This window comes from Crinia signifera, chromosome 2, assembly GCF_055691185.1.
Source record: "Crinia signifera chromosome 2, ASM5569118v1, whole genome shotgun sequence".
NCBI lineage: Eukaryota > Metazoa > Chordata > Amphibia > Anura > Myobatrachidae > Crinia > Crinia signifera.
In genome coordinates, this window is record NC_139218.1 from 151,469,855 (window position 1) to 151,541,943 (window position 72,089).

The window sequence follows — 72,089 nt, forward strand, 5'->3', positions numbered from 1 at the left end:
CATTTATACGTAGAGCACCTCACACACTTACACATTGGACAGATACACACACACACACAACACACCACATGCAGTACAATACAAATCCATACACACTACAACACACACCCAAAAACAGTACAACAAACACACAGAACACACACACTTAAACATTGCCACGATACGCAAAGCACACTACACACACATATATACGTAGCACACATCACAAACTTACACATTCGGCAGATACACACAACACAACACTCACAGTACAACACACACCCACATTCACTACAACACACACCCAAAAACAGTACAATACACAAAACACACACTTAAACATTGCACAGATACACACAGCACACTACACACACACAGATTTATACATAGCACACCTTACGCACTTACACATAGGGCAGATACACACAACACACACATAACACAACACACACATAACATACCTCTAACAGCACAACACACACCCACATTCACCACACACACCCAAAAAACAGTACGACACACACAAAACACACACTTAAACATTGCACAGATACACAAAAACACAACACACACATACTGTATATACGTAGCACACCTCATACACTTACGCATTGGACAGATACATACAATACAACACACACAACCACATACACAACACACACACAAAAACAGTACAACACACACAAACACATAAAAAATAATTTGCCGTTTATTTAACCGTCTGTACCGGCAAATAAAAACTGTACCTAATGTACCGTTTCTACTTGGTTCCCCATATCCGTCTCTCCAGTCCTCCAGCCTGTCACTGCGCTCCCCGGCCAGTTGCACTGAGAAATCTTTGTCCTGGCCAATGCACCCATTGATCAATACAAAGTGGGTACACTGCACTCACCCTGTTAGTCAGTTGGATATCAGGCACTGCTCTGCCTTAAGGGTTTCCCAGACTCTTTTGGTTCATAGATAATGTTTGGTCGATGGGCATGAGCGCTGCATGTATTTGTTTGAATGTTATGAGTGTAAGAAGTTGAAGAATAAGACTGAGATGAAGATTTGTCACGTTATAGTGTACAATTTACTCAATAAATCGTGAAAAAAATATGTGTACATAGAAGTACAGTACAATCAAGAAATGAAAGTAGGATTAAAAAATAAATTCTGATTCAAACTGATAATTGTTTGGATGGCGGTGGGTTGCGAAACAAATCTATAGGTGGAGGGGGTATGGATATTGTGGGCATCATTGGTGTTTGGTACACCTACAGGGGGTCCCCAGTTGATGAGAAATTCTCACTACAGTGTCACCGTAGGGGGATTTCCAATTGGGGTTCAGGTGGTCTTTTAGGGACCCCTTTACAATCCCGTTGGTCTCTTCTCCTGGAGCCTACGGTCTCCCTCAGTGATTGACTATCATTAAGGGAGACTGTAAGCTCAAGGAGAAGAGACCTACAGGATTGTAAAGGGTCCCTAAAAGACCACCTGGACCCCAATTGGGAATCCCCCTATGGTGACACTGTGACCGTGACACTGTAGTGAAAATTCCATCAATTGAGGGCCTCCTGTAGGTGTCGCGTCATGACATCATGTGGCCAGGCCCCCGGACCTGCTCCCACACTCAGGGGCTGCCCCACTATTTGGTAGAGATGCTCGGTGCATGTGCTTTACAGATACTCAGACCTCAGAGACTGCTGCAGGCAGGTTCGGTGAGGGGAGTGGCAGTGGCAGGGAGTAGTGAATTTTTAATTAATTATGGCGCGGTAAGTAACGCCCACACCGGACCCCACGCACTCAGCGCCTGTAATTACACACCCTAGAAACTGTACCATTGAAAGTATAGAAATTGAGGTGTGGACATGTCCCTTTCTGATTTTGTACCGATTTTGGTACTTATGTAATATCTGGACTCCCGTTTTTCTTATGAGACCGCGTCCCCTCGCGGGGCTCGCTGTGCTCACCACGCTTCGGGCACGGTGGCTCGCTGCGCTCGCCACACTATATAAAATCAACTCCATGCGTAGTTGGATAGTAATGGTATGAAAAAATGGGGTGCATTTAACATGGGAGTCCAGATAATACATAAGTACCCTGATTTCTGACCCTCAGATGTTGGAGGATATGTCATACAGTAGGTGCTAAATCTAAGGAGTGGATGTGGAATTCATCAACACATACAAGTTTTCAACTCAGGAGCGTTGTGTTTCAAACAACACCACCACACCTGATTTCATTGCCATCATTGAGTATCAATGCAAACACATTCTAACATTATGGTGGAATCTATAACAAATTACAATCTTAGGTCTTTGTCACAGCATACTGTAAGATGACATTTTTCAGCAATTTTGGAAATAAAGAAACCCCAAGGTTTTCCCAGGCAACGCCGGGCGGGTCAGCTAAAATATGTTTATATGCTGTAGAAGTCAGGATATAAAATGTGCAAAAAACAAACACAAAAGCACTTTTTCCACGTTAATTTATTGATAGAAATATTCTTTAAACGGTAAGGAAAAAAAATCCTAGTTTTTCAGATTTTTGTCAGGTTTTTGAATTTTCCAAGCATTTCACCCCATCCCTTCCATCCCCCCTCCCCAAAAAAACAAAAACCCTCAAGCACTCTGCACACTCATCTCATGCATGTCTGACCCTGAGCACGCAACCTACCTACTGAACGCTCACACCATAAAAAAATACAAGAAACAAGTAGCTTTTTATGCGAAAATTATATCTGTATAATATTATCATCTGAATATTTGTTTTTGTTTTTTCCTTTCAGGAGACAGGTTTTGAAAATGTGTTTCTACAATATAACCTTAAATAAGAATTCCCAAACTCAGGTCTCCAGGCTGTTCAACGCTACAGAATATCTGTTCGTGGTCAGTAAATGAAGCTCTTAAAATTGTGGAGGTACTTCTAATCCCACTTGTGCACAAGGGAGGATAATAAAGGAAACATTCTTAGATGGAAATTAGACTTTTCGTGCAGGAACCCAGCTTTGATTTTCCTGGCAATTAGGCTAATTAGTTTTTGCAGGTGTATACTGATATTTATGTGGATTTTTTTTTTCTTTTGTTTCATTTTTTTTGAGAGTGAATGAGGAAGAAAGATACATTACATTTAGAAGTGGCATTTATAGTAAGAGAAGTGGGTCAAGCAGCAAGTACACTCAGTGATAATTTGTGTTTTGCCATAAAATTGCTCACAAAGAGCCCTGACTAGGTGACTAAGTCATAGGGATAGATGATATTGTACCCTACAACAGTGATATTAAATATATACAATGTAGAGTTAAGCTTACTATAATTAATGTAACCATAAGTCTTCATTGAAAGGTTTCTACAGTGTAAAACTAATTGCGGAGAGTATGGATGAGTTAATGATATGAATGTTCAATAATCTCTTTAGAGCACCCTGTAGACCTAAAGCAACATATATTCCCTACATTCCTGCCTTACGAAAAAAAAATAAAAAAAAAATCACTGTATTCAAGTAACTTAGAAAACATGGGAAAGAATAAAGAGAAAGTAACCTACAATAAACAAAGAGTATTGAGTTTCTTTTGGAAATATTATTGCAAGCACAGATGTGTCCCGCTACAGCTTTGTGCTGAGGCGGGGTTATGTTCCACATGCATCGTGGCATGACACCTGCATACCCATCACCTCCAGCTCCCATTGAATTGAATGCCCAGTGGGCGAGTACACCCCGATATGCCGCAATGAAGAGGGCAAATTTGTATTTTGGAATTCTTTTTAAGCAATACTACCTTACACAACATGTTTTGGATTTTCCAAAAAACATAAAACTGTGAACTGTTGAGAGCCTCTACAGAATAAGAGGTTTTCCGCATAAGTAGTAAGGAGAGTGTAGCGAGCAGTGTGTTCAATGGCAACTCCTCCATACAAATCTCAATTACTCTTCTAGTGTCTGTTAGCAGGACTCCTATTTAACAATTGTAAGCCCAAAACCTACCCAAATTCTGTTCACTTTCTCTATAGCATAAGCTTGTCAATGAGGATCCCTCCCCCACTCTTCCAAAATATTATTTTTTTTTTTTAAGAATTCAATACAAATCACTGCCATGGATTTTAAAGGTTTTATGGATTAAAGGCCAATAATAGTAATTAGGAAATCAATCATGGCGTGTTTCACTGATACAAAAATAGCCCTCCCAGCTTCTCTGACCGGCTTGCTGCTAAATAGGTTTCAGAACAGAATTGTTGGAATAAATTATCAAATTATTTGCATTAAACAATTGTAAACCACATTATTAAAATGAAACACTGATCTCCTACACCTGAATATATGAATCCTTTTTTTTTCGCCCATTTGATTTGTTCTTGGTGTCTAAAGATTGTGCACAAAAGAAAACAAAAAACCCTCTTCAGAAGGAGAAAGGAAGGCAGCACCCGGAATATAATTCACAGGGTAACTAACACCACTGTCCCCAAATCATCTTCAATATGTATCTTGCAGAAGATGTCCTATTCAGGGAGTGGGAAAAGGACACAAGGCATTGGAGAAAAATAAAGCTTCTTTTAGGACTCTCCAAAGGGGTAAGGCCCGTGCACACTCTGTAAGAACAGAAAAACAATGGTTAGAACATCATAAAGCCCAGATGGATGGGTTGCTAGCAAACATTTCTACAGATTTACAGTAACTTGTAAAATTACTTGGGCCCTTGCCGTATTATCTAATATTAGATTATACATTTAAGTTTTGTTGTGCTCTTTATTTCTAAAGCAGTGAACCTCCAAATACAATTTTTAATACAATATTGTTTTAGGTCACAAAAACATCTTACAATGTTGTTAGAATGTACTGAATTCCTGTGTTCTGGAAGCTAAACAATTGTCAAATGAGAACAAAACTGCTTTACAATTGTCTTCCGCTGGTGGGTATAGGCCATAGGGTCGACCAAATTAAGGTTGACACAGACAAAATGTCAACATGCCCAAGGTAGACAGGATCAAGAGGTCGATACATATTATGTCGATGTTGGGAAGGCCGACATGGGGTTTTCAAGTCTTTTTGTCTCTAATGTCCACATGGACACTATATCGGTGCACCACATCCCCTCGCCTGGCTCGTTATATTTCGGGCACACTATTGCTTTCTCCCTCCGCACCCTAGTGGATGGTAGGGTAAGAAATAACGCCTGTCGGCACCAGAAAAAAAAGTGAAAAGCCCATGTCTACCTTTTCACTGTCAACCTTCCCAATGTCAAGCTAATGCATGTGTCTACCTTTTGACCCTGTGGAACTTAGGTTGACAAAGACAAAAGGTCAATATGACTAATGCCTGTCAACCTTCAGTGGTCAACCCAATGTATGTCAACCTTAATTGTGTCAACATAACGACCGTATATACCACTGGTCAGATATTAAACAACTGCCACTTTTGCTGACTCGTGCCCAACCCAGGGATCGCAAATAAGGTTGGGAATCTGAAAACAAAGATTCAAGAGCATTCTACAGCAGTAATCGATAATGTAAGGTAAATAAACACATTAAGAAAGGAGCACAAAAAACAAAACCCAAGCGTTTTAAATGTGCCAGCGTGTAATGCTGGCAAAAACATGGCTCTAGTTAGATAAAAGGCATGAGGTTAAAGCAGCTCCAAAGTGGAAAAATTATTTTGTTGTCAGACGAGACCAAGATGCATCTTTTTGGACCAAGATCAAAGCAATGAATAGAGAAAACACTGTACACATCAGAAACCAAGCACTGTACTCCCAGTGGAGGATGGTGATGGGAGCATCTTGCTGTGTGGCTGCTATCATCAGCCTGCGCATTCAGCTAGTGAAATTAAAATGAAGAAAGTTTGGCACAGAGTACCAATATTGTAGTGGGATAAGTTATCTTTGGTGAATGAACAGAACTTGTGATCAAAACATCAGACATGCTGGAATTAATAACCATCAAAATCTGGACCACCAATACACCAAACTGTGCACACTACGGTTTTCTTTTAGTTTTCCACCTGGGACAATACAAAGGAAGATTCTACTCCCAAGCAGCATTACATGGAGCACTGACAGAAGTGCTGGGACACTTGTAATTCACTTTTAACAGTACTTCCAACAGCTTCAAAAGGTCAATGAAAAAAATATTTTCCAGACTGATATATGCCACTTATTTGTTTTTAATGTCTGTAAAGCGCCTTGAGTCCTGTTGGAGAAAGTGTGCTATATAAAGTAGGTAGGTTAGATGGGGGTGGTCCACTGCACAAGACTGGGAATTTGCGTAATAGTCGTAATATCAGATGTGGCCCCCTTTTTTTTATATAATCAGCCACTACTGTATTCAGTAGTTTAATCAGTATTAAGGGGTGTGCTACCACGGACAAAAGGTTTAGAACTGTATTACAGGAGAGAGAGAGAGTAGCTTGTCTTATGGTGGTGCACCGTTAATAATAAATGAAACATAAAAATTAGCCTTTATTATTATAGGTTAAAAGTCTGCGAAATATGACGAACAAAAACATATAACATAAATACAAGTGAGACACAAGTGTGGTTTAAAAATGGCTCGTGCGGCTTCTCACTCCACTGTTCTTTTACAATTAATGACACAGTTTGAATTCCCTCTATTGTCCAAGTGGATCTACTGGGGACTGTGTTTATATTTAATTCAATTGTGAAATTGCAACAGTAACCATGCACATCTACTGAGTTGTTATGTCTTTGTATAAACAGATACTTGTATCTTTAGATGGTAATATGTGCTGTATCACAGCACTGCGAGTGGCAGGTATAGCACAGATAATATGCAGAGTGGCTCTATGCCTACAGTCTGCAGTTCCTAGTTACTGCACCACGCCAGGGTGATGGCAACGGTTACCGTTAAACTAACAGCGTCTCTTGGTGGCGTTACCGCTACCGCTGGATGCAGACTCTCCCCGTGGGGACGAGTTCCTGCACAGCCGGCTAGCGTGTAACCACCTCACACCCAGTGCCGCTGGTGTTGAACACAGCGGTTAGCTGGGGTGAGAAAGAGTCTGTTAAACTAAGTACATTAGAGTCCTGATAAGGACTGATAAATACAATCACAATTATAGACAGAGTGGGAGTGAGAAGACGTCCGCACGGCCTGGGCAGCCGGCGTACGCTTCGCAGTTCTTCTTCAGGGCAACCCGTGTGGTTGCCCAGGACAGGTTAATATTGCTTAAGCTCCGTTTAAACCGACCAATGGGGGTCCCCCTCTTAATTGATAGTGCCGCCCCTATTACCATTGCTTGTGGAGTGTTACGTTAACTTTTTCTCCACGTCATGTATATTGTTGATAATCTAATTGAATCAATTAGGTTCCCTGTTTATTCTCAGGGTAAATTCATATGTGTTTATACAAAAATAAAAATAAGAGAATATACAGGCATATATAGGTATCTTCCCTGTCACATTAATTAAGTATCTACGGGTGATGCACGGAACTCCGTGTTCCTTCTATGTGATCTGCACTGTTGTGCTGTCACTGGTTTACATCTAGTGATTCTAAGGACCCTATCCGTCTGATGTCGGCATTGATAGCTGTCGACTAGATGGAAGTGTAAGGATCGGGGTCAGACATTGAAAATTACAGTTGTAATTACCTCCTAGGTTTTACGTCAGTGTGCATTCGGAGATTAGGTTATGCGCTGCTATTACATCAGTGATTTAGCGGGGTTCGGTGTTATTCCTCCCCTCTATAACACAAATAGGGATGTCTATTGATTCCTCTATTCCCTCAGTACTGGAGTCAGTGATGGATACATCAGTATAGTATACATTATATTTTATTATATTTATCTGATTGGTAAATCTAGTTCTTACGTAGATTGGCGTTTGTAACAGCCCCTTGTATATGTAGCTGATGGATTCCATTACATCGCTGGTAAGTATGATTTTTATTTTTATTTATATTTATATTTATGTTTCCGTGTTGTTAGAGAACAACACGGAAACATAAATATAAATATAAATATAAATAAAAATAAAAATCATACTTACTTTTAACCTATAATAATAAAGGCTAATTTTTATGTTTCATTTATTATTAACGGTGCACCACCATAAGACAAGCTACTCTCTCTCTCTCCTGTAATACTGCTATATAAAGTACACTTCCTTACTTACTATTTTTTCCTGTGTAACCTGTGTTTTGCCCTCCTTTCCAATCAAAGCAAATACAGCACACCATGTGGGGTATTCAATGCCGCAGCGAGCGGCCGGCGAGGGGGTTAAACAGAGAGGATTGCTGAAAACCAGCAATCCTCACTGTTTAACCCCCGCGCCGGCCGCTCGTTCTTTTCAACGTTCTGGGGAAATCCTCGCCGTCACAGGACGGCGAGAATTCCCCAAAACAGCGAGACCCGCGGCTGCTGCAGAAAACTCGCAGTTTTTAGCCGCGGGTCTCGCTGCTTCTGGAGCCGCATCCGCCAATTCCCCCTCGCTCAAAAAACGGAGCGAGGGGGAATTGGCGGATGCGGAGGCTGTGTTGAATGCTGTCAGGGTGAGTGGTGACAGCGAGCAGGAAGCCCTGCTCGCTGTCACCACTCGCAAACAGCATTGAATACCTGCCAATGAGTGTAATGCTAAGCAATCAGCCTGTTTATTATAACTTTACAGAGACACGTTGCTCCCTCTTCTGGCTGTAAAATGGAATTATTTTGCTTTAACATGGCCAAGCTTTAAAAGGATCCCACTTATCTGTAAAAGGTCCATACACACCGGGAGATTTTGAGGGGAAAGCAGCTTCCTTTTTGGGTTTTGAGCTGCTTTTAGCTTAAAACAGCCCAGCATGTAGGGGCCGGCAATCAGCGCTGATGCACTCCCCCGCATCATCGCCGACCGCTGTCCTTCATCTGCTGGTAATAACAGCTGAGTGGACGACTTTCCATAGCATCCTGCTATGGAAAGCCGCCCACCCCTGCAAACATCGCTCAGTGTGTATGTACGGAGTGATTTTCACCATCATCGCTGTGCATACACGCTGGGCAAAAATGCCCAGTGAGTATGGACCTTAAGTCATTTTGAGCATTTTACATCTACAACAAACACCCTTCTATCATCAAGACAGTAAAAATAAAAAGCAATATTGAACATGAAAGTCATGATAGGAAAAAAGGACTATTGAGAGGCCAGAATTCAATTAGCTGATGTTACAGCTACCTACAGCTGTGACTATTTGCTATTAAATTAATAATTGTCAATATTGTGATAACTAAAATAATTATTAAATAAAATAATAACATTAATGTGGCGGTCCACTATTAGACATTTCACAGGTTTTCTTCAAATGCACCCCTGCACATTGTGCAATTCAATTGTAAAAGTTTATTTGAAACACTCACAACAATGTTGGGAGTAAATTCTATAGTAAATTCTATAGAGCATGATCTGGGGCAAGTACATAAAATAATGTTGGCAAATCAACTTGAAGTGGTAAAAAAGATTGATTGACAGTAAAATGAATAAAATAAAAAGTTGACTTCTTGCACAGTACTGTATTTTAGGCCGGGTCACCTAGGTAATCCAGAGAGGGGTTGTTTGGCAGCACTGAAGCCAGTGTATGCAGACCCAGCTGTACCATATATCACATGTATGTATGTATGTATGTATGTATGTATGTATGTATGTACAGAAGGTGGCAAGGAGGTCTTAATCTACCTATTTTGAAGTATAATAAAGTGTTACAATGCTTATTTTTGATCTGGGTAAATAAAATGTACCGGTAGTTAGCTGGGGAGAGAAGCACAGGCTGCCAGTAAAGCGGTGATGGGAGGGAGGTGCCGGGGCCACACCTGGTCTTATAGATGCTTTTTTATAGATGTACGTTTTAGAAAGGTGCATAATACAAAGCTTCAATTTCAACCACAGGAAATATTCCTCTAAAAAAAGTACCAGAACCCAGTATACAAATATTGGTATAACACAGCAAATACATTTTGGGTGAATCTGAAAAGGAAGGTGGTGATGGTCAGTAAAGAAAGAGAAAAAAAAAGTTTGTTCAGGAGTCAATGCTGATCGGTAAGTCTCATGTAATGTGGGACCATTAGCCTAAAATGGAAATATTTGTATGTTCTCTAAATTTCCCCCGAATTCTTGTTAAGGTTTCTCAGATTGTCAAAGTTGTGGGATGGGTGTTGTTAAATATATTGGACTCCCTTTACCCTTCCTACACAAAGCTGGAGATCATTTTATACAATATTTTTAATAATTTTGTGCACAAAATAAAACTTGTGTACACTAAAGATCAGAAACCAAAGTCTCACTAGATACGTTGAATTCAAAATAGTTTGGATTTCAAAGTATTTTAGATATCAGATTTCAAGCTATGGGAGACACAACCTGAATATGAAACATATCCAGATGTCAAATCTTCAAATACTTGAAGATCAAATCAAGTACTCTGCTTATAAATAATCCTAAAATGCTTCATGTGGATCAAAAGATTGCCAATCTAAAACTATAAGGGGTCGATCCCATTAACATCGAAGGGTGCGAGTTGCCGTTGGGGTGCAGTTTTATTAACACTGAAAAAGGTACCCGAATTAAGCCTAACTCGCACCCTTCACAGGGCCGAATTAGCTGAAAATTGCTCGCACCCCTTTGGAGGTGAAAGCACTTTTCAGCGAATTCGGCCCGCCGTAAAGTGCGCCCGGTATCGTGATGATTCGTAACTCGCAAATCATCTGCACCATTCGGGGTTAATAGGATCGACCCCTGTGCTTTCTTACAGATTTTTGGGTACTTGTATATAGTTTCACAGCGGCACTGGCATGCGATTTGATTTAGCACACCCCCACTAACCATGTCAGCCCGAAGTGTGGCGAGGGTACGCGGTACGCAGCCTCCCGACCTGTTCATACCCCCACTACCCACGTCAGCGTGGAGTTGATTGTGTAAAGTGTGTCGAACGTGAGGGACTGCGAAAAAATAGCCCGAAGCGTGGCACTGCTGCTCTTGCCACACTTCGGGCTGACCTGGCTAGTGGGGGGTGTGCTAAATCGCAATGCATGCAAATCGCATGCGGTTTGCATACAATGCAATCAGCGGGCAGTGCCGCCGTAAAACTACACAAGAACCGATTTTTGTGATCAAATGATTTGTATGCAAGGGCATGCTCTGTCCAGTGCAAGTCTTGATCTGTGCTACTTGACAGGTCATTCATAGTAGGTAAGGCTGAAAAAAGACTTGCGTCCATCTAGTTCAACCTGGTATAGATATCCATTGCTGATTTGGTAGGTTCTGGTATTTTACAGACAAATTATATTTCTTATTTGTACCCATGGATGTTTTTCTCCAGTAAATGTTTGTCCAACTTTGCCTTGAACGCATTTAATGAGCCAGCCGTTACCACCTCTCTGGGAAGAGAGTTCCAGAGTTTGACTGTTCTGACCGTAAAGAAATTCTTTCTACTAGCTGAATGAAATCTTTTTTCTTCTAATCTATACTCATGCCCTCGCGTCCTAGATTCCTTTCTAGTAGAAAATAGGGTGTGTGACAGTTCCTTATATTGGCCCTTGATATACTTGTACATGTTGAGCATGTCCCCCCTTAAACGTCTCTTTTGTAATGTAAATAGTCCCAAATTGCTTAATCTCTCCCCGTAGCTTAAATTCTCCATTCCCCTAATAAGCTTTGTTGTTCGCCTTTGGACTTTTTCTACATCTATGATGTCCTTTTTATAGTGTGGGGCCCAGAACTGTACTCCGTACTCTAGGTGAGGTCTCACCAATGCTTTATATAGTGGCATAATTACCCTTGAGTCCCTAGTTTCCATTCCCCTCTTAATACATGCCAGAATTTTGTTGGCCTTTTTTGTAGCTACATTACAATGGGCACTACATCCTAGATTGCTGTCTATTTGGACTCCTAGATCCTTTTCAAGTATGGAATTACCCAGTTCCTCTCCGCTAAGGTTGTAACTTGCACACTGGTTGTGTCTCCCAAGGTGCATAACCTTACATTTATCTACATTGAACCTCATCTTCCATTTTTTTTGCTCACTCATCTAGAATTGCAAGATCATTTTGAAGCATGGTGACATCTTCTGGTGATTTTATGACTTTGCTAAGTTTTGTATCGTCCGCAAAGATGGATACATTGCTGAGTAACCCTTTCCCAATATCGTTAATAAAAATGTTAAACAAAATGGGCCCCAAAACCGAACCCTGGGGCACTCCACTTAGTACCGGTATCATATCTGATACGGCACCATTCACAACCACTCTTTGTTCTCTATTACATAGCCAATTCCCTACCCATCTGCAGATATTTTCACCCAATCCTAGGTTCTCCATTTTATTAATCAATCTCTTGTGTGGGACAGTATCAAATGCTTTAGCGAAATCTAGGAAAATCACATCTACAGCATTTCCATTATCGAGGTTTTTGCTATCCTCTTCATAGAACCCTAGTAGATTAGTTTGGCATGAACGATTTTTCACGAACCCATGTTGGTTAGTACTGAGTAGACGGTGATGATCTAAATATTCCTGGATACCATCCCTTAAAAATCCTTCAAATAGTTTACCCACAATTGATGTTAAACTAACGGGTCTGTAATTAGCTGGATCTTCCTTTTTTCCTTTTTTGAATATTGGCACTACCTCTGCTATTCTCCAATCTTTTGGTACTATACCGGACGATAGTGACTTGCTAAAGATATAATGTAGGGGGGTAGCTAGTTCATCCCTTAATTCCATTAATACCCTCGGATGAATCCCATCTGGCCCTGGTGACTTATTTGTTTTGAGTTTGCTTAGCCTCAGTATTATTTCCTTCGGCGTGAAATCCACAATGAGATCTGGCTTATTTGTCCCGTTTGTGGTAAATGTTCGTTCCACAGTCTGCTCTCCCTTAGTAAATACTGATGAGAAGAACTCATTTAACAGTTTTGCTTTTCCCTTGTCCTCAGTAACACTTTTTCCACTAGTATCAGTTAGTGGGCCTATGTTTTCCTTAATTAAACGTTTACTATTTATGTATTTAAAAAACTTCTTTGGGTTGGTTTTGCTTTCAGTGGCTTTGCACTCTTCATATAATATTTTAGCTGCTTTGATTACCCCTTTACAAGTTTTGTTTGATTCTTTGTATTTTGCGAACGCCTCCTCATTCAAGTTATTTTTATAGAATTTAAAGGCTCTGGTTTTATTGTTGATAGCTGACCTTACTTCTTTGTCCAACCATGGTGGCTTTTTTTTGTTGAATTTACCTTTAGTTACTTTAGGAATGTATTCAATAGTTAGTGAATCAAGCACCTTTTTTAGAGTATCCCACATTTCCTCTGCATTTTTTCCCTCTATAACCGTTTCCCACCCAATTCCTGTTAGGGCTTCCCTGAATAATTCAAAGTTCGCTTTTCTGAAGTTTAGTATTTTTGCAGATCCTTTTTGATGTAATTTACTGAAGTTGATTTCCAGTGAAACCATATTGTGATCACTATTCCCTAATTGTTCAATTACTTTTGTGTTTGAAACTAAGTCTGTGTTATTTGTTAATACTAAGTCCAAGAGCGCCTCATCACGAGTTGGAGTTTCTACCGTTTGTGTAATAAACTGGTCTTTAAGTAAGCTTAAGAACCCATTGCTTCTTGCTGATTTACCTGTTTCGTTTTCCCAATCAATGTCGGGTAAATTAAAATCCCCCATAATTAATACCTGACCCTGATTTGATGCTTGTTTGATTTGGTTTAAAAGAAGAGACTCTTTCCTTTCATTTATATTTGGTGGTCTATAGCATACCCCTATTATAAATTTGTTTTTTGGTTTCTTATTATTGTCGGTTATCTCTGCCCACACTGTCTCAGAGTTGTCGTCTTCCAGGTCTGTGCTCATATTTTTCTCACATGATGTTAAGTTATTATTTACATATAGGCACACACCCCCGCCCCTTCTATTTTCCCTGTCTTTCCTGTAGAGTGTATATCCCTCCATGTTTAATGCCCAGTCATGCGACTCATTACACCATGTTTCTGTTATACCAATGATGTCGTAGTCATCCCTACTGATCACCGTTTCAAGCTCCCCGATTTTACTCACTAAGCTTCTTGCATTAGCCAGTAAGCATTTTAATTTATGTTTATTTTTAGATATGGCTCTAATATTGTGATTAGTTTCACCCCAGGACCCATTTGAATTCTTTACTAGCTTCCTCTTTCCCCTCTCCCCTTCAATAGACTCTCTACAGGCCTCCCCACCATGCACACTGCCTGCCCTCTCCATAGTTCCTGGAATTCTTCCTCTGTCATTCCCTCCTTCCCGTATACTAAGATCATCTGTACCTAAGAACTGTAATGGGGTAACAGTTACCCCATAACATTTTATTACATGACATTCCTGATGCACCCTGAGAGTTACCCCCGATTATACCCTTGTTATGTCCCAGGACTTTGTCTATGTCTCCGTCCCCCCCCCCCCCCCATCTCCTTCCTCCATATGATTCCTGATCCCAGTCCGGCTTCTCTCCCTGATGGTCCCATAATGTCTTGCTGCCCCCACCCCCCCCCGTCGCCTAGTTTAAAATCTCCTCCAACCCTCTAACCATCCTTCCCCCCAGCACCGCAGCCCCCTCCTCGTTCAGGTGCAATCCATCACGGCAAAAAAGATGGTGCCTGACCGAGAAGTCCGCCCAGTGTTCCATGAACACGAATCCCTCTTTCCTACACCAATCCTTAAGCCACACATTTACCTCCCTGATCTCCCTCTGCCTCCCTGAGCTAGCGCGTGGCACTGGTAATATTTCCGAGAAAATTACCCTAGATGTCCTCGCCTTTAATTTCTTACCTAATTCCCTATACTCTTTCTTGAGGACATCCCACCTACCATTGACTTTGTCGTTGGTGCCGATGTGCACCAAGACCGCCGGGTTGCTCCCAGCCCCTCCCAACAATCTGTCAACTCGGTCCGCGATGTGCCGTACCCGAGCACCCGGGAGGCAACAGACCGTGCGGCGATCGCGGTCCCGATAGCAGATTGCCCTGTCTGTTCTCCTAATGATGGAATCCCCTACCACCACTATCTGCCTTGGTACCTCACTAACTGTCATCCCGTTTGAGCTAGAGGGACCGCTCCTCTGGTTGCTAGAGGGAGCCGTCTCCTCCAGCTCCGTCATTTCGTCTCTATCCTCCCCCGAAACTTCGTCCAACCGGGCAAATTTGTTCGGGTGTGATAGATCCGAGATGTCGTTCCTGTCCCTCCTGTCCCTCCTGTTTCCCCTTCTAACCGTGACCCAGCTGGCTACCTGATCCTCCTCCTCTACCAGTGACCCCATCTGCAACTCCTCCACCGTTCTATTTAGGCTTTGCTCAAGATTGGAAATATCCCTCAGTCGCTGAACGGTCCGCTCTAGATCAGTGACCTGGGCTTCCAGGGCGGACGTTCGCTCACATCTCGTGCAGATGTATTTGCACTGGGACTCTTGCTCCAGGTGCTCATACATCTTGCACAACATGCACTGAGTGAGATTCTCAATCAGGGCCCCACCCATTTTATCTACCTCCCTGCGACTAACCCCCTAGTATACAGTAGAGAGTTAAATTACAATGCAATTACACACTACAAGTTAATTTTTATCAAAATATAAGAAAGTTGATTCAGTAACACTTATATTTGGATCTTTAAGATCCAAACTCCTTAAAGTCCCTTCGTACACTCCACGTTTCTTTTTACAAAATCTAACCCTTACCTATCTCTGAAACTATACCACTTCACTCTTTCATAACCTAGATTACTTGATCACTTTGCTTTGTAGGTTCTGACAAGAAAATGTACACATGAAGAAGTCACCCTGGTTGTTTAAATTAAATGCTCTGCATGTTAAGTTTAAAGTTTCAATATGTAACTGCAATGTATAAAGAGCACCTTCTAATGCAGTGGTTCCCAACCTGGGGTACTAGTACCCCTGGGGGTACTCTGCAGACCAGTTGGGGGTACTTGAAAATAATATTGGTAATGGCGGAAGATGAAAAAGTATTTTGATGGCAGAAAAAGACCCATTGTCATGGAGAACCATGTTGTGTCACTTATGGTTCTGTCTTCAGGGTCATCAGTGTCTCATTGTGCTTTTGCCTGACCAGAAATCCAATGGGAGCTACCCGTGCTGCCCTCAGACATCAGCGATCATCTGCCCAGCACTGACACGGGTGGAAGAAGTAGCAGCATTAATCCTACAGGTGTAAGTGGGAACCCTAGAGACAATACAGAACCAGCGGCCAGACATGGAAGGGCACGATTCCTGTCCGCTACTCCTTAATATAAGGACATGCATAAGGATAGGCATACCGCTCACTTCCACTCCACTCATAAGTACTGTCTATATTTTAAATTGACAGGAGGGGTACTCATCAATGAAAAGCCTAATCAAGGGGTACGGGAGAGAAAAAAGTTTGGGAACCACCGTTCTAATGCATTTCTATGACGACTACTAAGGACTTTTTTAGGGAATTGTTGCAAGATGGACACTGGGATTAAGATATGAGCTGAAAACCTGAACTGGTAAGCAACGTTCCATTCGTGACCACTACAAAAGAAATAGAGCAGCAGGCAAGAGCCTGAAAGACATAGCTGACAGGAGAACAATCACTAGTAAGGACCAGACATTTCATACAAACCCTACAGTAGCAGGAAGTATTAGAGTAATCAACATACACATATATATATATATATATATATATATATATATATATATATATATATATATATGTGTATTTTAAAAAAACAAAATGCCTACACGTGGTAGGAAAAAACACTCGCCACTAGAGCAACCAGTTCAGCTTCTAGTTGCTATTTAAACAAAACAATGCATCAAAGAGTATATAACCTGCTTTTACAGATCCATCATCCGACGTTTTGGTCATCAACAGTGACCTTTGTCAAGAAAAAAATCCAACAGCAGAGGTGCAATATTCTCAGTAGACAACGGGATCAATTCCCATAGAGAAGGGAAGCCTTCACTGTTGATGACCGAAACGTCGGATGATGGATCTGTAAAAGCAGGTTATATACTCTTTGATGCATTGTTTTGTTTAAATAGCAACTAGAAGCTGAACTGGTTGCTCTAGTGGCGAGTGTTTTTTCCTACCACGTGTTGGCATTTTGTTTTGTATATGGACACAGGCAAGCTTGTGGTCCATAAAAAAACACCCCACCGTTGTCTATAATTTAAAGTGTGCGAGTGCAGGCTTTTTGTGGATATATATATATATATATATATATATATATATATATATATATATATATATATATATATATATATATATATATATATATATATATATATATATATATATATATATATATATATACATACATATACATACATACATATACACGCTGAGATTTTGGCTATGTACGATTCTGACTATGCAATTTCCTGTGAACTCCCCAGAGCCAAGAACCATACAATTGTGACTATAATTACTGGAGATTTTGACTATACTAGAACACTAGACTGTTTACAAAGTCAAAATTGGCTTCTATTTTTGCTTACGATGCCGATCCCACCAGGTTGTACATCAGAAGCGCAAGCGGTTTACACACTGTGCGATTTGTGCTAACTTTCCTTTTGATTTTGGCTATATAGTCAAAGGGGTGTATTCAATGCCTATGGCAAGCTGTGATGGTGAGCAGTGCTGATAGCTTGCGGGTCAGTATTCAACTGACACCGCTGCACTCATCGGTTCTACCTCGCTGGGTTTTTCCAGCGAGGTGGAAACAGCAAATGCGGCTGCTATATGGAACCTAGTCGTTCCGGGGAATCTGACGGCGGAGATTCCCCCGAATCATAGAATAGTGCGTGGGCCAGTGAGGGGGTTAGATGGCGAGGATGGCTCGTTTTCGTCAATCCCCGCCGAAAACAAGCCATCTATGTCGCAGAAACCCCCTTGCTGGCGTAATTAAATACTGGCCAGAATCGGAGGCTCAAATTACCTTTAGCTACTGTACACTAAATTTGCTTTGTACCAACTTTGACAAAAAGTATTTAGGTCAATTGTAGATCTCCATTAATAGTTAGATTGGCACATTTGGGCTAATTAGCCCCTGCAGAGGCATATTTAGTTCAGTTTTGATTAAGACTATAGCGCAAAATCACTTACCTCTATACAAATATCTATCCTTTTTTTCTCTGCTCCTTCATCAATCGGCTACAGACCCCATCTCCAGTGCAGAGTGACCTCCACTTACAAGCAGCACTCCAAGAATAGACAGCCATGTATTGCATATTTATAGGTTCAGTTGTTTGAGGAACCTGTCTCTACAGCTCCTAGACTCTCCCACATACCCTTGTGTATTAATCAACCTTATACCTTAGAGGTTTCATTTTTTTTTTTTTTTTTTTTTTTTTTTTTAAAGTGGCCTGAATCAATATGCAGTTTGCAAATTAATGGAAACCAATGACCTATTGATTGGGTATTATGAGATACTAGTTACCAGCCCATCAAAATTACAAAACATCATAACAGTAATGTCAGGGGTGGCATCTGTGTGCACCCAAACTTAGCAAAGCTTGAATTGCTCCGCTGGGTGCCATCTAGTGGCTGTCAGAGTGCAAAATACTTGAATACCCACAATAGTGGCTTTAGTCTTGTAATATAAGATGGGATCCTAATGCAGTCTCATAAATATTAGCTGTAGTGTGCTTTCATTGCCAGAATAAGCCTCACTGAAACAAGAAAAGGGTTTGGGAATAAACTAGCCTCTTGTGACAATACACAAAGCAGCAGAAGCAGAAAATGGCATTCACATGAAATGAGAGCCAATTCTTTGCCCACTGGATAAAACATGTGACTGAATGTGGGAAGTCATGCTCCGAATACTCTGTAGGTAACACATAGACGGTAAGGGCTGTCCTGTACAGAGGTCTCCTACATACACATAGTCTCAATACACCATGCAGAGTAAGATGACTGGTGTGAGTGAACCACCAGGTCCCATGCAGCTCTACTAAAAGGTGGGCGTATTTTTGCTACAGATTCAGAGAAACAGATATTCAAGTCATATGAAATGAATAACCAGTCTCCTTGTGTGTCTTATTTGCATTGCAGTTAAAACATATTTTCGGCATAACAGATTCTCATTCAACTTGCAACAAAATTGGTAAGTGCTGAAATACACTCGCTTAATATTTCCCACTCTACTACATTCACAGACTCTTTCCATCCTTTACTTACTCTCCAAGACTGCGGCCTATTTTTTTTAAAAATGTCCACTGCGCCTCACCTCTCTATAAGTTGCTACAGAATGGCTGGCTGGATGATCCGTTGCACATATATTTACAGAGGTCTGAGATAGTCCATTCTGTTCTTTTTCAGGAGTCTCTGTTTCAGGTTCCCAGGTTCCCATATTTTCCCCTTCTGGGGAACGACTCTTCTGAGGCGAAGCAAAGGGGTTGTAGTCTCCACCAAGATTGCGATGAGGCTGAGTGTTGAACTCCGTCTCAAAGGAGGATAGTTGCTGAGTGACACCTAAGAGGCCACCAGCTTCCACGCTGAGAATAACCCAAATCACGTCTGATGGTAAAGAAATTCAGAAATAAGATGAGATGGAAAAGACAGTACAACAGTTATGATCAAATAAACCAGCGCACAAAAATTGAACAATGGTCAATGTAATAGGCAAAACCAGTGCAGGTGTCTGCCTATCAGAAATATGGAAGGGCAAACCCAGTCACAAAAACATGACAGTGTACATAAGTAAATACATTTTTTTGTGTTAAAGGTGCTACGAAAGAAAAAACAAACTCTTGGCCAGGACACAGTGATTTAAGAGTTTGGAAACCACTGCTTTAATGTGATGAATTCTGTAACCAAAATATATACCTAATTAATTTGCCTGGACGCTCAATGTACTCAACTTATCTTTTTTTCTGGGAATGACTCACTTTGAAATATCGCAGTGTGATATTGTGTACATCCAACTGAAGATACACTACATAATAATTGTAAAACTTTAGTCAAGCTACACCCTTCACCCTACACCCTTCAGCCCTATACACACACACACAAGGCGGGGTGACTGTCGGCAGAGGCGTGCTCCTGAGACCAGCCCCGGGATGATCGCTGGTCAGTGTAACATGCTCCTGCGACTTCCCCCGGCGACCAGCTGTTTCCCCCAGCAGCGTCTTGTTTTCATCAGCAACCATGTCTGGTCGCTGATGAAAACGGGACACAGCAATATGATTGCTGAGTGATCATATTGCTCCGTGTGTAAGGAGCTTTCAGCTCATTCATTTCAGTACACCAAAAGAAGCTAGTTTGTGATGAAAATATATTTATTTTGGAAAATAGTTTTGTACTCATAAACTTTGGTTATAAGTAAATTGAGTCTTTGAAAAAGGGAACCACCCTTAGTGGCGATCATGGCAGTGCAAGTGCGGGGTATTGTCAGTCAACTTGTTTTAACTCTGACCACTCTTCTAGAAACTCTCAAAGGTGATTTCGGCTCATTAGTTGCAAATCTCGAAAACACCTAACTAGGCTATCACAAAGGAGCTCAGACGGATTGCAATCAGGAGTCTAGGGTGGCCAAACCATGATCTTCAGAACTTGCTGTTATTGTTTTGACGGAATATCCTTTTAAATATCCCCAGACCATAATGGAACCAACTCCATGCTTGACGGTGCTAAATGCAAGCAGGAAGCATGATGTAATCTGTCGCACAACGAACCACCTTGCTCCTCTTAGACCCAAACACCTCAAACTTCAATTAATTTGTGAAAATAACTCTCTTCCATAGGCTAATTATCTAACTCATGTGTTTTTTAATCCAACAATAAGCCTCTGCTTTTTATTTATGGACTGAAGCAATGGGCTTCAGGCTTCAAGTGAGCGGCTATAAAGCAGAATTTAGCGGTAGTGGTAAACAAACTTGTATCTCTTGTTTCCATCAAAGCAGCGCGACGAAGCTGTGGTCATGTTTGGAATACACACTGTAATCTGTTCTCCTGTTCTGTAGAGTCAGTCGAGGTTGTCTAGATCGTGCGATACACTGTTGTTTATGGTGTCTCCCTTGAAGCCACATTGCACTCCACTAAAAGTAACCTTCTCCAGGCCAGCAATTTAACAAACTCTGCCCTGCATTTCTCAAAGCAACTATGGGAGATCGCTTTTGAATTGAGAACTCCTTCCAGGAAGCCACTTAACAAGCGTTCAGTTTCACAATATCCTTAATGGGCCATGTGGTTCTTATCTGCTGCCAAATTTTATGTTACTAAAAAGGTACCCATACACTAAGGCGATTTCATGGCAATTTGTTCCCTTTTCATCCGATTGTGGTGATAAATCAGATGAAGTGTCCAAATAACATGTTTTTTGACATTTGGGGGGAAATTTACTAAAGGAAATTGATAAAAAATAGGTGTATTTGTATCCAGAAATACACTTATTTTCGACATTTACTATTCTGAAAATACGGCAATTCGTATTGATGTATTTTCGGGATAGTAAATGTCAAAAATAAGTGTATTTCTGGATACAAATACAACTATTTTTTACAAATTTCCTTTAGTAAATTTCCCCCTTGGTCTGAAGTGACGCGTGATCCTGTAAGGAATCGGATTGGAGCCTGAACATCACACACGCTGCATGATAGATCTATCCCATCGCCAAGCCTGTTAGCAGGCTTCGCTGGGATTGCTACATTGAGCCAGATGTATCAAGATTCAAGAAGTGAGAAAATGGAGAGTGATAAACAGCCAGTCAATCAGCTCCAATCTGTAATGTTGCAGGCTGGGTTTGAAAAATGACAGTTAGGAGCTGATTGGCTGTTTGTTTATCACTCTCCATTTTATTACTTTTTGAAGACTGATACATCTGACCCCTATTGTATGCAAAAGGACTGCAGACGGCGGGCAATTCAAGTGGGGATTGTGGGCAACTTCTCTCCTCAGACAAGTCACCCTAGTGTATGGGCACCTTAAGTAAGGCAAATTCGTCAACTTAATGTGTTGACTAATCATTTTCAAAACAGCATTGGGCATTTATTGGATATCACTACAAGCACCTTGTGACCTTTTGTGCATAATTTATTTTCGGGGATCAAATATTATGACTGCATCCAGTCAAAATCTAGTCATTGCCAATGTTCTCAGCAGAGAACACAGACCCGTATGTATCGCTCAGCACACATCGCTGGTGCACCACGTGTGCTGAGAGATCTGAGCTGTGTGTACGAGCCTTTCCTCTGCAAAACAGGTTTACTATTTTTACATATTGATAAACTCTTGTCATTATAAACCTGCCATTCACAACAGAGATTTTGAATTACACTGAATTGATAAAATATTTATACCACAAAAAATAAAACCCACAGAATTTTTTTAAAACATACAATTTTTTGTCATTTTAACAAAGTCCCTAATAAATTAACTCAATTGTCCGTGGCATGTCATGCTTGTCAGCATATTTGTTCTTTTGAGATCAGATCCATACGCATAACCCCCCCCCAAAAAAAACTTAACTTTGAAAACAAAAGATTTTAATTCTGATTTTATACAATATGCTTGTTTTCCATAGCCATACAGACTTATCCTCCTTTTACAATGCTCAAATTCTAATTAGTACCCATCAGTTTCACAGCAAGCTAAATTACACAGTGCAACTGTTAAGCTGGTATTCAGATCTTGCACTTTATCCGATCTTGAGCCGCTTGGCTGGATGCGATCCAACAGATCGCTTCTGCAGCTGGTGCGAATTGCAGACTCCATTGCAACGCACAAGAGACAGCGCATCGCATCAGACCTGTTGCCAATCACATGCAATTTGGACACTTTCCATGCAACTGATCACCGATATTCCATTAAAAGAGCCCATATCACATGTGAATTGCCTAATGCATGGGCACCTTTAGGAAACGTATACGTTGCTGTAGTTAATTACAGTGCCCTTGGTTCAGTAACATTCCCCACTGCACTCAGTGTATGCGTCACACCTTTACAAAAGATTGGATAGCTGGTATATAGTTTATTTTATTTCATAGCAGTGCAAATTCCAACACCAAATCCTTTATCATGACTTTGGGCCCTGCTTCATCAATGAGAATAGAATATGGTTATAGAATAAAGATATTCACCTCCAAAATACAGGCCAGTAGCAGTACACATTCTCCACTGGCCCTGGTACATGCCTGGTTGATTAGGACTGCACATTGGCACACTGACATCGGTCATCTCTTGGGTGTCTAGCGAGCGTACTAATACCATATTCACATGGCCAAACTGATCACCTCCAACATACCGCAGACACACACCTGGTGGCCATGCCTCTGATCCTGGAAAGAGAAACAATAAAAGAGGCAGTATAAATAGTCTTCACTCCTAAACCCCTATAAGCCAACAACATGTAACAATGTAAAACAGACGTCTGTGCTTCAATTTTTTTCTCCTATAAAAAAATAATATCATTCTGTCTGATATCATGCATGGAAAATATGACAATGACATAACATAATTGATTACCAGCTCACACATTAAGCATGCATTATGCCTGCCTGGTGTACAGATTTAGTTATAGATTACAACAATAATGGTTTGGCCCCAATATAAATGAACTTTGTTTTCAGATCCAGTAAAGCAATAGAAGAGTTTGTCCAAAATTAATTTTTATTAGAAATTCCCTAATAAACTGGCAGAGAATCCAGCAGAGGATTTCTTCAATCCATTTCACAAGTGTATGACATAACTGACCCCGGTACTTGTTTAGTTTCACGGCGGCCGATATATCGGATGTGATATCGGTCGATCCAATGCAATGCAATTTAACTGTTCATAAACCCACTATCCACTACGCATGGAGTTGATGTTATATAGTGTGGCGAGCGTAGTAGTCCGCTCGCCACACTTCGGGCTCAGTGGCTCGCTGCGCTCGCCACACTATATAAAATCAACTCCATGCGTAGTAGATAGTGGGGTTATGAACAGGTAAAAAAAATCTGCTGTGCCCCTTATGATGCTTTACTGGATCTGAAAACTGCTCTCTCATCAAAGAAGCTTATTTATATTGGTGCCAAACCTCTATTGTTCTTTAGATGTTATGGATTGTTCCCAGCCTTCAAAGAAATTAGGGGATAGGCTGCCATCTCATTTACCGTTAATTATTTGTGCGTTTGGAGTTATTTTGTATCATCTATACATATATGTATAGTGTCCGTGTGACTCCGAAACATTGCCATCTGTTGGCAGCAAGTGAAATTACATCTACTAGTATTTATCTTGAGCTGATATTACATATACACACACTATTGTGTATATGCTATTACCTAACCCGCTTTAGGAGTTGTTTTATTCTGTCGAACCACAGCTCGTGAACATTCCAAATTATATATATATATATATATATATGGCGGCACTCAGCCAATAATCCCAAGCCAGGCACAAGCAGGTAACGCTACTTGTGCCTGGCTTGTGATTATTGGCTAAGTGTCACCATTCCAATCAACTACATACTCTTATTTGCCATCATATTGGTTTATTTTGTAGTAGAGTGCCGCTAAAACCAAATTTTATATATATATATATATATATATATATATATATATATATTATATTTGTTGTAATCCTTGTACTATTACTTTGTAGAACAAATTTGTCACTAAGAACTTACAGAAATCCTATCACAGTGACAGATTATGTCGTTCTGTGTTGAGTCTATATGTGTACTGAGTTTATGCGCTGTAAAGTCGCTGTAGTTTTAAAAGACGGGTGAGCTAGAAATATCTTCACCACATAAATATTTATTGACTTGATATCCATATCATAATATTCACTTAGCCCTGATCTCCATACTATTGTCTTACTCCATTAATACTAGCGCCAAGTTGGCGTGTTAATATTATCAATTATGCCTCATCAAACTCTAAAACGTGATATTATACTGCCCGCTAGAATGAGGTTACCATATGATTGACCTATGACCTTTTCTGATAATTTTTTAACAAAATATTGATTCAAATGAGCGTATAATTATGTGCTCATTTATGGATGCTTTGTTCACTATCTTGCTCATGGTTTTAAAAACTTGATTGTAGCGCTTTTTAGAAACGTAACTGTTACTATTTGCCCACTACTAGTTAACTACGTACAGACACCCGGCTTCTAAGGCTAGAGGGATTGTCCGGCTATGACCGGCTTTGATTGGATGTACGGGGAATAAAGGATGGCAATGAGCGTCACACAGGACCACCCACTGACGAAGTCTCTATGACGAAACGCGTTTGGGGCGTGCCTGTGTGATGTCATCCGTGCTCCGTGTCCCGGTGTTCAGCGTTCCCTGAACCAGCGTGGAGAAAGTACCGGCGTGCTTGTTGCCTGTGGAAGGCTGCAAGTGCAGAGTGGTGTGCTGGAATCCCGCAGGAGGAGGCGTGCTGTTATCCGTGGACGGGTAGATATTAAAAACCTTGTGGTATTTGAGCCCACAGCGGAGGAACTATATGGTACGGGTACCATCCTCTGACTATTTTTAATACTACTGCTTTGTCTATATGCTTTTACAATAAAAATACTACGCTATGAGGCGCCCCCATTGTCCTTCCATTTCTGCAGATTTCTAATACTCGCTGGACACGGGTCTTTATACTTTGGGGAGCGACGGTCTGTGTTTTAAAGGGACCTAAGCAAGGAGACCCAGAAGTGGTGTGTCTCGTTTTGAAAATTTTTAAAGAGGAGGACTTTTTTGCTGGACTGCTAATTGATACTCCTACACGGTTTGAGCGCAGTTGTCTAAAATTATTGTCTTATATATATATAAATGAGAGAGAGAGAGAGAGAGAGAGAGAGAGAGAGAGAGAGAGAGAGAGAGAGAGAGAGAGAGAGAGAGAGAGAGAGAGAGAGAGAGAGAGAGAGAGAGAGAGAGAGATCTATTATATATATATATATCTATATATCCTATATACCTTACTGTTGACCATACTAAATATTTTGCTATACATTTACCCAATAATGATAAATAAACCACCAACTTCATTTTTGTATTCTATTTGTACTTTTGATTATGTAAGAAGTGTACATTCCACTTCTTCTTACATATATTCAGGGAGTTCTTAATCTGCATGGGCGGAATATTGGTTAACCTTACTGGTTTATTAGATTTTTTCCCCTCAAATAGTGTGGCTTGATATTTAAACAAAGATCGAAATTAAGGTAAAAAAAAAAAAAAAGAGATAATTGTAACATATAATGAATAGGTTAAAACTTTTTCATCCATACATTACGTTTGACCAAATGTGTACATACACACATTGTTATTACTGCCTTACAATGAGTACCATGAGTTCAATCTCCGGTTATAGCCCATCTGTATGGTGTAAGTAGGTTCTCTTTTTGTTTCCTCTTGCTGCTCTGTTTTCCTTGAACGCCTCAAAAATATTAGTGAATATACGGTACTTGTTTAGTTTCACGGCGGCAGTGGCCGTGCGTCTGAGTCCCCTTGCGGGCTCGGTGGCTCGCCACGCTATCTAAAATTAACTCTATGCCAACGTGGATAGTAGGGGTATGAACTATCTTCATTGGCATAGAGTTCATTTACCTTATTTTTGATAGTTTAGTGAGCGCAGCAGACGGAAGTTCACGGCGGCCATACTGCCGCCGTGAAACTAAACAAGTACCGAATAGTCAAATGCAGGAATGCCCCAATCGCTATGTGGGCATAACTTAAACGGCAGATGCACCTTGGGATGCAGCGTTTTATTGACCTCAATGGTTTAGTGGTTATGGATATTCTGAGCGGTTGGGTTGCAAAGCATGATGGTTTAACTGATGGTGTCTTTTTTAATGCAACCGGCGGAAAAGAGATGCTACCAGTAGGCTTCTGAATACAAATCCCAGTGGCTGCAATATTTTATTGGCATCTTTATACTCAGCATAGCAAAGATATGCTATCGCAACTCGATTAGCGTCCAACTCAGTCCACTAACTTTGTGATACGTGATGGGGTGATAGACGTTTATCTCCTTACAACTAAAATAAATAAAAATTCTAAATAAATAATCATGCCTCTACATATATAAATAAATTAGGAGGTTTCTTAAACCATTTTTGATACAACTTTGGTATAGACCACCACTAGCATTGATAGAATATCATTTGGGTCATTCCACTTACTGGACCAGGTAGACACAACTTTAGGGCAGACTAGATGGACCAAGTGTTTCTTATCTGCTGCCAAAATTCGAATGGGGCCTACACACGTAGCAACTCCTGGGCATTTTCTAAGTAATGTCACTAGATCACTTAGAAAATGCCCCTACATCGCTCCGTGTGGAGGGGGTCGTTGGGGTCAGGGCCAGTGATCATGGAGAACACTGGCCTTGACAGATCGCTCAGCAGCACATCGATGTGCAGCGCTGTGTGCTTAGTGATCTAGCATTGCTCAGAACGCTCATCTCCTCATGTGTAGGCCACTTAAGTTTCTATGTAACTTGCACTGAATAGGTCAAAAGGTCACAAATTCATTAACCGTCTCAACATAACTTTACCTGGGGCTCTGGGCATCCCTGTCGCAACAGACCCCCTGCAGACCGAGAGAGAGCACAAATTAAGCTCTGAGTGACAAAGAGACACAAGCAAACCTCCTTAGTTTTAGAATGAATAGGGTTCTCCTGATTCAGTCATTTTCTAGTGGAAAATAAACATGTTCTGCATATGATAAATTATTTTAAGAATTTTCTCAAGCGCAAAGACCACCCCCATCACTACGGTCAGCAAACTATGTTGCCGACATCCACGCCTGCCGAGAACACCGGGCCCGGCAGATACAGAGGTGCTGGGCTGCCCCCAAGCGCACTAATGGTGTCGGACGGCAGGCTGTTCTAGCAGGGCATTGCTAGAGGGTAGGGCGCACTTTGCCCTTTAAAAACTGTGTAGGGTGCGGCAACCTGCTAAAACAGCATAGAGTGAATACTAGTGTGCAAGGAAAACTGATGAAAAGTTCAAATTTAGCTCTAGGGCAATTTCTTCCCACTTCTAACCCAAGGCTGCACTTAGCACATATTTCTGTTTGCACCCTCCTATGGTACATGCACAAATCCACATTATGCTTTGGTGCTAACCGTGATCAGACAGCTGCATTACGCCCAGAATTTAACGCTAGACCTGCAGCTTAATGGGGCTAAACCCAGACACTGTTAACTTCGATTAATGTATGCATATCTTCTCCCTACAATACTAATTCTGGAAATTCTCCTGGAACATAACGATAATACAATCTCCTTCACCAGTGGTTCTCAAACCGTGTGTCCTGACCCCAAAGTGGGAAGAGACCATCTCAGCATGGGGTCATGACTCCATGTTGCTGACTGGCAGGTGGATGACTTCTCTAATCTCTCAGTGAGTGATCAAAAGAAGTCGGACAAACCAGTTAAATGCTATACTACTTCAGACTCCTCAAATCATTTTTTTGCCTCCACAATGCTGAAATGCACGTGTGGTTTCCTGAACACACGTGTGGTGACCATTCTGTGGACATGTTATATTTATTGTCTGACGGGCCCAGAGCAAAATAGTCTAAGAACCCTTGTCGTAGACCAATTCACAAATATAGAGGGTCGCTGTAGTCTCTTAAGTTATTTTACATGAGGCATCTTAAAATTTATGCACCTAACAATTTGTCTCAGAAAGATATTAGGGAAAAAAATTGTGTGCGTGTATGTGTGTGTGTGGGGAGGAATGTTTCAGCCCCTCTACCATCACACATTACAAGCACAGTTTCTTCATGCACACATAGTCATCAACTGACTCGGTCTTCAGAAATTGTGGCAGCTGGAAACAAGTTTGGTACTTAATTGCAGGACAGGAAATATGATACAAATATTTCCATAAAAATGACTGCACTTGTTTCATGCACCTTCAGGGCATGTTTTATTTTTCCCTAAAAAAAAAAAAAAAAAAAAAAAAACCCCAAAAATGAAACAACTTTAATTTTACGAACAATCCGCAGCATTTGCTCTGGGACCTTTACAAATAGCTTAATTAAGTTGTAATTACTCAACTTCCAAAGTGGGCTCTTTTGCATTCAACGTTAGAATTCCGTTCTTTGCAGTAGTGGTGAGTAGGTGAGGTGTTCTGTGTGTGCGTAGCATGTGAAGTGTGTGTGACCCTGGTGTGAGTATCTTCAAGCAGCCCCCCTTACGGGGCAACCATTTAATTTTTTTTATAATACTGTGGGTATTGGGTGCATGCATACAGAAGGAAATACAAAATTGGGTGCGAGACACATAGGATTTTAAACCTCAATCCCAACTGGATACCCCCAACCTACTGTCCCAGGCAAAAAAAAATTAAATCTAGAATTGCCAAATGGTCATTTTGACAGATGCTTTATAATAATACTACGAAGATGTCGACCTGCCGAAAAAAAACAATGTAAACATATTATCCCCAAAACAGGAAAATTCTAACAAACATGAATATACATGGAAAAATAAGCTAGATATTAGCAATCAGCGATACATCAAGAGAAATCCACATGAATGAGAATCTTTACTAATACATGTCGGGTCTTCCTTACCAGTGTATTCCAAAAAACGAAATATTCCGAAAACTGGTTATTTTTTATCCAGAATACTTTGGGTTTTTCCTCCACCCCTTTTTTTCATACTTACCTCCTCCCCTGTTGTCTATGGCGGCCTCCGGGATTTACTTCAGCGGCATCTCCGGTCCCAGGGGTGCATTGCGCAAGTGATGTCACCGATACAATGCACCCCTGAGACTGGAGATACCGCTGAAGAGGATCCTGAAGGCCTCCATGGACGCAGGAGGACACCATGGATCTCGGGGGACCACCGGGGCACCAGGTAAGAATGGAAACAATTTTTTATTCCAAAATCCAAAAAAATACCTTATCCAAAATGCTTGTGGTCCCGAACATGTCGGATAAGGGATACTCAACCTGTACTACATCTGAACCTAGATTTCAAGAATAATGGGCCTTATTCTAGTTCACTCGACAAAATTCTTCTTAGATGGACAAAACCATGTGCACTGCAGGGGGGCAGATGTAAAATGTGCAGAGAGAATTAGATTTGGGAAAGTTATTTTGTTTCTGTGCAGGGTAAATACTGCCTGCTTTATTTTAAAAATGCAATATAGATCTCACTTTGAAGTAAAACCCCACCCAAATCTAATTCTCTCTGCACAAGTTACATCTGCCCCACCTGCAGTGCACATGGTTTTGTCCATCTAAGAAGGATTTTGTCAGAAAGAGTGAACTAGAATAAAGCCCAATGTGTATTATGCTGTCTGATTGGACAAAATCAGACCAGCATATCCTGCATATTGCTCAATGTGTATGTGGAGTCGGCATGAAAAGCCAGCGGGGGGGGGGGGGCGTGGATCGCCCCCCCCCCCCTGGCGGGCTCGCTGCGCTCGCCACGCAGCGGGCCCGGTGCCTCGCTACGCTCGGCACACTAATTTGTTCTCCCTCCGAGGGTGTCGTGGACACCCACGGGGGGAGAAAGTGTCGGGATTTCGGCGTCGGGATTTTGAACGCTGGGATCCCGACCGCCGGGATTTAAACTGCATCCCGTGTATGTACGCTGCTTGTGGTGACGCTGTGTTTGACAGTGATCATTCCATCTTCATTAACATTGCTTCAGTGTGTATGGGTGATCTGGGCTAACTGGACTCTCCAACATTCCAGTGTGTACCCGGCTTAAGGAGAGAGGTGCTTCTCCCCTCATATCCATTAAAATACAAGCTCCTAAAGCTCTCCCTTGGATGGATGCTTCAGCAACACGTTAAAAAGCAGTGCAACATACTTGTAAAAACCTTGATAGAATAGTTTTAAAAGGGTCAAAAGGGGAATACACATGGGGCGATTTTAAGGCCTATGTCTAAGTGTTCTGACTAGATTGCTCAGAAATGTAGCACGGATTGCTCTGTATGTACACCTGGCGATGCGCGGTCATGCAGAGCACTGTCTATCCTGCTTATATCAGTGTTTAATGCAAAGGCAAAACACTGTTCCGCGCAGATCACTCAGGTGCATTGCATGTGTGCGGTGATGTGTTAATGAGAGGTCTGTGCTTAAGCAGCTTGCTCAGCATGGGGCTCCTGTCGTCCCATGTGTATGTGACTTTAGACTTTCAACAAAGCCAATACCATTCTTCTTCCCAAACTATCGGAGTTATTTCACAAAATGAACATTTCAGATTGTAATGAAATTTGTTGGTATATTAATTGATGCCTTGATATGAAGAAAGAAAGAAAGAAAGAAAGAAAGAAAGAAAGAAAGTATACAATGGTTTTTCTTTTTTTTTTGGGGGGGGGGGGGGGCGCAATTTTTCTTCTTAAACCATTTTTTTTTTTTTTTTTAACCAATTATTTTTCCCCATTAACTTTTTGATGACAAAAATAACGGACTGATTCAATGCAACATAGAAAGGCACTGGTCACTTTCCTCCATCTTATTACCCATTATCTCTAAAAGTTACACAGCAAACACTGCAGGAAAATAGAGCCAACTTCAGTAGTGGGGAATTCTGTACATTAACAAACATGTTTCTACATGCACTGGTAACTGCAGAAACCTGTAAAGGGGTGTTCACACAGAACTTTTAACAGGAGATTTTGACTAGATAGTCAAAATTTCCTAGAAGGTTAGCCAAAATCTTCCTTTTGTTTTCCTGCTTAGTCAATATTGTCTAGTAGAAATTGCTTAGCATAGATTGACGGTGCAGGCAAGGCAATTTTGACTAGATCATAGACTATCATTACTTAGAAAAAATTGCTTAGTCAAAATCTACAGTGTATCTAGCCAAAATCTCTCAGTCAAAATTGTCCATTAGCCAATATCTCACCGTGTGTACGTGGCTTGACAATGAGTCATGATAAGGTACTCCAAACAAGAGTAAATATACAGCACCTGCTCCCACTTCTGCGCAGGATTGAGAACTTAAGTGGAAAGATACTCGGTACTTGTGTATTATAGCGGCGCCCATCGCATCGCATACCATAAGGCATGCGATGGTATGCGATGCGATATCGCGCGATATTGTACAATGTCATACAATTTTAAAATTGTATGACATTGTATATGGCATACAATGCCATACAATGCGATGCAATTAAAAATTGTATAAGCACCCTAATTGCTTACAATGTGAAATCCACCCCCACTATAAACGTGAACCCGAAGCGTGGCGAGCGCAGCGTGCCCGCGAGGGGCGGCGGTACGCGTCCTCCGACCTTTTCATACCCCACAATCACCCCACAATCCACGTCGGCGTGGAGTTGAGAATAGAAAGTGTGGCGAGCGCAGCGTGGCGAGCCCCGGGAGGGGACGCGGATACCTTCACAGATATCGGCGTCCCCCTCGCGGGCTTCACAGGTATCCGCGTCCCCTCGCCACACTTCGGGCTCGGTGGCTCGCCACACTTTCTATTCTCAACTCCACGCCGACGTGGATAGTGGGGGTATGAAAAGGTCGGAGGACGCGTACCGCCGCCGCTCGCCACACTTCGGGTTCACGTTTATAGTGGGGGGGTGCATTTAACATTGTAAGCACCCATTTGGGTGCTTAAAAGCACCCTTTAGGGTGATTATACAATGTTTCATCGCATAGGGGGGCAAAAATCGCGTTGCATCGCATGCCATCGGGTGCATGGCATGCGATAAAAACATTGCGCAATGTACATCGGGGGCGCCGCTATAATACACAAGTACCAGATACTCCACTGTAAACTAGGGATGGGCTTACTGGGTTAACCATCAATGGTCAACATTTTTTATATAAAACCACCTGCAAGGGAATCCGAGACTGGGATCTGGGCTATGCTCCAAATTCTGACACATTGAAAGGGGAGAGGGCGGCATACCTATTTGGTGGATTTGTACTTTCGTATGATTGCAGGAAATCATCTGGTTCTTCCCCATCAATGGTAAAAGTATGTACCATCACGAGCATAGACCATCAATAATTTTAATCATCGATGGTCTGTAAACAAACTGCTTTTTCAAAATGTGACACAAATAGTCCAGGGACTGGTTAGGACTAGGTGGGTTTCAATTCGTGACGAAGGGACATAGTCGAAATGCCTCAACTTAATAAATTATAGCATTACATAACACCAAAAACTTATTTCAGTACAAATTAGTAGCATGCTGTCAAAAGGTTGATGCTAAGCTAAACATTCATGACAGGCAATAATAGTCATTTTCAAAATATGCTATTAGGTTAGGCAATGTAGTGTTCACTCTAGGATTTTTTAAGGGCAGGGTGCTGACCACCGGGCAGGGCCCCTTTTTCAATTGGCACATTTTATATTAGAAATTTACATTGGAAACAAACAAAAAAAAAACATTAAAAAAAAAGTGCACACTGCAGTAGGATTACAAATACAAAAAGTGGTGTTTGTGGATGGCGCTGCAGTCCCCTCTAGCGGGGTGATGAAGTCCTATCACCAATGGGAAATAAATCCACAATTCTTCCGTCCAGTCGTTTAAGAGGAATGTAAGACTGACCTGGGAGAATTTCCCTATGTGCATGTAATGGTTTCTTTAACCCCTTCCCGACACATGACGTATATATACGTCATGTGTCGGTTGCAGGGGAATCAAGCCAGCTCACGAGTGAGCTGGCTTGAAAGAGAGCAGGTAATGGCTGTATATTACAGCCAGGTACCTGCTCTCACGGACACGAGCGGCGAGTTCGCCGATCGTGGCCGTTTAACCCTTTAAGCACCGCGGGCAAAGCGCCCGCAGTGCTTAAATAGCTGATCGGAGGGGGGGCGCCCCCCTCCGGCACCGATCGGGGCCCCCCGCGGCGAGATCGGAGGGTGCCGATCGGTTGCCATGGCAGCCAGGGGTCTAATGTAGACCCCTGTGCTGGCCATGTCAGCATACCTATTACATCCTGCCTGAGGCAGGATGTAATAGGAAGTGCTGAAAATCACTATGTTCAGCCATAGAGCTCTATGGCTGAACCTAGTACAGGCGATCGCGCCCCCTAGTGGTCAAGTACACTAGGGGGCCTTGTAGTAAAAGTAAAAAAAATAAATAAATAGTTAAAAAATAAAAAATAAATAAATAAATATTAAAAGTTCAAATCACCCCCTTTCCCCATTTCACAAATAAAAATAAATAAAAAATAAAAAAAATACACATATTTGGTATCGCCGCGTTCCTAAAAGTCCGATCTATTAAAATATAACATTAGTTATCCCGCACGGTTAAGGCGTAAACGGAAAATAATTCCCAACGCCAAAACTACGTTTTTTGGTCGCATCGCCTACCCAAAAAAATGTAACTAAAAGAGATCAGAAAGTCGCACATATCCCATAATGGTATTAATTAAAAAGTACACTTCAGCCCGCAAAAATGAGCCCTCACCCAGGTCCGTAGGTGGAAAAATAAAAAAGTTATAAGCCGCAGAACATGGCGACGCGACGCAAATTAGAAAAACCGTAAAATTTTCTATTTTTTTTTTTAGTGCTAAAACGTAACGAAAACTATATAAGTTTGGTATCACCAGAATCGTAACGACCCATAGAATAAAGATAACCCATCATTTTAAACGAACTATGAACTCCCAAAAAAACGTAACCAGCGCAAAATTGTGGAATGGCGTTTTTTTTTTTTTTTTACCCCACATTGAATTATTTCCTGATTCCCCAGAATATTATACGGTATAGTAAATGGTACCATTAAAAAGTACAACTTGTCCCGCAAAAAAAAAAGCCCTCATGTGTCTATATAGCCGGAAAATTAAAAAAGTTACGCTTATTTGAACGCAAGGAGGAAAAAAAAAAAAAAATTAACAAAAAAAGCCTCGTCGGGAAGGGGTTCAATTTCTCTTGACCTCTGCATACTCAATAGCCAGACAGATACTACCAACAGGAACCCCTTGAGATAGGGCACTTATTCTTGGTGAGTGCATATGTGCACTGAAAGGTTTCTTTATATCCGACCCTTCTCCTCACAGGACACAGGTGGACAGCTGACTTCCAAAAGTTTTGTAATAAAATCCAAAATTTATTTCCAAAAACGATAAGACAAGTAAAAACAGGTCTAAAAATGTGGGAAGGGAATCCCAAGGTGAGTGGTGGTCTGGGTACCTTCCAATCCGGATAGAAGGCCACCAAGTTTGCTGAAGATCACAACCAGCACCTTACCACAAACCTCTAGGGTATTCGCTTTCTCCTCCAACCACCAACGCGTTTCGGGCTGTTTCGAATGAGCCCTTTTTCAAGGTGTGGAGGATGTAACCACCTATACGGTATTTATACCGGTTCCTAGCATCACATGTAAAAAGCTCTCACTAAAACATGGAACATTCACTTAAAATTTAACAATACTAAAACACATTAACAATCGAATCAAAGACATTTTATATGCGTATACATGGTGTGTGTCGCTCCGTTTTACATATACAGCAAAAACAAAATAAACAAGCCTTCTGAACGAAAGATGATATATATATATATATATATATATATATATATATATATATATATATATATATATATATATATATATATATATATATATATATATATATATATATATATATATATTCGTAATGAAGTCCATTCTTGGTTTTACCGGTATCGCAAATAAATTAAGCCAACAGTTTAAACAAAAGGGTTACCATTCTAATATGGTAGAAGAGGCCATGAATAGAGGTTCAGAAGCTATTTTGCAGAGAAATGACGCATCAACTGTAGCCCCTCCTAAAAAAACAGAATGATCTGGGGGTCTGTTTTATCACTAAGTTTACCAGTCAATCTAAACAAATTGAGCAAATTTTCAAAAGACATTGGGGGATTTTGAGAAATGACCTCATTCTCAGCAAAGTTGTAAAAGAAAGACCCACTTTTATTTACCGCAAGGCACAAAACCTTAAAAACAAGTTGGTGAGGAGTGCAATCAACACCCCAAACCCACTTAATCATATTAAAACAAAAGGTTTTTTTCGATGCGGAACATGTAGCATGTGTCGTGCATGCAAGGGTACCACAAAGGCTGTTCAGCAATATCAGGCCCCACACACCAATGAGATGCATGATATTGTTGATTTCATTACATGTAACACTAAATTCTGTGTATATTTGCTGGAGTGTTCATGTAAAAAAGGTATATATTGGAAAAACTACCCGGCAGTTGAAAATAAGATTAGCCGAGCATGTTCGGAATATTGCCAAGGGGGTCGAATCCCACATTGTGTCCTTACACTTTAAGAAGGTACATGGTGGGGATATTAAACGTATGGTAAACTTTCGTGGTATTAAGCTTGTGTCAGATCACTGGAGAGTCAATGACAGGGATAAAAAACTGTCACAGGAGGAAATGCGAACCATATATGCTTTAAAAACTATTGAACCAGGGGGTCTAAATGTTGGATTTGAATTGAAATGCTTCTTGTAAAGTTATTTCCTTCTCATGCCTTTTTTGCTCCCAGTGCTTCTATTACCACTTCTTCATATATGTATTCTTTATATATGTAATTTTATATATGTAATACTGTACCATTTACACTATTTTTAATAATTTTTATAAGTCCTCAAAAATTTAAAATATTCTTTTCTATATATTAACCAGTATTTAATATTGGCATCATGCACTAAAACTGTTTCTTTTTCATTTATGTTGTACGTCCTATATGATGCATATTCATGGTGAAAAGAAATAATGCGGAACCAAGTGTGCGGTGAATACAACCCAGATACGTGCACACAGGAAGCCCTTAGTTCCGATTCCGGAAGTGTGTGCGTTCCACGGAATAAATTAACAAGCCCCATCCAGCTTGATAAACGTAAAAAAGCATTCCACCACTCAGAAAGCACAGGAAGTATCTTTACACAGCGTGATGCGTTCCACACGTCACCGGATGTGACGCAAACAGAGCGTCATGCGTTCCAAACGCCCGGAATACAGCGCTACCATTAACACGGATCAGCTGGGTTTTCACGATACCGGTAAAACCAAGAATGGACTTCATTACGATTATATATATCATCTTTCGTTCAGAAGGCTTGTTTATTTTGTTTTTGCTGTATATGTAAAACGGAGCGACACACACCATGTATACGCATATAATATGTCTTTGATTCGATTGTTAATGTGTTTTAGTATTGTTACATTTTAAGTGAATATTCCATGTTTTAGTGAGAGCTTTGTACATGTGATGCTAGGAACCGGTATAAATACCGTATAGGTGGTTACATCCTCCACACCTTGAAAAAGGGCTCATTCGAAACAGCCCGAAACGCGTTGGTGGTTGGAGGAGAAAGCGAATATCCTAGAGGTTTGTGGTAAGGTGCTGGTTGTGATCTTCAGCAAACTAGGTGGCCTTCTATCCGGATTGGAAGGTACCCAGACCACCACTCACCTTGGGATTCCCTTCCCACATTTTTAGACCTGTTTTTACTTGTCTTATCGTTTTTGGAAATAAATTTTGGATTTTATTACAAAACTTTTGGAAGTCAGCTGTCCACCTGTGTCCTGTGAGGAGAAGGGTCGGATATAAAGAAACCTTTCAGTGCACATAGGGCACTTATTCCTGGTGAGTGCACATCCCAAGGGGTTCCTGTTGGTGGTATCTGTCTGGCTATTGATTGTGTATGCAGAGGTCAAGAGAAATTTAAAGAAACCATTACATGCACATAGGAAAATTCTCCCAGGTCAGTCTTACATTCCTCTTAAATGACTGGACGGAAGAATTGTGGATTTATTTCCCATTGGTGATAGGACTTCATCACCCCGCTAGAGGGGACTGCAGCGCCATCCACAAACACCACTTTTTGTATTTGTTGTATTGTTAAAGATTCAGGAATCTTTAGGTGTTTGTTAGGCTGCAGCAGTTCAGGCGCTGTCATTATTTTCTTTCTGTGCAGTAGGATTACGCCCATTAAACTCTGTTATGTCCATTACATATTATCATAATGATAATTACACATTATGGCACACGCTGTAATGCCTCTCACATTATACCACACACCATGAAGCCCATTACACATGATGGCATACCCTGTGTAATACCAATTACACATGATGGCACACTGAAAGTTCTCAGCAGCATGTCAGCGCGGGGGGGGGGGGGGGGGGGGGGGGGCAGCTTAAGGGTGCACAGTGCCACACACAAAAAGGGAAGGGTGCATTTGGAGGTTTTAAAATGGGCAGAGTGCAGCACCCTGAAAAAAGTAGCTTAGGAGGGAACACTACCATGTGTAGAAAGGTTAGCATTAAGATGCATGAGAAAGTAAGGGTTAGTCTGGGGGAAAAAGGGGTGCATTATTTATTACCAGTTATTTATATAGTGCAGAGCAATACTTACCAAAAAGCAGTATGATCAGAGATCTGACCCTAATGAGGAGTCACTTAACTGACACAATCTAACATGTCGACATTTCCATAATGTAGACATTATGAACATGTCCACATATCCCTCCCAACCTGTCTATACAGCTGCTGTATACGGACTTCATGCAGATTTAATTGCTGGTAATACTGGGCTACCGCTGTGCCTCAGAAACAACAAAACGTCATGGAAATTCTTGTTCAAGTTTCAATCAGTTCTCACTTTCCAACAAATAAGCAAAAAAAAAAAAAAAAGAAGGACAAAATAGGCTATTACTAAATACTGAAGGATTTTTATATTTTCAATATTGAATATATAGATTACAAATGATACAACTAAAGTGATAGTGGCGCAGTAACAAGTTTTTTCCAATGTCACCAACTGTAGCCAGTTTACTACTTTTTTATTGTTACTTACCTCCTCTCCCAGCATGAGGCGTTTGACAGAGCATGATAGGTAGATATCAAGCAAGGTAGATAGATAGATAGATAGATAGATAGATAGATAGATAGATAGATAGATAGATAGATAGGACCCACAATACTATGCAAAAGATGTGAGAAAAAAATGAATGGTGCAAGCAAGAATGCTTTCAAAAATAGAGGGGTTGATAGTATTAAAATGCAAAGTGAATGGACAGAAGAAGTGTAAATTGTATCAATTTTGGTGTGACCAAATTCCTGCAGAGAATAAAACATCAAATACCGGTTTTACTCCATTCATCATATCCTCACAATGGGGGAAATTTACTAAGATGGGAATAAGATTTCACATGCGATGTTGCTATGGGCAACCAATCAGATCCTGTCTACTATCTTCTGGAGCCATGATGGCTAACCTATGACACGCATGTCACTAGTGACACACGTCTGACCAACTGGTTTGCGGAGAGGAAAACCGGAAGTGCGCAAGTTAAGTGGCTAAGCCAGCACGCATGCTGCGACGCCAACTGGAAGCGGGCAGAGGGGGTGTCACCTCTCCGCTGGAGGGAGCAGAGCTAGCTCCCGCTCTCTATAGTCCACCCCTGCTGCTGTAGTCAGTCCTGTGCTGCTCCCGCTCTCTATAGTCCACCCCCCCTGCCTTAGTCGGGCCTGTGCTGCTCCCGCTCTCTATAGTCCACCCCTGCTGCTGCAGTCAGTCCTGTGCTGCTCCCGCTCTCTATAGTCCACCCCCCCTGCCTTAGTCGGGCCTGTGCTGCTCCCGCTCTCTATAGTCCACCCCCCCGCCTTAGTCGGGCCTGTGCTGCTCCCGTTCTCTATAGTCCACCCCTGCTGCTGTAGTCAGTCCTGTGCTGCTCCCGCTCTCTATAGTCCACCCCCCCTGCTGTAGTCGGGCCTGTGCTGCTCCCGCTCTCTATAGTCCACCCTCGCTGCTGTAGTCGGTCCTGTGCTGCTCCCGCTCTCTATTGTCCACCCCCGCTGCTGTAGTCGGGCTTGTGCTGCTCCCGCTCTCTATTGTCCACCCCCTGATGCTGTAGTCGGGCCTGTGCTGCTCCAACTCTCTATAGTCCACCCCCTGCTGCTGTAGTCGGGCCTGTGCTGCTCCCGCTCTCTATAGTCCATCCCCTTCTGCTGCTGTAGTCGGGCCTGTGCTGCTCCCGCTCTCTATAGTCCACCCGCTGCTGCTGTAGTCGAGTCGGGCCTGTGCTGCTCCCACTCTCTATAGTCCACCCCCTGCTGCTGTAGTCGGCCTGTGCTGCTCTCGCTCTCTATAGTCCACTTACTGCTGCTGTAATGGGGTCTGTGCTGCTCCCGCTCTCTATAGTCCACCCTCGCTGCTGTAGTCGGTCCTGTGCTGCTCCCGCTCTCTATTGTCCACCCCCGCTGCTGTAGTCGGGCTTGTGCTGCTCCCGCTCTCTATTGTCCACCCCCTGATGCTGTAGTCGGGCCTGTGCTGCTCCCGCTCTCTATAGTCCACCCGCTGCTGCTGTAGTCGAGTCGGGCCTGTGCTGCTCCCACTCTCTATAGTCCACCCCCTGCTGCTGTAGTCGGCCTGTGCTGCTCTCGCTCTCTATAGTCCACTTACTGCTGCTGTAATGGGGTCTGTGCTGCTCCCGCTCTCTATAGTCCACCCCCCGCTGCTGTAGTTGGGCCTGTGCTGCTCCCACTCTCTATAGTCCACCTCCTGCTGCTGTAGTCGGGTCTGTCCTGCTCCCACTTTCTATAGTCCACCCCCTGCTGCTGTAGTCGGGCCTGTGCTGCTCCCTATAGTCCACCCCCTGCTGCTGTAGTCGGGCCTGTGCTGCTCCCGCTCTCTATAGTCCGCCCCCTGCTGCTGTAGTCAGGCCTGTGCTGCTCCCGCTCTCTATAGTCCACCTCCTGCTGCTGTAGTCTGGCCTGTGCTGCTCATGCTCTCTATAGTCCACCCCGCTGCTGTAGTCGGGCCTATGCTGGAGCCCTGGCACTTGATCGACAGAGGCTACCAGAGGAGCTTTGGGCGAGGACTGAGCTCCGGTTTTGAAAGGTGAGGCACCTTTCCCACACATGGGCTCTGTTGAAAACTCTGCAGGCTCCGAGCACCACACTATTCAGTGCTTCTATTGGCAGTGGTAGCTGCCTTTTTGACAGACAATGTATTAGTGTAGCCTTCTTAAATTATATCTTGCTCTTTCACATTGACTTTCATTCTTATAATGGGCACCAGTGTGTGGCATATGTATAATGGAGCATTACGGTGTGGTTTTTGTATAATGGCATCACGGTGTGTGGCATATGTATAATGGAGCACCACAGTGTGTGGCATATGAATAATGGAGCATCACGGTGCGTGGCATATGAATAATGGCATCACGGTGCGTGGCATATGTATAATGGTCATTACGGTGCGTGGCATATGTATAATGGTACGGTGCGTGGCATATGTATAATGGTACGGTGCGTGGCATATGTATAATGGTACGGTGCGTGGCATATGTATAATGGTACGGTGCGTGGCATATGTATAATGGTACGGTGCGTGGCATATGTATAATGGTACGGTGCGTGGCATATGTATAATGGTACGGTGCGTGGCATATGTATAATGGTACGGTGCGTGGCATATGTATAATGGTACGGTGCGTGGCATATGTATAATGGTACGGTGCGTGGCATATGTATAATGGTACGGTGCGTGGCATATGTATAATGGTACGGTGCGTGGCATATGTATAATGGTACGGTGCGTGGCATATGTATAATGGTACGGTGCGTGGCATATGTATAATGGTACGGTGCGTGGCATATGTATAATGGTACGGTGCGTGGCATATGTATAATGGTACGGTGCGTGGCATATGTATAATGGCTGCAAATATCACCAAATTATTGATATTTCTCGAAGTAACACGCGACTCGAGAAAGGCTACACTTTTATATGATTTGACACACCAAGTTGAAAAGGTTAGCCATCACTGTTCTAGAGGGTGCTAAATAAATAAGTAGATTCTGATTGGTTGCCCATAGCAACATCACATCTTGTTCCCATCTTAGTAAATTTTCCCAATGTGTTTTTCATCAGATGCACCAAGTTTCTTTGGCTGACCACTACATCTACAGTGCTAAACATTGTCAGTTATTCTGTGCTTCTTCAAAACTGTTTGAACAGCACATTTTGAAATCTTTGCGTAGGAAAGACCTTGCTGCTGCAGTATAACTACATTGTGTCTTGTTGCTGTGCTCACTCTTGCCGTGGTGTGTGTATGACCTCTTCCACAACCTCACCTTCGTAGTTTGGCTGCTTTTCATCCATTTTTATTTTTCCTACCAAGCAGTTTTCTTTTAAACTGTGACTTAACTAACATGGCAATCATTAATGAGGACTTCCGACACACTAGACGAACACTACTGTTCAGAAAGCCAGAATAGCATGTATGTATGTATGTATGTATGTATGTATGTATATTATAGAAAAATGTACACACACACACACAAATATACTACATAGACAAAAGTCTTCGGACGCCTGTCCATTACACTAACAGTTGCTCACCGCCACCCCCCCCCCCCCCCCCTTTTTTTTTATGCAACTACAACAGTTTCCACTCTTCTTGAAAGGTTTTCCACAAGATTTTGGAATTTTTCTCTGGGAATTTGTCAGGCACTTATGTTGGACGAGAAGGCCTGGCTCATAGTCACTTTTCCAGTTCACCACAAAGGTGCTCAATGGGATTGAGAACAAGGCTCTGAGGGGATGCAGTCAAAATCCTGAATGGGTCATAATCCCGACAAGGACAAAATCCTGACATATAGAATGTACAGGTGAAACTGTCAACATGACTTGGGTCGACAGGTCGACATGGGTTTTTTCACTGTTTTTTTTATTGACCCGACATGCGCTGACAGGCGGTATTTCATGCCCTACCATCCACTAGGAGGCACCGTGCCCGAAGCATTGCGAGCGAAGCGATGGGCTGCGGTTCACCTCCAACTGTGTCCATGTCGACTGTGTTGACATTCGGGTACAAAAACTGTGAAAAAACCCATGTCGACCTGTCGACACAAAGTCATGTTGACAGTTTCACCTGCACATTCTATATGTCGGTATTTTGTCCTTGTCGGTATTATGACCCATTCGGGGTTTTGACCTTCGGGATTTCATACCGAATCCGCTCTGAGCATGCCAGTCAAATTCTTGTACACCAATTTAATCAATCCTTATCTTTATAGCCTTTGCTTTGTGGACTGGGCTACAGTCATGTTGGAATAGGAAAGTGCCGTACCCAAACTTTTTCCATAAAGTTTAAAGCATAACATTGTTCAAATTGTGAAGCATTAAGATTGTTCTCTACTGGAGATAAGGAGGCCTAGCCCAAACCCTGGAAGAGAGCCCCATACCATTATCCCTCCTCAACCAAACCTCAAAGTTGGCAAAAAGCAGTCAAGCATATAATATTTTCCCAGCATCTACCGAACAGAGGAGAGTGATTAGTCACTCTACAAAACACATTTCTACTGCGCCACAGTCCATTGCCTGTGTACGTTACACCACTCCATCCAATGCTCGGCATTGTACTTTGTGATGGGAGCATGGCATGCAGCTGCTACATTATGGAAACCTATTCCACTAAGTTTCTGAAGCACAGTTTTTGTGCTTACATTAATGCCAGTGGAATTTCATAACTCTTCAGCTATGGAATCAGACGTGTGTTGCACCATAGCAGTTGTTGACCCTGCTCTTTGATTTTACATGGTCTGCAGCTTTATGATGTTCCTAAATGCTTCCAATCTAAAAAAAAAAATATATCAAATGGATATATATATAATAATATATAAATGGAATATCCAGTAGGGATGAAATTTCACGAACTGTCTTATTGTAAAAGTGGCATCCTATCACAGTACCACACTTAAAGGTTGAGCTCTTCAGAAGAACCCATTTTGTATCATAAAGGTTTCATTTACAGTGCCTGTACACCGCAATAAAAACCTTTAGGCATTTAACTTGCTCGTTTGGGACTTCTTTGATAAACAGTAAAAGAAACCACTGTAATTGAGCATTATTGCTAAATAGTTTACCTGTGTTTTGGACCCTCCAGGTTTTCGTAAACTGTGTATCTGGTGGTACCGACTCTCCCTCACCGATAGTTACATCTTCTACAAATGACATGCAAGGGATGTTGACATTTGGACTTTCAAAGTCGTAATATGCTCCAATTGCGGCTTGTAGATTCCTGGTAAAATACAGTGAAACACAGGCTATCAATAACATTCTGTAAACACTGACTCAACTATTATTCAAATGAATAGCCCCTTTCCAAAATGAAAAAGCGAAATGACAAGTACAGACAAAACAAGTCTAAATGGGGAGTATTTATCATCATTTCAATGCTCTTTGCAGGGGATAATACTGCTGCAAGTTGTATTGCAAAATACAAACATTATTCTTGAATGCATTAATGAATGAGTTCCAGGACAGCAGTTGTGGAAAATAATTGCCCCATCAACTACTTACCTTCTGCAGAAAATCATCCAATCAGTGTTTGCACATCTGAAAGTATACATCCTTGCATTCATAATTTAACAGTTTCTAATATAGCGCACACATATTCTGCAGCGCTTTACAGAGTATAGTTGAACATTCACATCAGTCCCTGCCCCAGTGGAGCTTACAATCTATATTCCCTACCACATGTACACACACACACAGACATTCTAGGATTAATTTTGTTGGAAGTCAATTGACCTACCTGTATATTTTTGGATTGTGGGAGGAAACCGGAGTACTCGAATGCAAACATGGGAAGAATATACAAACTTCGCACAGTTAGGACCATGGTGGATATCGAAACCATGACCTCAGCGCTGTAGGGCAATAACGTTAACCATTAGAAAAATCCATGATGCCCAAAATGCACATGTGCCAAATGAATATAAAGCACACACATGACTATCCAACATACAGGTGCATGAATGAGGGGGGGGCTCATCGCTGGGCCAACTTGCTGTTTTGAGCGGCTTTCAGCTCAAAGTCGCCTAGTGTGTAATGGGCCTTTAGTAGGTTATTTTTATTTATTTTATTATTTGATTTGGATTGTGTTCTTATTTTGGCAGAAGAGACAAGGATCAGCACATATCCAGGACCCGCTCTGCTTTCATATTAAACGAAAGACTTTTCTAATAACATCTGAAGGGGTTAGTTATGTGGTTCTTCTTCTGAATAGATTTCACAACTGCATATCTGGACCAATTTTGATTTGTTTTTACATTGTGGAGAAATGGATACCCCTTTCAGACATACTAGCAGGGATTTGATGGACCCAGGTTGACTGCAGGTGCTCAGAATCCAGGAGTGAAATCCCAGGAAGACCCTTTCAGACATACGCTAGTACCGGGTTGCTGCGCATTCATGTGAAAAAAAAAAAAACTGGGATTTTCGCATATGTCTGAAGGGTTATAAACGTGATGAACAAGTAAAAATGTGGATAAAAAACAACCCCCCCCCCCCAAAAAAAAAAACCCACATACTTGCGTGGGTTTCCTCTGGGTACTCCAGTTTCCTCACACTCTCTTTAACAAAATGTACTGATGTGTATGTCCAAATATTCTCTGGAAAGTTCTACAGAATGTGTATGCACAAAATAAATGTGTTTTATGAGAAGTACGAAGCTAGGAAAGCATTGCATACACCCTAGCTGTCTAGATTAAGATGGCACAATGCTTATATTGGATTGCTTTCCTACTGTAATAAGAGCAATCATATAATCCTCAGGTAGAAAAGGTATTCACATCAATAGAGTGGTGTCTCCAGGGGATGAGGTTGGTGTTGGGAGGCATTATAGTGCTTCACAGGTACTTGAGAAAACACTTAACAATAGGCACGCCAGCTACTGTGTGGTTACACCACCTGTTTGGATGGGTGTGGCCAAGTCCTGATTCAGATGTCCTACATGTTTTGAAGGTATGGCGCTCCATACAAAGTTTAGGATTGTGTAAAATACTATGATCTTACAGAGAACCTAAAGGGATTTCCAAAATCTCTTTTTGTGCCAAAAGGTCGGGTTTCTGGACCCGGCTCCAACCTGGGTGAAACTCTCTTTTACACTGCCAGGTGGGTGACGCCAGCAGAGGTGGGTCCTCAGCCGGCACTTGGAGATGACCCCCGTAATGCCTATGACATGCTGGGTCGAGCATGGCTCTAGGGAAAATTGATGGGCTGCCCCTAACCTACTTGCGTGACAGATCCCTGTGCCCCCAACCCCCTGTGTGTGTGAGGCGAATGGATGCTACACACAGAAATCCATTCACCTCCTCCCCGGCACTGCTGCGGTCTGCATAGGTCCTGGATATGTGCTGATCCCGACCACAGGGCGCTGCAGGTCAGGCGATATTGGCTCCCCTATTTATTTAAACATTATTGAAATTAAAGTGCTACAGAATTTGGGGTGCAAAATAAAGAAAATGAATCTAGCTATATGTACTATGAATGCATTTAAACATACTTCTGAATGACGTACTGTGGAGTTCTTATAAATTCCCCTACACGATGAGGTATTGTTTCAATATGCTCATAGAAAAAAATGCTGTAAATATATGAATTTAAGTACAATTCTCTGAAAGAATAAGTATATCCTAATTTTCCAAGAGACATACATACAACAAAAGAATAGAATTAAGAACTTAAGAAGTTGTACAAAACCATGTGATTACTAAGGCAACCATAGTGACATGATTATGAAGGGAATAGAGAAGCTTTGGATCATGCCACTCTTCAGAATGAAACTGCCCACATCACATGACCGAATTGATTTCATTAAGGTTGCTGCCCAGCTCCCCACTGCTGCTGCTTTGCAGATTATGGCCCTTATTCAGATCTGATCGCAGTACAATTTTGTTCTCAAAATGGGCAAAACCATGTGCACTGCAGGTGGGGCAGATGTAACATGTGCAGAGAGTTACCTTTGGGTGGGGTGTGTTCAAATGGAAATCTAAATTGCAGTGTAAAAATAATGCAGTCAGTATTTACCCTGCACAGAAACAAAATAACTCACCCAAATCTAACTCCCTCTATACATGTTACATCTGCCCCACCTGCAGTGCACATGGTTTTGCCCATTTTGAGAACAAATTTGTACTGCGATCAGATCTGAATAAGGGCCTATGACTGCTGATGGAGCAATGTTTATAAACCTGGTCTACATACTACAATGTTTATTTATTCATTAACAGTTTCTTATATAGCGCACACATATTCAACAGCGCTTTACAGAGAATATTTGAACATTCACATCATTCCCTGCCCCAATGGAGCTTACAATCTATATTCCCTATCACATGTACGCACACACACACACACACACACATATATTCTAGGGTTCATTTTTGTCAGGAGTCAAATAACCTACCAGTATATTTCTGGATTGTGGGAGGATACCGGAGTACCCGGAGGAAACCCACGTAAACACGGGGAGAATATACAAACTCCCCACAGGGCCATGATGGGAATCCAACCCATGACTTCAGTGCTGTGAGGCAGTAAAGCTAACCATTACACCATCTGTACTGCATATTCCATGCTTTACAGCAAGTCACTTTTCTTGTTTTAAGCATGGTTTACATTATTATTTATTAACATTTTCTTATATAGCGCAGCATTTTCCATTGGTATGGGGGTCCTGCTCGCAAGCTTACAATCTATATTTAGGTTTACTTTATAAAAAGGTGCTGCGGACACATTGGGGGGTATTCAATGCCATGGGTGAGCGGCGACAGCGAGCAAGCTTAATGCTCGCTGTCACCACTCACCCCATCAGTATTCAATGCACCCCCCTCATACGCCAATTCCCCCTCGCTCCGTTTTTTGGAGGGAGGGGAATCTGCGTATGCGGCTCCAGAAGCAGCGAGACTCGCGGCTAAATGCAGCGGGTTCGCTGCACTAGCCGCGGGCCTCGCTGTTTGGGGGAATCCTTGCCGTTCTGTGGCGGCAAGGATTTCCCCAGAACGTTGAATAGGGCGAGCGGGTTAAACAGCGAGGATCGCTGGTTTTCTGCAATCCTCGCTGTTTAACCCCCTCGCCGGCCGCATTGAATACACCCCATTGTGGTGTCAAAGAGAATATCAACTCTGAGGAATACACAAAAGCCAATGCTGACATGCGGCGGATCACCACTAGTGATGGTAGTGCATTGCATTCTAAGAAGATATTCCTACAAATTGGAAAAATTAGCAAAGTGATATAATCATCTAGCTGCAGTAAATGAAAGGGACAGAGCAACGGTCTGCTCAACTGAACACATTTGATAATAAAACATTTCTGACCTCTTTGTAATGGCATTTTCATTAAACGATTATTGTTCAAATACATACAAGAAAAGAATATCATTGAGAAGTACTGGGATGTCTTCGCTTAACAACACTGACTAATCTTGCAGCTGAGCAATAGGACAAACCGTTGCAAAGCTTCCAGTGCAATAAATAGTATATGTAGGATTGCAGATTCATTTTGGTAAAAATGCAACAGAGAGCTATAAATTTTAGTAGCTGTGTAAACGCTAAGCCACTGGGTTCATGGGAAAAACAAGATTTCCATGTTTACTTTCACTTCAGTAATCAGTAGTAAGACATGACTTTCAGTAAAGAGGGGGGGGGGGAATGTTGTACTGCAATGGCACTTTCGTGGATGTGCACATGATGTTTGTGCCCCCTGCTTGCTGCTGGGAGAGGGCATGTTGCCAGTACACTCACCAGTTTGTCATGTCCAAGAAGAAAGCGCAACCTGCGGGGTTGAGCTGGAAACCCAGCAGGCGCTGGAACTCGGAGATGAGGACGTCCTTATCGGTGGTGCCCAGACAGCTGAACTTCTGCATCAGCTCCTGGTCCAGATCCACGTCCATTCCCTCCATGGCAGCGCGGCGGGCGGTGACCCGTTCAGGCCAGAACCCCGGGGTGCGGCCCCCTCCTCGGGTGTCCCGATCTCCGTCTCACTCCGGACACTGAGGAGTCAGGGACATCTACCTGCCGGAGAACTACCGCCCAGGCGGACAGTCGTTGCCCCACTCGCGGTCTGCTCCGCCCCGGATCCCCTCCCCCCCGCTTGACACCTGACCTCTGTCTGCCACCCGAGAACCCGGTGATGGGTGTCCTCCTCCCTCTCCTGCAGCTCTACCTGTGACCTTTGACCCTGAAGTCGGTGACCTCTGACCTGCAGACTCGTTTTAAAGGTTTATTTTTTTCCCCACGCGTCTAGCTGTCACCGCGCCCGGGCCCGTAATTGAAGGGCCCCGGTCTACGGCTCCGCAGCTGCCCGCTCGGGGCCTCCCCGCTTCCTGAACGCCACACACGTCATGACGTCTCTTAGCGCACTGCACGAAGCAGCGGCGCACATCATACGTGACCCCGCCCCCCTGCAAACCGGTGACTATCACAGAGTGCGGCGTAAGCAGGGGACACGGCTGTGCGTATGTACGTAGCGTGTCATCGCTGTGCGACCTGAGTGTGTCCATAACTAAGATGGCGGTCCTGTAGTGTCGCGTGGTGAAGACGCAACTTCCCGTCGCCTACTATACGCTGGTGGGCGCTGTGCTCGTATCATTTCCTGCTGAGACAAAGCTGATTCCGCGGTGTACCCACCATCATGCCTAAGTGAGTATCGCCGGCAGATAATCGGCATTAAGATTCCATCGCTATTTATTTCATAGGTTAACGTGTGCGGCACCTGCGCTGTGTGAGCGGTGTATTAGTTTTGTGGCTGTACCCGCTATCCTTTCTCTTTAATAATCGCGTGTTTTGTTTGTAGGTTTTATTGTGACTACTGTGACACATACCTCACCCATGACTCGGTAAGTGCTTGGTCTTTTACGTAGCTTCACGCCGTTCGCCCTCTTCTGCTGCTCCGTGGTGCCGTCTCCTGGCTACACAGCCCCCCGCCGGCGGCTTCCTAATCCTGTTTTGCGTGATGTAGGATTCATGTTGATCCGTCGCAAAGGAGCAGTCCCGTTGCCAGTGCATTGCAGATCACTACGTCCTGATGTGGGGCTTGTCATGCCTCACCGTCACAGGGTCTAGTGTGGGCCTGGAGGCAGTGTATGCGCCTGGGCTAGGGTTATGGTTCGAATTAATTTGCTATCCATTCAAACCAGGAAATAAGTCAGCCAGCCACAGATCCTGTGTAATTAGTGCCTCCGTTTAAGGGGAAAACCTTTAAGCCTAGTTATGTGTGGTGTTACCAATACAGCACTATACTGTCTCTTCCCACCCTATTATTTTCCCATCTGTCCCCATGCCTGGTTATACTGAGCGATGCAGGCATTTGTATGTAAGTAGTGGAGACCACTGGTAATACCCTGGATGATATACACATTTTAAGACTGCCACTAAAGAGGCTTAATTCTACCCCATGTTCAGGATATTTTGTTTTTATTTATCTAAGCAATGTGTCTTTGATTGCATTTCATTTATCCATTAATTTATAAAGTGTTTTCAATTTGAAATTAATAGTCCAAGTTAATGGCAACTTGGTATAGGAGCAGCTGTACTTTTCCCAGTGAAATTACTAATCTATTTTCATTCTATATATGCTAACGTGTTTTTTCTCAATGTAAAGTAAGAATTAACTATTCTTTTCTAGCCATCGGTCCGCAAGACTCATTGTAGTGGCAGGAAACATAAGGAAAATGTTAAAGATTACTATCAGAAATGGATGGAAGAGCAAGCCCAGAGTCTAATTGACAAAACAAGTAAGTAATTGTGTCTGTGGGTTTTTTGTTAAATTTAATGTAAACTAAAGGGTTCACCTGCATACACAACAGTCCAAAGCAGGTTTTTGTAGTGTTACCAGGGTAGTTTTCATGGCTGACGTGGTAATGTAGTTTTGAGGTGTACATGTGCTAGCACTGTGTTTGTGGTCCTGCAAGATTTAGTGAACCCCCCCCCCCCATATGTCAACCTTTGGTTTTATGAACATTTAAAGGTGTGGGTCGACTTAAGCCCCGTACACACGGGGGGAGATATATTGCTCAGCAATATATTGCCCAGTGTCTCCTTTTCATCAGCGACCAGAGATGGTCGCTGATGAAAAGGAACCTCTGCTGGCGGTGCCGCAGAGGTAATTAGCTGGTCGCAGGAGCAAGCTCCTGCGACCAACGATTAGAAAGGGGCTGAAAACGGGAGCGCGCACCCGGCGATTTTATCGCCGGGGCACACTCCCAATAACCGGCAATATGGTCGCCAGCGACCATATTTCCAGCGATTTCAGCCCCTATCGCCCCTGTGTGTACACAGCATTAGACATTGTCTACCCAGTGAACTAATACCCTGCAGTCGAATGCCTGTAAAGTGGTAGTATTAGAAGTCACTGCGTTGTATTGGTTACATTCATAGCTTTGTGGTGGTATTGCAAACAAATTATGGAGATAACTTCTTTGCGTGACCCAGACTGGCCGGCGGCGTTTGGTCCATACGCAACACTGCTAATTTCGCAGCATTGTGGGTGGACCAGAATGAAGTCCCAAATGTATAGGACACTTTGTGTGTGGTACCTTGTCAAGACACCTGCTGATGCCTACTTACTAAAAGAAGCAGTTGCTGAACACAAACAAACTAAACACATTAGCCAGCATTGGGGAAACATGCACCATCTTCTCTTCTATTTACTACTCCTCCCCACTAAACCCTCCCCTTACCACAAGCTGCTTTGGGGCTTTGGTAAATCTGGAGTAGCTGTTGGTGGTAACTTGGCCAATGTATGCAGAGGTCAGAAAGCTAAAGTAGGGCCTTTCTGGATGCTGAGGTGAGTAGCAGACAGGAGTGGAGCTGGCCTGTGTAGTGCTCTTGGGAAGGTCTGGAAGTATAACAGTGCTGGGATATTGCTGATGGGAAGAGCAGTGCTGACTTATGTTTTGGAAGATCTGCGGTGATTGCTGTCACTGCATGAATGTGAACAACCTAGCTGAATTTCTCATTCTCTGGGCAGTATTCAATGAGAAAAGTTCTCCGTGTTTTGTGGAGAACTTGTGCTTTGTTCGCCTTGGACGGAGCATTTTGCTCTCCAAAAGCGAGCAACCCTATTCAATGTGAAATTCTCTCCGTCTTTCTAAGTGATGTTCTCCGTGTCTCTCCGTGTAGCAATTCTCCATCTTTTGATGGAGAGCTGGAATGTGAACTTTTAAACTAAAAGGTTTTTTTCTTAAATTTTGGTGTCAAAAAATCAGTTTTTTTTTTTTTCTGTGAAGGGGCATGTTATTTTTATTCATGTGCTTATTATACCACATGAATATATATTTAATTTAAAAAAATATATATATATATTTTTTTTTTTTTTTTACACAGTGCAGCCAGCAGGGGGCCGGAGCGCTCGAGCCGCTCATTACATATTCATATATTCACTGCACCCGATCGATAGTATGCACGAACGGGTGCAGTGAATACTGGGTCCCCCGCTGGCTATAGGGGGGGGGCAGCCTGTGCTGCCTGGGTCCCGGAGAGCCCCCCTCCTCTCCACATTCCTCTGGAGCAGCCAGGGAGACTTTAATCTCTCTGGCTGCTTCCGGCTCCCTGAAAGCTCCCTGCAGGGGTTAAGACTCTCCGAGTAGCGGAGAGTCTTAACCACATTGAATAGAGGGAGCAGGAGTGGCAGCGAGCCCTCCGGAACACGGAGAGTGCATGGAGAGCGAAATAAAACGCTCTCCATGCACGGAGAACTTTTTCATTGAATACTGCCCTCTGAAGGTGTCATCAGTTAAAGTCTATAGGGCAATCTAATACCTAGTGAAGTGTCATTGCTACGGTGTGTAAACCGGGCAACATCACCCGGATCTCACCATTCTAGGCCCCAATTAGTGCCAGATTGGCAAATTTTAGTCCAGTCTTGGGTGCTTTCAGTTGGCTATACAGAAAGTGACTTAACATATACTGTTACCAAGGAATTGTCTACATTTAGATGGCATCTATGTGCATGTACATGTTTTTTTTTTTAGGTCTTCTAGGTTTGGCCGGTGGCCCTCTAGGAATATGACATTGCTGTCCAGGTCAGATGCGTACCTGTTTAACTGTAAAGGCCCATACACAATGGGTGATTTTCAGCTGAAAGCAGCCCTTTTGTGTATGGCCAGGTGGTGAATGTACATCTTTGCACACATATAAATCTAAGTTGTGTACAACTCTGATTTGTCTGTAATTGCATATTGCTTGGATGCTTGTGCTGTGAAGAACACTGTAAGACCTCTCTGTAAAACGTACTAATTTTACAGTCCTCATTGAGGGCCAGATGTATCATGCTTCAATCAAAGTGACAATCTGCTCCAATCTGTCACTTTTCAAACCCAGTCTGTGACATGACAGTTATAGTGTTCATTCTAGCACCCACTATCTTTGAAAACCCATGCAGTTCCTCTTCCCTGCTTGGGGTATGTATATATATTTATTTACAATTTTTTTATATAGCGCAGCAGATTCCATTGTGCTTTACAATAGTAGACAGTGATAAAACAAACTGGGTAACAACAGACAGACTTGGAGGTAGGAGGACCCTGCTGCAAGCTTACAATCTATAGGGATATAGGAGGGAAACGCAAGGACAGGCACCAGTAATCACATATCAGTCCCACCAAGTTACAAGTCAAGATAGGGAATCTATATAATAAGTGCCTCAGAGGGTTATGCTTGTAGAACTTAAATATGATAGGCTTGCCTGAAGAGGTGAGTTTTCAGGGAACACTTGAAAGTTTGGAGGCTAGTGGAGAGTCTTATTGTGCGTGGAAGGGCATTCCATAGGATGGGAGCTGCCCGATGAAAGTCCTGTAATAGTGATTGGGAGCTAGTGATCCGTGCAGAAGAGAGACGCAGATCTCGTGCACTGTCTGCTGTTGTGCTTCTAGCACAGTGTGGTCTGTATATCAGCACTGATATGCATACCAGACCTTTGCTAGAAACAGCGCAGCAGACAGTGACACCCCAGGTAGGGAACAGGAACTGCATAGGTTTTCAAAGATAGCCGGTGCTAGAATGAACACTAAGGGCCTTATTCTAGTTCACTCTTTCTGACAAAATCCTTCTTAGATGGACAAAACCATGTGCACTGCAGGGAAGTGGGGGGGGGGGGGGCAGATATAAAATGTGCAGATACAATTAGATTTGGGTGAGTTATTTTGTTTCTGGGCAGGGTAAATACTGACTGCTTTATTTTTATACTGCAATATAGATATCACTTTGTAGTAAAACCCCACCAAAATCTAACTCACATTTTACATCTGCCCCACCTGCAGTGCACATGGTTTTGTCCATCTAAGAAGGATTTTGTCAGAGAACTAGAATAAGGCCCTAAGTTAGGAGCTGATTGACTGGTTGTTTATCACCCTTCATTTTATCACTTTTTGAAGCTTGATACATCTGGCCCTGAGAGTTAAACAAAAGTACTTAGCTATGAGCTTAATATAGAGAGAATATGTTTAAATTGCAGCAACTTCAATTTGTGTTTACAATTTGGTTCTTTGTAAATGGCAGTCTCTGTTTTGCAAACTTTTATCCATTCATTTGACTGTCTGCTGGAAGATTTCCTAACTGACACATTGTTTTAGGCCTTGATGTTTTTAGGGTGTCGACCCTACCTACCACTTTTTTATTGGGAAAAGTTTTGCCCAACTCAAATGTCTATATGACAAGTTACACACATCTGGGCCTTTTTTTCAATCCAAATTGTTTGCTGTTGGACTACAGAATGATATACTCTCCATAAGGCAGTGGTCCGATATTTTGTTCAATGGAACTTTTTAACCCATTATTGTGACACCTCTGAAAAGAGTGGTACTGACCACATTGTTCGAATCATTTATTTTTGTTTAGTAAAAAAAACCCTGATGAAGTATTTTTAAAGATGAAACACGTTGGATTGTTGCATCATCTTGAAATAAATTTCATAAAGACAATCATGGAATTTTAAGTGAAGATTTTTAATAAGATTTGTGTAATTCACAATAAATTGTATACATTGTGTTAGGTTTTTAACCAGTTTTTTAAATATATCAGGTGGTGGAATACTTTAGCGCGCTCTCTATATATTCTGCTTGTCCATACCTTTTTGTCTCCCGCTAACAGGGGGTATAGAGTAGCTGCTTGTTTGTGGCGCACCTGGGGTCATTGTATATCCTTATCCATTCATATCTAACAAAATTATATCTTGAATGCTCACTCAGATCTTTAGTAATGCAATCTATGGTTTTTCAGCTGCTGCCTTTCAGCAAGGAAAGATCCCACCAACACCATTTGCAGCTCCGCCAGCTGGAAGTGCCATGATCCCACCACCACCCAGCCTAGGTAGGTATACTTTTTCCAGTCTATGGAAGCTAGTATTGTGTTTTGTGAGCCTAGAAATATGTTTATCTTGTTTTGTAGGTGGCCCCCCACGTCCTGGTATGATGCCTGCACCTCCAATGGGTGGCCCCCCTATGATGCAAATGATGGGACCACCCCCTGGGATGATGCCAGTAGGACATGGTGAGCTGATCATTTTTACATAATGACTGCTAAAGCAACAGTGCATTCACCTGTTGTAGTACTGCCCTAAACAATGAAAGCATATATATATTATATGTGTATATAATTTTGACTCACTATGTTGAAGTGTGTACTTTTATTGCCTACAAGTCCTAGTAGCTTTATCAGCTGATCAGTGATAGGTTATGCTGAGACTTGTAGTTGTAAAAAAGCTGTAGAGCCACCGGTTGTCCGAGCCTTGTCTTGAAAGTGTTCTGTTTTGAAGAAGTAATAAGAAGTTGATGTGTTTAATATATTGGGGTTAATGTCTGCCCAAATCACTTAGCAAGTTTGTTTACCATATCTTTCTTTCTTAGGTGTGAATTCAAGGCATCGTGCCATGCTTAACACGACACATGCCAGTCATTAACTGTATGCCAGGGATTGGGAACCTTTGGCCCTCCAGCTTCTGTTTAACTACACATCCCAGCATGTCCTACAAGTTTTTCTATTTGGCCATGCTGAAACTGTTGCAGGGCATGTTGGGATGTGTAGTTCAAATGCTGTAGGCAGTACACTTTTGTTAAGAGTACAAGCCAAAACTAGCAATATTGATGGCTGCAATGTGCCATTTTAAAGGGTACACTGTGGCTATTGGGCTGAATTGAACCACTTTTGAACTCTTTACCCTTTTCAACACATGCAGGTGCATCCAACCAGATATTGTCCCGTGCCCCACTGCTTGACGTTTCTTCCAATGTTCTCTTAAACATGTACCAGTGTGAGGGTTTGTGTTACTTTTAATTTTTATTTTATTTTTTTTATGAAATCTGCCAATTTTAGTTAAAAAAAATTGCTAAAAATAGAATAAAATAAAATGTTATGAAACTTCTAGTCCAGCTAAATGTAGAACCAATGTTTATTGTATAGGAGGATATGTAGCAGGAATAGCTGGCTACAACTTTAATCAGTCATAAACACCAACTGTGATGAGTTTTTAGTTACTTGTACAGTTAACATACTTTTTATGAGTATAGTATCATAACAGGATATATATATATATATATTTCATTAATTGAAGATTAGGTAAATGTTTCACTTGTATAGTAAGTTCAGAGAGATAGAAAGAACTAGCCAATCAGCCTTTGACTTACATTTTACAGACTCCATTTTAAAAATGCTGATTGGTAGGTACTTCATCGGTTCACAATGAATCCAAGCTTTGATAAATACCCCCAATACTTATAAATCATGTACTGCAGTATACTGTAATTGCTGCTTATGATGTAATTATACAGTAACAAAATACATTTTTTTATTTAATGTTTTAGAATTCTTACCTATGCATTTGATTAACATATATACATGTTTTTGTTTTTCCTTCGTAGGTCCTGGTATGAGACCACCTATGGGAGCTCACATGCAGATGATGCCTGGACCACCAATGATGCGCCCACCTTCCCGTCCCATGATGCTTCAGGCTCGGCCAGGCATGGCACGACCTGATCGATAGGCATTTTGTTCCACATTCTTTCCCAAAAAAGCCCAATAGCGTGGGTGATAAGGTGTCAACAAACTTTTGACAAATATATTACAAATTTGAGTACTAAAGCAGTGACCGATACCACCATATATGAGCATGGTGTGTTTTTTTTGTTTTTTTTTTCTGCCACTCCATTTTTTATTTGGTTACAAAGGTTATTCCTGAAAGCACCAACTACTAAAATGCAAGTTTTTTTTTATTAATATATACAATAAGGTTGGCCCCAATAACAGATATCATTTTTTTTTTTTTTTATCTTAATAAAATTGCATTACTTTTATAGAACTTCAGTTTTAAATTAAAGATTTTGTGTAATACATGTTGGTCTATTATTTTTTTTTTTTTTTCCCATTTTTCACACACATGGCTGTATTCAAATGTTTGCACAGCCAGTAGCCACTAGAGGGTGTCCAACACAGCTATTGAAATGTAGCTCTGTTCAGGCACTGACAGTGTCAGCATTTATGCTTGTACTCCCCTGGGGAGGTGAGACAAAGTCTGCAAAAAGTCACCCATTTGAGTCACAAACAGGAATTTTCTCAGCATGCCTATTTTGGTTGGGTTTTACTATGCGTCGCTCGCGTGAGCACCATCAAAACCTAAATTGCATGAAAAAAAAAATATTGCATATGTTTTCACAAACTTCTATCTCTTTAGACATGACATCGGGAGCGAGAAGACATTTAAAGACAGCCTATGAAACACATTAGTGCTATAATAATAAATGAGCTTCCATGGGGGAGGGCGCCATAACGGCACAATACTGTTTATTTATATCCTTGGGTTAGTCACCTCTTTTAGCTGCAAGCTTTTTGAACAGTTGGTATACAGATCAACAAAACAAGGAATTTAGAGCACCTTAAATAAATGGACCACTTCTAATGGCAGTACTTTGTGCCCATACATTTATCCGATTTGGGCTGATTTTGACGATTGTGACTGGTCAGGCCAAGAAATCGGTCCAAATCGGATTTGGTCAGACCCTACAGACTGAGCTTGCTGCAGATTTAATCTGGCTCATCAGCTGCACATCGGAAAAGCACCCATGATGTGTTGGTCCGATCCATAGGTGTGTCAGCGGTGAAGCACCGATGACACACACCTATGTGAAGGGGGCGGGCAGCACAAAATGCCCGGGGACTGTGGGTGCAGGGTCGCAGTGGGGTAGGCAATTCGCATGTAAAAATAAAAACTGATTTTGCAGTGTAAATGATTGCCGCTTTAAAAAAACTGGAGATTTCTCACAAAATCTCTCACTTTCTGAATCTCTCTTCCTATTAAATCTCACCCTTTGAGTCTGCACACAACTATCTTTTTCCTTTTAAATTTGGGCTGTATAATCCGCAGTATAGAAATTCATTAACATGAAAAGGTGGTTGTATTGAGAGGACGCACACCTAGAAGAATCTGATTGATTTTTTTTATCTGTTAGCTAAAACTTTGCTTTTATTTGTTTAAAAAATCCCTTAATTGTTTCCTATCTAGAATGATTAGGGTCACGAGGTGTTTCGTGTGTGAAAATTAAGAGGTTAAAAAAACAAAACAAGTAGTGCTAAAGAAAGAATGGAAGAAGGTGCGCAGTGTTTAAAATCACTGGCAAGGTACCAGCTAAGTGTCACTAATATTGGGGTATTATATAGAGGTATGTTGGGAGAATCGAATTTATATTTACAGGTTGTCCACCTAGTTATGATTCACTAGACATTGCAAAATGTGATTCAAATAACTGGTATTAGCTCTGGGGTTTGTTAAATTCCTGTTCACTGTCTAGGAAGGATTTAATATTCTATCTTTGCACTGTGCCCATAAAGATAATTAGTAGATACACTGTATTTGATAAATAGTTATTTTATATCCATCCCTTAAGGGAAAACTGTTACATTCAGATATTCTCTGGTCCTCATTTTAGGTAGTATGCTTCATCCAAAAGGCAAGTGTCCATCCAATACAGCGATATTATGAGGTGGCGCTCAGACTGCACATAGCTTTTAATGAGTGAAACTGTGCAGTTGATCATGTTGAAGTGCAACAGAATATGCTGTGCTACTGTATATAAGATGCTGTTAATAAATAAATAAAATGTATCCCCTTCATCATATTACAAAAACAGTGAATAAATGTAACTACTTACAATGAGTATCCATCCTGGTTGCGTACCCGTTCTCTGTTGATAACGCCCGTGTCCGGTGGAAATTATATTCAAGAGACAGACTCATTGCCCAGGCAATGCTGTAACCATAACGGACCATTACTCTGGTGACTGTTACTACCAAGGTGCAAAACAAATGATGTCATAACAAAACCATGTATTAATAAAGAGGAGCAGAATACTCCATACAAATGTGGAATAGAAAGTATAAATTACAATTAGTAGCATGTTGCACTGCACACTAGATTTACTAGTTAATAAATATAACATTGCTATAACTAGTAGTAGTAGTACGTTTATTTATAAGGCGCCGCAAAGTGTCCGCAGCGCCGTACATAGCAAACAAAAAAAAAAAAACATTACAAGGTAACGTACAGGGTGTGTTGAAAGATACAGTATAAATAGGGGTATAGCTGGTAGAACTAAAATCAGCATCAGTTCAGAAGTAGGTGTCAAAATTGTCAAGGAGACTGAAGATGAAGTAGAGGAAGGGAAGAACAGGACAGGAGCACAGGTGAGGTAATGAGGTAGGGTGAGGAAGGAGGGCCCTGCTCATAAGAGTTAACAATATAGGTGGGTGGACGAACGAAATACAATAGGATAAGTAGGAATGGAGGCAGGATAGGAGGATCAAAAGAGGTTAGGAGGAGGGTTAGGCTAGTCGAAAAAAGTGGGTTTTGAGGGAGCGCTTGAAGGAGGTAAGGGAATCAGATAGCCTGATGGGTGGCGGGAGGTTGTTCCAGTGCAGGGGGGCAGCGCGAGAGAAATCTTGGACACGGGAGTGGGAGGAGGTGATTAGGTGAGAGGTCAGTTGGCAGTCAGCGATGGAGCGAAGAGGACGGGAGGGAGTGTGGATAGAGATCAGTGAAGAGAGGTAGGGAGCTGTGGAGGAGGAGAGAGCCTTGTAGGTGGTGGTGAGGAGTTTAAAGAGAACTCGGAAAGGAATGGGGGAGCCAGTGAAGAGATAAACAGAGGGGGGAGGCGGAGGTAGAGCGGCGGGAGAGGAAGATGAGCCTAGCAGCAGCGTTAAGAATGGATTGGAGAGGTGCGAGGCGGGTGAGAGGTAGCCCAGAGAGAAGGATGTTGCAGTAGTCAAGGCGGGAGATGACAAGAGAGTGAATGAGAATTTTGGTCGCGTCAGTGGAGAGGAATGGTCTGATGCGTGATATGTTGCGTAGGTGAAAGCGGCAAGACTGTGAGAGAGCACGAATGTGGGGGGTGAAAGAGAGGGAGGAGTCAATGATGACACCGAGGCAGCGCGTTTGGTCGGTGGACGTGATCTCGGTTTCACCAATGCTGATGGAGATAGTGGGAGAAGAGGGGATGTTCGGGGGATGGAAGATTAGAAGTTCAGTTTTAGCCATGTTTAGTTTCAGGAAGCGTTGGATCATCCAGGCTGAGATGGCCGTGAGGCATTCGGAGACCTTGGACAGGAGTGATGGGGATAAGTCGGGGGAGGAGAGATAGATTAGGGTATCATCAGCATAAAGGTGGTAATGAAAACCATAGGAGCTGATGAGGGTGCCCAGAGAGGTGGTGTAGAGGGAGAAGAGGAGAGGGCCAAGGACTGACCCTTGGGGAACACCGACTGGCTGGGGGGTAATAGGAGAGGAGGAGCTCGGAGTGGAGACGGAGAAGGAGCGATCGGAGAGGTATGAGGTGAACCAGGAGAAGACCGTGCCAGTGATGCCAAAGGAGCGGAGGGTGTTGAGCAGGAGAGGGTGGTCAACAGTGTCAAAGGCAGCCGACAGATCAAGCTGGATGAGGATAGAGAAGAGGCCTTTGGATTTAGCCGATAGTAGATCGTTAGTGACTTTGGTCAGGGCAGTTTCAGTGGAATGTAAAGGGCGGAACCCGGATTGGAGGGGGTCTAGAATGGAGTAAGCAGTAAGGTGGCTTAGGAGACGATTATAGGTCAGACGTTCTAGGAGTTTGGAGGCAAAAGGGAGGAGGGAGATGGGCCTGTAGTTGGATGGAGAGTTGGGGTCCAGATTTGTTTTTTTGAGAATTGGGGAGACAAGAGCGTGTTTGAAGGAGGAAGGGAAGATCCCAGAGGATAGGGAAAGATTAAAGAGGTGAGCCAGGTGAGAGCAGACTGATGGACTGAGACGACGGATAATATTGGAGGGGATAGGATCGAGCGGGCAGGTGGAGGGAGAAGCGGATTGAAGGATAGAGTGGACTTCAGCAGCAGTGGTGGGGTAAAATGAGGACAGGGGTTGGAAGGAGGGGAGTGGAGATGTAGGAGGGGAGGAGGGAGAGGGTGAGGTCATGGCAGCAGTGATGGCAGTCCTGAGAGAGGAGATTTTGGTTGAAAAGTAGGTAGCAAAATCAGCGGCTACGATGGAGGACGGAAGAGCTGGAGGAGGGGGGGAGAGCAAGGAGTTGAAGGTGGCGAAGAGCCTGCGGGGATTGGATGATTGGGAAAGGATGAGGGACTTAAAGTAGGATTCCTTGGCCAGAGCAAGGGCAGAGCTGAAGGAGGAAAGAATGAATTTGAAATGGAGATAATCCGCAAGGGAGCGTGATTTCTTCCAGAAGCGCTCAGCAGTGCGAGAGCACTTTTTAAGGAATCGGGTGATAGGTGAGTGCCACGGTTGGGGGTTGGAGCATCGAAGGGGGATAGAGGAGGGAGGGCAGGCAGAGTCCAATGCCGAAGATAGGGTGTCATTATAGAGGGAGGCAGCGAGGTTCGGGCAGGACATGAGGGCGATTGGGGCGAGAAGAGGACACAGCGTGTTTGAGAAGGCAGCAAGATCAAGTGTGTTGACGTTATGCCGTGAGACAATGCGCTTGGGAGGGGGGGTGGGAGAGGGGGAAGCAGTGAGGGAGAAGGAGATGAGGTGATGGTCAGAAAGAGGAAAAGCTGAGATAGTGTAGTCAGTAAGGGAACAAGAGCGAGAGAAGACGAGATCGAGGGAGTGTCCTTGGATGTGGGTGGGAGAGGTAGTCCACTGAGATAGGCCAAGAGAGGAGCAGAGAGAGAGGAGTTTGGAGGTGCCAGGATCAGCGGGGTTATCCAAGGGGATGTTAAAGTCACCAAGAATGACAGATGGCAGGTCGGAGGAGAGGAAGTGTGGAAGCCAGGCGGCGAAGTTGTCAAGAAATTGGGAGATAGGGCCAGGGGGGCGGTAGATTGCAGCGACACGGAGGTGGTAGGGGTAGTATAGACGGATAGAGTGAGACTCAAAGGAGGAGAAAAGGAGAGAGGGTTAGGGGTGAATGACACTGTGGGTGCATGAGGCTGAGAGGAGAAAACCCACACCGCCATCTTGGCGACCGTCAGGCCTGGGAGTGTGAGAGAAAGAGAGGCCACCGTGGGAGAGAGCAGCTGGAGAGACAGAATCAGAGGTGGAGAGCCAGGTCTCGGTGATAGCAAGGAGGTGGAATGCTCTAGAGATGAATAGGTCATGGATGGCAGGGAGTTTGTTGCAGATGGATCTGGCGTTCCATAGTGCACAGGAAAGAGGGGGGGTGGGTTGTGTATTTATGTGGATAAGGTTTTTGGGATTGCAGAAGCGAGGGGGGGTCATTGGGAGGGTGGGGGTGCGGGGGCGAGTGGTCAGGATAGGTATGGGATGGGAGGGGGAAAGAGCAGTTGGAGAAAGTGAAGTTGAGAGATTAACAGCCATGAGGGACCGAAGGTGAGAGGGTAGGTTAGTGAAAGCAGACAGAGGGATTTGGGAGGACAGACAGCGTCAGTAGTAGATTTGGTAGAAAACAGAGTGAGAGAAAAGGTAACAGGCAAGGAACTACTGTCAGAGAGGAGACCAGTGGGTAAAATCAGGTTGATTGAGTAATCCAATTAAGTATGAAACAACAACAAGTGAGAGGATGAAGGGAACAGAGAAGGTCAGAAGTGAGGCAAATGTGAGCAGGCGTGAAGAGGGAAACAGGGTGCAATAAATGTGTGGCAAAGATAAGAGAAAATAATAGTGAATGAGTAAAATGAAATACAATGTTGGAAAAATATAGATACAATGAATTAAATGTCAAAATTGAGCAACAGGTTACAATAGGATAGAAAGAAGATGAATATATTACAATAAAACAGAATATGAAAATTTAGACTGTGTTCAAACTCACCTTTTTCAGTATTCTAACTCACCTGCTTCAGTTTCCAACTCACTTAAGTAATCAAGCTTCACTTTAGTATGAAAGCTTCCCTCTCAATGAGCAAGCAACTAAGCAAATAGTAACTAAGCAAATAGTGTTGTGTTTCTACAGTTGTGAGCGGTGTAGATTGTGAAATGTGATACACTGTATCACACTTCACAATCTACACAGCACATAACTGTAGATATCATTAAAATCATCTCACAATGTATATACAAGATTTTTTTTTTGTAACAAAAACTTTTATGTTGCTTAATACATAGTAATGATATAAAATTTATTATACAAAATGAACTATATAAAATTGATAAGTCCCAAGGATTCATTAAGCCCTCTTGGGCGTAAGGTGTCTAATTTTTGTATCCACCGAGACTCCATCTGCAAAAACTTCTTTGAAGGATTTTCACCTCTTCTGGACAGTGGGACATGGCCGATCACCTTATGGTTTAAGGTGGCCATGCTGTGTCTTAATATTGCAAAATGCCAGGCCACCACTCGGTCTTACCTATATAAGAAACCGTAAATAAATAAATATAATATAGGCCGCATGGGCACATGATTACATTAACTACAAACTTAGAGCTGCATGTAAATGCCCAATTGAAGTTAAAGCGTTTGCCTGTATATGGATGAGTAATACTATCACCAATGGCCATGTAATTGCACGTCGTGCATCCAAGACAGTAGAAGCATCCTTTTTTTCCTACTCAGAAAGTTTTTTTGAGGGACTTGTTTAAATGTAGTAATATCAGTTTTTATGACTAGGTCTTTAATGCCGCGGATGTAATCTTGCAATTATTTTAAATCGGGATTTGTGGAAATATTCGGCCATAACTGTTTGGTCTAATTGCTGGTACTCTAGCTCCTATCATTACAAAGATTAACCTATGAAAAACTAGTCTCTTTCTTTACCTTGGGATCTGCAAATAAAACATACTTGCACATTTTTGACAGTGCTTTATCTTTAGCTTTTGTACAAATTTTTCTGTCGTTAATTCAAGTTGTGTATGGGTGTCTTTAATATTGCTGGTGATCCTACACACATGCAAAAATTGTGCGTATGGGAGCCCTTTTACCATTGGGTAGGATGAAAGCTTTCATACCATAACCGGGTATTCCTATCTGTGAGTTTCGTGAACAGGCTTGTTGATATATGTCCAGATTGTAATCAGATCGTTATATCTAAATAGTTAAATTCTGAATAACTTTACACATATGTGAGTTTGATGGTGCTCGTCGACTCATTGTGTGTGTCAATCAAGTCGTGTGTTAACTAAGTCGGTAATACATGGGGTGATATGTGCTGGCTTGTAAAGAACAGATCGTGTTCGACTTCCCACATGAATGCATTAGCGAATGTGGGTGCTACCGCAGATGACGTGGCACACCCTGTGGTTTACCTGAAGAGTTGCTCATAGTATAGGACAGGGGTCCTCAAACTATTTTGCTCTGGGACCCCATCAGACATAACAATAATGACAGGACCCCAGCAAGTTACTGCAGAAGGTCATCACATCACATGTGTAGTCAGCAGACAGCACGTACATGGCAGCATTGTGGAGGCACAAAATTATGTGAGGAGTCTAAAATAAGACAATTCAACTGATTTTTCAGACTCCTTGAATCACTGACTGAGATTAGAAAAGTCATCAGCCTGATTGTCAGCAACATGGAGTCACGAACCCATGCTGAGAAAGTCGGGACCCACAGTTTGAGAACTGCTGGTATAGTAAATAATTATGTTTCAGTGTAAATTCCAATAATGCAAGGAAAAAAGTAATAAATCGACCTTGATATGTCTCATTACCTTTATCAACCGCTTGATTGCTGCAAGGCCTTTATTATGCGGAATACAAGTATATAAACTTGTCACATCAATGGTAACCATAACTGTATTCTCAGGTACTACCTCAATTGACCACATGTTTTTTCAGAAGTATGATCGTATCTTTCAACTGGGTAAAGGTATTTTGGATGCATGGTTGAGTTTACGCACCCAAATAGATGGCCACTGATTCACTAAGGAAATCGCTGGCCAAGATAATTAGTTGGCCTGGAGAAGCTTTGATATCTTTATGTATTTTAGTAGGGATCATATAAAATACGGGTACTACTGGATGCTCAGTTAATAATTAATTATAAACAGCACTCGTGATGATACCGTCTTCTAATGCAGATTGCAATACATTTTTTTCTATTTTAGATTTTTGCCACAGATGTAATTCACATATAACATTTTTTTATTCTTATCACCCAGTTTCTTTCCCAATGGGGGATACCTTGTATTAGGCAATTTGTTTCTTAATGTCTCCCCTGCTTGAGGAATTGTGTCCACCCCGGTAGGGTTAGACAGTGTATTTATTGTATTGTGACAGTGAATACAGTGTAAGTTGCTCTCTGCTGCAATAATAATATCTCTCCCAGTTATATTTCAAAATCTCCCAGGTCTTGGTATATTTGGGGTTAAATATTATTTACAGAGAGGTTGGTTGTAGGTCTTGACAGGCAAAACATATTTTAATCATATGTTGCAGTTTAATCTCTACTTCTAATATACTGTATATCTGTACAGATGTACTATATGATTAAACTGTGGGGCTGTGCTCCTTATCCTATTTCCTTATGGTATACTATTTGTTCTCCATAATACACTTTCTTTATATTAACCCCTTCCCGACGAGGCCTTTTTTGTTAATTTTTTTTTTTTTTCTCCTCGCGTTCAAATAAGCGTAACTTTTTTAAATTTTTCGGCTATATAGACACATGAGGGCTTTTTTTTTGCGGGACAAGTTGTACTTTTTAATGGTACCATTTACTATACCGTATAATATTCTGGGGAATCAGGAAATAATTCAATGTGGGGTAAAAAAGAAAAAAAACGCAATTCCACAATTTTGCGCTGGTTACGTTTTTTTTGGAGTTCATAGTTCGTTTAAAATGATGGGTTATCTTTATTCTATGGGTCGTTACGATTCCGGTGATACCAAACTTATATAGTTTTCGTTATGTTTTACCACTAAAAAAAAAAATAGAAACTTTTACGGTTTTTCTAATTTGCGTCGCGTCGCCATGTTCTGCGGCTTATAACTTTTTTATTTTTCCACCTACGGACCTGGGTGAGGGCTCATTTTTTGCGGGCTGAAGTGTACTTTTTAATTAATACCATTATGGGATATGGGCGACTTTCTGATCTCTTTTAGTTATTTTTTTTTGGGTAGGCGATGCGACCAAAAAACGTAGTTTTGGCGTTGGGAATTATTTTCCGTTTACGCCTTTAACCGTGCGGGATAACTAATGTTATATTTTAATAGATCGGACTTTTAGGAACGCGGCGATACCAAATATGTTTATTTTTTTTATTTTTTATTTATTTTTATTTGTGAAATGGGGAAAGGGGGGTGATTTGAACTTTTAATATTTTTTTATTTTTTTTTTATTTTTAAACTTATATTTTTTTTTTTTTTACTTTTACTACAAGGCCCCCTAGTGTACTTGACCACTAGGGGGCGCGATCGCCTGTACTAGGTTCAGCCATAGAGCTCTATGGCTGAACATAGTGATTTTCAGCACTTCCTATTACATCCTGCCTCAGGCAGGATGTAATAGGAATGCTGACACGGCCAGCACAGGGGTCTACATTAGACCCCTGGCTGCCATGGCAACCGATCGGCACCCTCCGATCTCGCCGCGGGGGGCCCCGTTCGGCGCCGGAGGGGGGCGCCCCCCCTCCGATCAGCTATTTAAGCACTGCGGGCGCTTTGCCCGCGGTGCTTAAAGGGTTAAACGGCCACGATCGGCGAACTCGCCGCTCGTGGCCGTGAGAGCAGGTACCTGGCTGTAATATACAGCCATTACCTGCTCTCTTTCAAGCCAGCTCACTCCGTGAGCTGGCTTGATTCCCCCGCAACCGACACATGACGTATATATACGTCATGTGTCGGGAAGGGGTTAATATTAGTGTTACATCACCCTATTATTATATGACACATTAGCAGACCTAGAAATAAAAATTAGAAATATTCTTCTAACACATCTATATAATACCCCTATATTATACCCCTTTTACACCGCCGCAAAAACCCGGGTCATCGGCGGGTCAGCAGCAGTGTAAATGGGTCATGCCTTGTCCCTTTACATGGGACTTCTACCCAAGTCCTGACCTGGGTAGAACACGGCTAGGACTTGGGTAGAGGGCGGTGTAAACTGGTACGCCAGGTTATCCGACCCAGCTGCTGTTTACATGTATGGGGGACGACCAAACTGCAGACCGCAGCATCCGCAGGTTGAACGGTGGGGCACACACAGCCTCCACTGCTGTCTGCTATACTCTGCAGACAGCAGCGGAGGGGGTGAATGGATGCCTGTGTGCGGCATCCATTCACCTCTTGGACGACGGCTGGGGGGGTGCACGGGGGCTAGGACGGCACCAAGCTTACCTTGGTGCGGTCCCAGCGCTTGGAGATGATGTCATATCCAAGCGCCACCTCCATCTACACTGCGGGTAGACACTGCAGTGTAAACGGGGTAAATCCCGGATCTTACCCGGCTTGGATCATGTTCCAAATGCCGGGTTGGATCCGGGATTTTTGGTGTAAAAGGGGTATTAGTGACACTTACCTCGCCAGTGATTTTAACACTGCGCACCTTCTTCCATTCTTGAGTACTACTTATTTGTCGATTTGTTGTTAGTCTACTTTTTTAATTCCTTAGTTTTCACCCATGCAACTCTTCTTGTGTCACTAATCGTTCTAGATAGGAAAGTTTCTAAACAATTCAATAAAAGTTTTAGATATCACAGATAAAAACATCCGATTCTTCTAGGTGTGCGTCTGTATATATTTATTCCAAGATTACTCCCCTGAAGTTCCCCATGCTAGCAAAGTATTTGCTCCTATTTGCTCTGCTTTGGCAAAAAAGAACTGCAAATTTGCCTTATTGTTTCCTGCAAGAATACGCCTCTTAAGTGGTAACTCTATCAGAGGCTTTTCTACAGCTGCTGATTTTTTGGGATGCAGTTAAAATCCCGGCGGTCGGAATCCCGACCGCCGAAATGCCGACACATTCTCCCTCCTGGGGTGTCCACGACACCCCTGGAGGGAGAATAAATTAGTGTGCAGAGCGTAGCGAGGCACCGGGCCCGCTGCGTGGCGAGCGCACCGGGCCCGCAGGGGGGGGGGGCGATCCACGTCCCCCCCTTGTCGGCATTTCGGCTGTCGGGATTCCGGCATCAGGATTCTGAACACCGGGATCCCGACCGCCGGGATTCAATACTGAATCCGATTTTTTACAGAATGCTGATATGGAGGATTCTGTTGCAAAGTAATATGTATCGCTAAGCAGTACATTCCTTTATTTGACACCTCTTGAAATTCTCCAGTTTATTATCCCACCAACTGTATTTTTACAGATGCTTTAACTATGATCTATTTGAACAGAATTAACCGTTGGAGAAATTTTGACACCTTTACGCAGTCTTTTCTATTGATATACACTGTGAAATGGAACACTTTTTACGGCCTCTGCTTACGTATTTTTATTTTTGTCAATTTTAATACATTTTGATATGTTTCATGTACTTGATTTCCATGTTATACATGTCGCTTACATAATATATTGCCTTTGGAACATAGACAAAACCTTGACAAGTTACAAAAACAAACAAAAAAATAAGGAAACATCGGTACTTATGTATTATCTGGGCTCCCATGTTAAATGCACCCCATTTTTTCATACCCCTACTATCCAATTACGCATGGAGTTGATTTTATATAGTGTGGCGAGCGCAGCGAGCCACCGTGCCCGAAGCGTGGCGAGCGCAGCGAGCCCCGCAAGGGGACGCAGTCTCATACGAAAAATGGGAGCCCAGATATTACATAAGTACCGAAACATCCTACTCAAAACAGTCAAAACACAGTCACAGTCATTCATATTCCAAAAAATCATTGTTCTATATTTAGAGTGTTAGATGCTTCTTACTGTAACCAAAAGCTCTTTTTTTTTTCTTTCCTTCCCCTTTCTATATGTCTCCTCAGATGGTACCCTCCTCTTTTTCAATATACATTTTTCCTAAAATACCATTTCTCTATCGTCCATGGAAGGAGCCAGGTACCTGGTGGTGTAGCTAGGTGCCACAGTGCCCGGAGCAAGGGGATGTTTCGCTTACCCCCCCCCCAATTTGTAGTAGGCTCTTGTGCGGTGAAAAGGGGGCATGGTCTACCATTATACCACAATACTCATTACACATAAAGCTGTATGCCGTAATATATATGTCTCCTCAGATGGTACCCTCCTCTTTTTCAATATACATTTTCCCGAATTCGCATCTCATTAAATATGCGAATTGTATACTTTTCAATGGGAAAACATCTGGATGCGAGTTCTGGCGCGACTAAAAATCGCACTTTCAGAGTATGTGATTTCGCGGCAAAATCTTTGGTTTTTCCATTTTTGCATCTCATTAAATATGCAAATTCGGGAAAAAGTAAGATTTCGCCTATTTCACATTTTTGCATCCTATTAAATGTCACCCTTGGTCTCTTCCTGGCTGTAGTTTGGCGCTGTTTCTTCCCATTCTGCAGAGCTGAAAAGTAATTTTGCTGTCAGCAAACTACAGTGTGAGATTTCTCTAACCAGTGGTAGCCAACCCTAGCCCTCGAGAGCTACCAACAGTTCACATTTTCCAGACAACCTAGCTGCTGCACAGCTGCACTCATTAATCACTGAAACATTTTAAAAGATACACAGATGGAGCTAATTAGTTCACTTGTGATTCTGTGAGGAGACCTGCAAAACATGCACTGTTGGTATCTCTCGAGGACTAGGGTTGGCTACCCCAGCTCTAAGCAGTGCCTTTCCTGTGACAGCTGGGTCAGCTACAACAGCAGCTAACAGAAAAGTACACTGGTTATATTATTCTGTATAGCGTCTGACATTTTGCACTGTGATTTGTTATAATGCTGTTGTGAAGGAGGGGAAGGCTGCCATGTTAATTGACTGCAGGTCTTGCGGGGTCCAATTAACCAGTGAACAGATGGACCAGGGGGATTTGTGCCCTGCATGCGATGCTGTTCCCAGTGGGGCTCAAGTTCAGAGGGCAGAGCAGTCAGAACCTGCCCTGGGCAGATATATGGCTGATTTGGTACAGGCCCTAAACAGACAGCGGGATGATCTTTACAGTTCCCCTAGATTGTTTTCTACCTCTCAGCCTTCTGTTAGCTCCCCTCCACCCTCTCAGAGAGATCCTGAATTGTTGCAGGTTATGCAACACACTGGTCAGGGTGTGCATAAATGAGTGATTTCATGGAGCAGTTTCTTAGGGTACCTTCGGTTACCTCTACCAGAGACCCCTTATCTGAGCCACCTCTACTTAATCTTGATTCAGGGGAAGAGGAAGGTGAATGTGTTGCAGAGACTGTTTCAGGACAGCAGGAGGCTGTGGATACCTCTGCTCCAGGTGTGGAGGATTTAATTTTGGCTGTGCGCCAGGCTTTAAATTTGAGATGGAAACTGTTCAGCAAGAAGGTGTGTTTAAAAGACAAAGCAAGCCTGTGGTCACCTTCCTACTAACAAAAGCATTTAAGATCTTCTGGGGGAGGTGTGGAAGACACCAGATAAAAAGGTTGTTATGCCTGAGGTTTTGTACTTTGTACCCCATGCCGGAGGATCATGTAAAGTTATGGGAAAGGGTGTCCTTAGTGGATGCACCTGTGGCCCTTCTTTCTAAGACCACAGCTCTTCCTATGCAGGGAGGTACAGCCTTTAAGGATTCAGTTGACAAGAAACTGGAGGGTTGCCTAAAGCCATATTTGAAGGGGTGGGGTTTACCCTGCGTCTTATTATGGCATCGGCCTGGGTCTCTAGGGTCATGATGATGTGGGCGGACACGTTGTGTAATCAACTGCCATCTGATGCTGATCCTGAACTTTTTTCCTTGGCGAAAAAGTTAAGATGTGCAACAGAATGTGTGTGTGAAGCCGGCCAGGAGGGAATCACAATGGCATCCAAGGTGTCGGCCATTTTCGTCATGGCTAGGAGAGCCCTCTGGCTCAAAGCCTGGGAGGCGGATAGTGATTCCAAGAAGTCACTTGAGGCATTGGCGTTTAAAGGAGAGGTTCTTTTGGGATCTGAATTGGAGGCCTTAATTAAGCAGGCTACCAGGGGAAAGAGTTATTTTCTGCCAGGGCCATCTTCTAAGCAGAGCAGTCCTCGCTTTATTATTTACAGTTTCTTATATAGCGCAGCAGATTCCGTTGCGCTTTACAATAGTAGACAGTGATAAAACAAACTGGGTAACAACAGACAGACTTGAAGGTAAGAGGGCCCTGCTGCAAGCTTACAATCTATAGGGACATAGGAGGGAAACACAAAGACAGGCACCACTATTAGCATAGCAGTTCCACCAAGTTGCAAGTCCAGAAGGTGAGCTATATAAAACATAAGTGCTTTAGAGGGTTATACGTGTGGAACTTAAATATGATAGGCTTGCCTGAAGAGGTGAGTTTTCAGGGAACACTTGAAAGTCTGGAGGCTAGTGGAGAGTCTTACTGTGCGTGTGCGTTACTTATTCTTATGAGGCATTAAGAATTATATGTACTTGTAAAAAATATATATAAATAACATTTTAAAAAATATACAAAAAAATCATAAAAAAGTAAGTTCCTGCTTAAAGGGAAAAACCTCTTGTTGGACTCAGTTCTTGAATATAATTGAGAAAAATGTATTGTTTTATTTGAACAAATTTAAACTAGACATCCAGTACCCCCTGAAATGTTGAAAGTGAATTCTATAAACAGAGCTGTTGTTGCCTTTGCACCATATATTCCAAAGCGAGAGGTATGGCTATACGTGCGTCCAAATCTTTGTCTTATGTGGTTAACAAAACAATTACTGACCCTGATGGTAGAATTGTATTAGCTGACTTGACCAAACTATGTGCTTTTTTTTGTAGTATATATGTACCTAATGTTTCTAATAAGTTTTTGACAAAAATTATATCCCTAAGAAACAAATCCATTAAACTTGTGATAGGTGGGGACTTTAATCTTGTTACATCTACGTATATGGATAGAAATGTCAAGAGACCAGATAAACAGTCATTGTTTTGCTGCAGAATGTCCTTGTTTACCTTACAAATACAGATGGTAGATGCATGGACACTGAG

The 72,089-nt window shown here is 42.4% G+C and overlaps 2 protein-coding genes across 2 annotated transcripts; one reads left to right on the plus strand and one right to left on the minus strand.

The window, feature by feature from the left end:
* Positions 1-4,360: 4,360 nt before the first annotated feature.
* Positions 4,361-49,036, minus strand: ILRUN (inflammation and lipid regulator with UBA-like and NBR1-like domains). The gene is made up of 5 exons (XM_083173124.1): positions 48,399-49,036; positions 43,734-43,888; positions 23,024-23,221; positions 19,174-19,463; positions 4,361-4,547 (listed from the first exon to the last, which is right to left on the minus strand). The coding sequence occupies exons 1-5, from the start codon at positions 48,554-48,556 to the stop codon at positions 4,512-4,514; spliced, it is 837 nt and encodes a 278-aa protein (XP_083029250.1). The 5' UTR covers positions 48,557-49,036; the 3' UTR covers positions 4,361-4,511.
* A 19-nt stretch (positions 49,037-49,055) lies between these two features.
* SNRPC (small nuclear ribonucleoprotein polypeptide C) lies at positions 49,056-56,983 on the plus strand. The gene is made up of 7 exons (XM_083173125.1): positions 49,056-49,295; positions 49,450-49,492; positions 50,281-50,389; positions 54,873-54,962; positions 55,041-55,142; positions 55,828-55,908; positions 56,510-56,983. The coding sequence occupies exons 1-7, from the start codon at positions 49,288-49,290 to the stop codon at positions 56,632-56,634; spliced, it is 558 nt and encodes a 185-aa protein (XP_083029251.1). The 5' UTR covers positions 49,056-49,287; the 3' UTR covers positions 56,635-56,983.
* The last annotated feature ends 15,106 nt before the right edge of the window (positions 56,984-72,089 follow it).

What these genes read in the sequence shown, in the direction of transcription:
- ILRUN (XM_083173124.1), bottom strand. Translation starts at nt 48,556, where the DNA reads ATGGAGGGAATGGACGTGGATCTGGACCAGGAGCTGATGCAGAAGTTC. An exon ending in CTGGAGGGTCCAAAACACAG is followed by an intron (nt 23,222 to 43,733) that starts GTAAACTATTTA and finishes TTCTCTTTCCAG; the next exon opens with GATCAGAGGCATGGCCACCA. An exon ending in CTGTAGCAACTTATAGAGAG is followed by an intron (nt 4,548 to 19,173) that starts GTGAGGCGCAGT and finishes CTGTTCTTACAG; the next exon opens with AGTGTGCACGGGCCTTACCC.
- SNRPC (XM_083173125.1), top strand. An exon ending in CATACCTCACCCATGACTCG is followed by an intron (nt 49,493 to 50,280) that starts GTAAGTGCTTGG and finishes ATTCTTTTCTAG; the next exon opens with CCATCGGTCCGCAAGACTCA. An exon ending in GAGTCTAATTGACAAAACAA is followed by an intron (nt 50,390 to 54,872) that starts GTAAGTAATTGT and finishes ATGGTTTTTCAG; the next exon opens with CTGCTGCCTTTCAGCAAGGA.